The sequence below is a fragment of the Apis laboriosa genome, unplaced genomic scaffold (genome assembly GCF_014066325.1).
Source record: "Apis laboriosa isolate Shangri-la unplaced genomic scaffold, ASM1406632v1 scaffold53_cov140, whole genome shotgun sequence".
NCBI lineage: Eukaryota > Metazoa > Arthropoda > Insecta > Hymenoptera > Apidae > Apis > Apis laboriosa.
The window spans coordinates 2,102,318-2,174,406 of record NW_025223656.1 but is presented as its reverse complement, the minus strand read 5'-3'; the positions used below and the strand labels follow the sequence as shown (position 1 = coordinate 2,174,406).

At 21.0% G+C, this 72,089-nt stretch overlaps 1 protein-coding gene across 3 annotated transcripts; it reads left to right on the top strand.

Annotated features, from left to right (window-relative positions):
• The first annotated feature begins 18,184 nt into the window (after positions 1–18,184).
• LOC122717579 (ATP-dependent helicase brm-like) lies at positions 18,185–32,045 on the top strand. 3 transcript variants are annotated; one of them, XM_043941796.1, is made up of 13 exons: positions 18,185–18,243; positions 20,403–20,715; positions 22,574–24,459; positions 24,555–24,628; positions 25,224–25,479; positions 27,576–27,714; positions 27,790–27,951; positions 28,035–28,376; positions 28,461–28,889; positions 28,967–29,124; positions 29,226–31,200; positions 31,317–31,491; positions 31,578–32,045. In XM_043941796.1, the coding sequence occupies exons 2-13, from the start codon at positions 20,440–20,442 to the stop codon at positions 31,721–31,723; spliced, it is 6,018 nt and encodes a 2,005-aa protein (XP_043797731.1). In that variant the 5' UTR covers positions 18,185–18,243; positions 20,403–20,439; the 3' UTR covers positions 31,724–32,045. The 3 variants fall into 3 exon arrangements, with proteins under 3 accessions (XP_043797731.1, XP_043797732.1, XP_043797729.1); XM_043941797.1 differs by lacking the exon at positions 18,185–18,243 and adding an exon at positions 18,428–18,551; XM_043941794.1 differs by lacking the exon at positions 18,185–18,243 and adding an exon at positions 18,546–18,664.
• The last annotated feature ends 40,044 nt before the right edge of the window (positions 32,046–72,089 follow it).

The following is a 72,089-nucleotide window of genomic DNA, read 5'->3' as shown; positions in this document are numbered from 1 at the left end:
TTTGTATTTCAATGTAATATAAAATTCATTGTAATGAAGAAGAGATAGTGAAATATTAATAATCCAAAATCCATTTTCAAGGGAAAAATAGAATGAAAATTATTTAGAAAATTATTTTAAAATTTTTTAATAGAGATTAAGCACAAGAGAACAATCTGTTATAATATGGTTTTGATTGTTTTGATAACAATCAGATGGAAAATTTATTAAAAATCAGCATACAAAAATATACAAAAAATGTTTTTATTAATTTTCAAATGAAAAAAATTCATCTGTTTCTTCAGATGTGTATTATCATTTTATCTTTTTTCATATAAAATTTATAAAAGAAAATTATGCTAATTGTATTTAAGTAATTGTATTTTAAGTAATTTTCTATTAACAAAAAAATATTTCATATAAATATATATATAAAATTGGGATTAATATCGAGAAACATTGAAATTCATAAGATATATTTATATATATTTATCATTTCGCCCAAAATTGTAAATACTCGTCTTGTTTTTGTGGATAAACTCTATATATATATAAAACTATAATCATAAAAATATATATATATAATATTTATATAATAATATAAATAGTATAAATTTATGAGTATATTGTATGTTTTGTAAGATATAAATAATAATAATATAATATAACAATACTCATATATTAAAAATCTATTCATAATCTATTCATACTTTATTAAAATCAATCATAATTAGTTATAATTAATCATAATTACATATAATCATATACATATATATCATATTTATAATATCACATCTTCATGAAAATATTATCATAAATTTAAAAATATATTAATGAGAAAAATTTTATAAGTTAAAGTTCAATTTTATTAATTGAAATAATTCTGTGTACTGTAAATTGAAACATTGTTGAGTGTGACGTTTTTATTCCGTTACTCGAGTTCGGATGAATTCCACTGTGAAAATTCGATTTCGCACGAAATTGTATCTTTTCGACATGAAAAACAGAATTACGGCGAATTCTAGATCGAAATCGTTAAGAGATACGTTATTTAGCTCTATTCCGCTTAGAAACGTGAAATTCTTGAAGGAAGTATTGATTTCGATAAGTTATGTAGTTTTTTCGCACGAAAATCCTAATTTCTGTGTACTGTGAATTGAAACATTGTTGAGTGAGACGTTTTTATTCCGTTATTCGAGTTCGGATGAATTCCACTGTGAAAATTCGATTTCTCACGAAATTGCATCTTTTCGACATGAAAAACAGAATTACGGCGAATTTTAGATCGAAATAGTTAAGAGATACGTTATTTAGCTCTATTCCGCTTTGAAACGTGAAATTCTTGAAGGAAGTATTGATTTCGATAAGTTATGTAGCTTTTTCGCACGAAAATCCTAATTTCGGTATACTGTGAAATGAAACATTGTTGAGTGTGTCGTTTTTATACCAATTCTCGAAATTAGATGAATTCTGCAGCAGAAGTTCGACTTTGCGCGAAATGGCATCTTTTCGAAATGAGAAATAGAATTACGGCGAATTCTAGATCGAAATCGTTAAGATATACGTTATTTAGCTCTATAAAATATTATTATCATTTTATTTCGTGTATAGTATATTAATATATATTCGTGAAACATGATATTTTTTTATTATTTTATATTTCCATTTATCCCTTAAACTTAAGATAATTAATTCCTATGATTAAATAGAAATCAAAATACATATAAAACATTTCCATTCTCAAAAAATTTCGATAGTATATTTTTTAGTATTTGTGTCATCATTTTGTTCTATCTTTTTTTCACATAAACGAATAAAATTTATAAAAAAAAAATAAAATTGATATTTTTTTATTATTAAAAAAAAGATATTTTATTTAAATATATGAAAAATTTAGATATGTTGCATTAATATGGAAAATTGAAAAGTACAAAATATGTTATCATTTTAAATATATGTACTCTACTATCTCATAATATTAAACAAACATTAAATTTCAACCAAAAAATTATCAATAATATCTCTGTAAACTACTGTAATTTCATAAAAAGGAATTATATAATATTTCGCTTGGATTCATTTTAAAGCACAAAATTTTTATTTTTTTTTGAACTTTATTTGATAAATATTTACAAAAAAGAAACAATTTTAATGATTTTTTAATATATTATGAATCATTATCATTTTATTGTAAAAATAATCAACGATTACTATTATATATATCATAAAATTACGAACAAAGAAAGTTTAGACAAAAATACATAAATTTTTTTTTAACGTTTAAAAGAGTATATGACGAATCTAATTAGTTTTTGTTTACCTTTCTTATTGAAATATTATGTTGACATTTCTTATGACTAACGTAACTGATCTTTTATGACTTTTCGAAAAAAGATGATTTACAATCAGTATTAGATAAATCGTTATATTCAAATGTTATGTAAAAATGAATTTTAAAAATTTATTACTTTGATAATAAAATATGGCGAATTGTTTAACTATTTTATATTAAAAAAATATTATTCATAAAAAAGTAAAATTATCCATAAAATATAAAAACATCGTAGAATTGATATTATAGATTTGGAAAAATTATTTCACTGTTTACATCATTATAATTATATATGAATAAACCATAAATGTAAATAAATTTGTAATTTTAAAATTAATGCACTGTTCTTTAAGAAATAAGATATACGATTTTCTTTCGCCGTTTTATCATATTTTAAATAAAAAAATATGTCACCAACATTAAAATAAAAATATCAAATAAAAATATCACAAAATTGCACTTGTTGAATTTGTGCCTTTGTATATGTGTGTAATTAATATGTGCATATTTAAATATGAGTAAAAAACGATGTCAAGAAGTAATAAAACATTAAAACGTACTTATTTCTAAACGTACTACATACTAACATAAGTAACTATATGTTAACTATGCATATGGTAATCAGGATAGAATATATTAATCAGGGTAGAATCAACAGATAATATAAATAAATGAATTATATTATATTAAATTCTTTATCAACATTAACATGTGTAGAGTAACAACTTGAAAAAGGTAATCAAAATATAATTAACTGCACAATTATAATAGAATTAATTAATTGAATAGAATTAATTAAATTCTACTCTTTTTGTAGGATAAAAGTCTCATAATCCTGCGGATATTGAACTATTGACAGAAATTTAAGAAATATTGGATAAAATTAATCTTATGGAAACAAAATATTGAATAGAATTAATTAAATTGATTGCACAAAAAAATATTTGATATTCATCAGATATAAGCCTATACATTGTAGAAAATGTGATAATGGTGATTCTAATCTTCTTATGAAATAAGTAATCTGATTGCTAATGAAAAACAGCCACTGAAGCTTAAATTAAAAATAACTTGCAACTCATATTCGAAAGCTCATATTCAAAAACAAAAATAAATATTTAGTTGCTAACGCAAAATTACTGCTGATACTATATTTGAATATTGAATTATTATATATATTGCAGAAATTATTATATTCTATGTGCAAAAGTAAGTATCTAATTGGTAATGTAAAACAGCCAAAAAACCATGGATAGCAGATCATACTACGAAGGAAAATAGGCATCTATTAAGTAATCTAAAAAGGATCATTGAATCTATACTTGAATTATAAAGAATTATGGAAATGGATATATTCATATTCTACCATGAATAGTTTACAAAAATGGGTCACATTCGATATTCTATTCAACAAGGTTGGTAAGTAAATCTAGTTTTTAATCTGTCGCGAAAAAATCAGTCTGAATTCAACTTATTCTGCGATTCCTGCTCAGAGATGCAGGAATAAGTTAAAAATATAGGCTATATAATAATTATATTTTAATTTAAATAAAATGTCAGAGATGATTATCTCATATGATATGACGAAGGCCATGATTTTAAAAAATGAATTTGAAAAATATTATCAGTCGTCATTAACTTAGCGTTTTAATATAAAATTGCTGATCACAACTGAAAAAAAAAAAATTAAACGCATTAAATAATATCAATTAGTCTTATGTGTGAAGTAAAATAAATATACTGACAATGGATAAGATTAAACAATTTAAAATTGGAAGAAAAAGAAAAGCAAAATTGAATCCCAATCCACTTGTATTTCTTGAAATATATTTCATATATTTCAATTATGGATGATGTTCGAACGATAATCGAATGAAAAATCGGACAAATTTTTCTAGATTGCAAATTCAACCGAAGATGATTACTTTTTTAAATTTTTTTATTCCAACTTCGATTACAACTGCCAATCGAGTGTTCCTATTAAACTTCAGGTAACTTCAGTTATTTTATGATTACTATAAAGTTTTTTAAAAATATTCTGGCATCTTTTATTGAATATTTTTTTATCAAAAGATTTGATTTAATAAAAAAATATTAAAAAAAAATCATCAAAATTCATGAAGATCATACATCACACATATATCGAAATTCACTGCGAGTTTTTTTTTGTAATTTCGATCAATTTTTTCATAGTTTTTTTTACAAATTGAATAGTAAACTAATTCTTCTAATATAATATTTCAAAAAAAAGTTATTTCATTTTAAATAGTATCTTTTTAACAGTTATATATATAACGAATTCTTGCCACAGTTATTAACTCATAAAGTATATATCTATGTACCAAATCGAAAACTATAATTAATCTGCATGCCAAGAAAAAATCATTTTTCTTATCATCTAAATCATTCTAAATAAAATAATTCTAAATAAATTATACAAAAAAAATGCAATGCATTTTGATTATTTGCTGCTTATATTTTCTAAATTCTAAGTTAATTTTTAATATTTTTAGTAATGGTAAATTCTATACTGAAATTCAGATTCTGAAGAAAAAATTTTATTAATATTACAAAAAATTAAAGAAAACATCTCAATGCGAATAAAAAAAGTATTTATATAAATATGTTAAATGTATTTATTTGTTATACTAGAGAAAATTCGTGTGTATTTCTATGTCAAAATTCAAATATTTAAAGCTTTTTTGAAAAATAATTTTAATTGATAAAGTAATTATCATTTATTTTTCAAAAGTTTTTCTTTTTTTTGATTTATTATCAAGGAACGAATTAATTATTGATTTCATATTTTATTTAATAAATTAACAATCATTAAAATTTTTATTTGCAAGAAAATTTGATATAAGTAAGACAAAAATGATAATCACACGACGATAAATCAAAATTGTAAGAAATATGAGGCAAAGCATTCAATGTTTTTTTTATTTTTTAGAGTCATGAGATATTACATTTACCTACTATTACAAAAAGTAAATGAATGAGATCTCTTTCTAGACTCTTCATATTCGAATATCTGTGCAATATCTGCATGTCTTTTCTATGGATTTGCACAGTGGATTATCGCAATTCATCATCTTCAATAATAGAACGCGGTTCCTTTTTTAACGGTTCATTGTTTTTCTTGAATTGTTTTAATTTTTGTGCAATTTTATTAATATAATCCACATATTATATATGCGTTTTGCAGCATTTGCTGCAGTATTTCTTACTTTAAACTCACAAAATAAGAAAAATTTTATGTTTTCATTATCCATCTTTAATCTTATATATATAACAAAGAAATAGTGAAACAACTGAAAACGAAGCATCATATCAATATGATAGCTTAGATAATATTCTTAGATAATATTCTGTTAATATCAACTTTATTGCATTAAATTTGCAAATTATTTATTGAAATTTCGTTTCATTGCAAGAACAAAAAAAATGGCACGAATTTTTTCCAGTACTTAATATTTATCAACATGCTGCAGTACACACCATTAAAATATGAAGCAGAAATTTTTTTAAAAAAATATCAAAGTTTTAATATAAATTGCTTGATTAGTGAAAATCTTTGGCGTGTTATTGAATGAAAAATTTATAAGAAACAATACTGAATTAAGAATGAATTAAACGTGGACGTTCTATTAAAACAAAGACACTTCAAAAATTAATTTTATTAATGCCAAACTATATTTTTTAATATTATTGTAAAAATAACAATTGTTAATTTTTACTTGATTTATATAAAAACTGATTAGATATTTTCAAAAATTTATTCATAATTTTGCTTCGAAGGCAAATTCTAATAAATTTAAGAAAAAAATGCTTTTTGATTTTAGAATGAAAAGGAATATATAATAAAAAAAATTAAAAAAAAAATTAAAAAATTAAAAAATGGATTCAATATAAATGTTGTATGATCTATTGCATGAAACTAAAGTTCATACTGTTATTAATCTACTAAATTAAAACATTTAACCTCAAGTTAACCCGAAAATGAAATATCTCTAAATATAGAATTTTTATTTTAAGATAGTTTATTATTCTGAAGTTTAAATAACTCGTAAATTATTTGAATCGTAATTCATTAATAGCATGTAATGTATATAAAATGTAATTGATATCAATAGAAATGAGTGAATAAGATAAAGGATTCAAATATTGAAATATGAAAAATTTATATGAAAAATTCTTGAATCAAGAGAGTTATAGCTTTATATCAATTAATTATTTTGAGAAATATGTTTTAAAATTCGAATATTTTAATATGATAAAATTGTTATCGTACCGCAATGTTTATATATCGCAATATTTATTAATTTATCTAATTAATGTTTCTAGAATTGCTATCTATGATTAATGAAATACTCTTAATTTTTTTGAAATCTTTTTTTGAGCATTATAACCCGGATGTATTAAAGGATCATGTACAAGACGAATAAAATTGTAAAGGAGAACTAATGAAATATTAATAATTCAAAGCCTATCTTCAACAAAAATTATATCACGACAATCAAAATCATTTTGTTTTAAAAACTTTTATTCCTATTTTAAAAGGAAAATTATTGATTTAAGAATAGATTAAGAATAAGAATTTGAAAATTTATTTCAAAATGTATAAATATATTTTTAAATTATCTATTATAAATTTATCAAAAACTTGAATTGTTATATTCTATTGAGAAAATAATTATTTCATTTTATACAATATATTTAGATGTTAATCTGTTTGAATAACAAAATAAAAATACTTATATATATTTATATATAAAAATATGTATATAATTTCATTAATTGGTAGTTTAGAAACTTTTTATATTAGAATCTATGAGAAATATATCTGTAATTAAAATATTTAATTAATTGTTTACAATATAATTACCGACAAAAAAATATTTTTATTTTTTATATATTCAAAAGAAAATTTTATATAATAGAATCTTTTTATAGAATTAATTTCATAACTTATACGAAGTACAATTAAACTAATATCCTTAACGTGACAGCAACTCCAGAGCTAAATTAATTATATCATATGAATTCATTAATGATAGAATGCGCAGGATAATCTGAGGATCTATAGGAACAAATAAATAAAAGAAATCCAGAGTGTAATTAATTACTTCTAAAAGAGAAACTTCTAATATAAACTTCTAAAATGGTACTATAAATGCCAAATTGTTGACAGATTTAAGAGATATATATAAGAGATATTCAATATAAAGAACCTACAGCCAGATTTTAAATAAACTATACAAATAAGAAAATATTTAACATTCAAGTTTCCTAATACATTATACAAAAATATTCTGACATCTAATTCTCTATCTACTATTAAAAGTAGATATCTCATTGATGTCTCATCTCATTAGTACAAAAGGATCATTAATGCTGTGCTTTAATCATGGATAATTTACAAAAATAAATCATATTTTAAAGTAAGTAAGGGCGAAAGTAGGTATTTGATTATTAATTTAAAAGAATTATTAAAATTATATTTGAATCATGGATAGTTTGCGGAACTATGACTTCTCATATTCCACATGAGAAAGTAGATATCTAATTGCTAACGTAAAAGAGTTATACTTGAATCTTGCAGAGATGAATTATATTTCATGCTACTTAACTTGATAGATAAATCTAATTTTTTAACACGAAAAGATCAATTTGAAAATCTGACTTGTTCTATATTTTCTGAGATAAGTTAAGAAAAGAAAAGATTCTAATACTCAGTTTAGGCCAAATTAACAAGTTTTCACGTAAGAGTGTAGTCGTCTTATACAATGTAACGAAGTTTAAAACCTCAAAAATGCATTTGAAAAATATTATCAGCCGCTAATTTAGCGTTTTGAAATTACTGATCAGAATTTAAGAAAATATGCATTAAATCTAAAACGATTATGTATGAAGTGAAATCAATTACATAAATCTTATTATTGAAGATTAAGATCAAATAACCTAAAATCAAAAAAAAAAAAAAAAAAATAAGAAAATAAAATTGAATCCCAATCTATTCATTCTTTGAATATATTATACATGAATGTATATCGATAATTGAATAATCAACAAACAAACTTATCCATGTTACAGATTGTCAAGGAAGAATATGGGGAACAATTTAAATGAAAAATATCGATTTAAGAATAAACTAAAGAAGTGTAAATAAATTCTTCGAATTTCAGCTCTATTTGTCGCAATGACATGGAGATTTTTCCTATAAAAAGAAGAGAATAAAACATCATTTAGTTGATGTAATTCTATTAAAGTTCTTTATAGATAGAGATATGATACGTTTAAAAATACATCGTAAATAAATAAACGGCGGTCTCATATTTACGTACACACATTGTTATGAATATATATAAGTAAAATTTTATAAAATAATAACAATTTTTTTTACGAAAATTAAAACTGAGCAGAAAAAATTATTAAAAATCTTGTTTTCCATAATATATCCAAAAATTATCAAAATCAATGAAGAAGCTTGTTTTCCAGTTTCAGATAATAATCAATGTAAAAATAAAAGAAATGTTATCTACAGAAGTGTTACTAGAAATCTATTAAAAAATGTTAAGTTTGAGATGACTAAAAGTTTAGTGTTTTTATATGATTATTATTACTTTTATATGATAAAAATAATGTTTTAAAATTATAAAAAATTATAGAAAATTAAATTTTAATATACAAAAAATAAATTTATAAATAAATTTATAAATAATTTAATATTAAATTTAGATAAAAATGTGATCTTTTTCTCATATTCATTTTCTATTCAATAAAAAATATTTTTACAAAAATTATATCGCTTTACATTTACCTAAATGAGATATTGCATATTTGTAATTACTTTAAATGTTATAATGTAATGAGAAAAAACTCAATATTCAATTTTATTATTTTAATTATATTCAATTAGTTTATCATTTATATAGTCAATTATTTAGTTTAAAATTATTGTATATTTTTGTTACACGTTTCTATTTTTATCTTTTTTGAATTTTTTTATTATATTATTCTATTTGTTTGATAAATATTATTTTTACTTCAATGGAATGTTTCATAACATTAAACTTTTATTAATTTTTTCCATTAATTTATTAAAAAAATTTACGATTATATGAAAATAATTTAAAAAATTTAATTTCGTTTTTTTTTAGAAATCTTGAAAATTTAATAGAAAATTAAAAGAAAATTTAATTCCTATTCAAAAACTACAATACTTCGATCAACGTTAAAAAAGGTCTGCATGTATATAATCGCTTTGTATTAAATCAAATTATATCAAATATATCATTTTAGAAATTCTCAAAAAAAATTGTTGATTGTCCCCAATAAATTTTATTACGACAGTAATAAAATTAAACATTTAAATTCTCAAGCCAATCAAAAACACTTTTAAAACAATAGAATAGATAGATATCATCAATATCTTACAAAATTTCATGGAAGAAAATCTCGTCGTCAAACATGATTCTCTTAAATAGACTGTAATGAAAACTGGCCTTAAAAGACAAGAAAATCCATCATACATATATCTTTTAGAATTTTTGAAAAAACGAAATTACTGCATCCATCAATGTCTTCTAAAACAATTTATATTTTGTCAAATCACTTTAATAAAATTATATATCAAACATCAATGCAAACATTTTTTATTCTTGTCCACGATAATCTCATTGTGTTCTACTCATAGTCTCATAGCATTCAAAACTGCAATATTTCTTCGAATACGAATCCAATCTTTAATAATTAATAAGACATGCAGACACAACAATTTGTTATAATAAATAAGATGTTATAATAAATAATATAATATAATAAATTTGTTATAATAAATAAGATTTCATTAAAATTTTTTTTATATTTACCATTAAAATTTATACATACCAAAAATATTAGAGAAACATTTTCAGTAATCATATGTTTATTTCTCAAATCGTCCACTAAAAAATAAAAATCTTTAATTTTTTGTATAAGCTTTCTATTTTTCTGTTGTAATGTTTTTTTTTTTACTATTATTGTTGTAATAATCTTGTGTATATAATCTTTTTTCTCGTTTATCACATTATCACATTCTTTAAAATCACCAATATAAACTTTTCATTTCTTTCTTAAGGATTCTTTTTCTCTAAAGATTTCTCAAATATCATATTTTTTTATTATTATAATATCTATATATGTATATATATATATATATTATTTTCAAATTTATCATTTTTTAAATTAAAAATAAATTAGTAGAGTTATATAAATTTAAAATAATAGAAAAATAGAATAATAGAATAATAGAATAATAGAAAAATAATAGAAATTTAAATATTGATTATAAAGTTATATCCTGCACTTTCATTTTTCGTTTCATTCTGTGAAATATTAAATATATCTATCTGTTGCATATGTTTCAAGTGCATATAATATATTTGATAGCTCTTAATAATCATTTTGAACTCCAAGAATTTTTAACAGAATAATCAATTATAAAATGTTTTGAACATACTCTTAAATGAGATGAATACTCAAAATTATATTTTATTTTATTGTTTATTATTTTATCCACTTCTGTTTTAATTAATGGATTTTTTTGGAAATCTATAAATAAATTCTTTTAGAACTTAAAAAAAGTTTAATTTCATTTATACATTAAATTTTATTTATATTATATTTTTATTATATTTATATATTTATATTTATAGGTTATATGACATTATATTTATTAAATATTAAAAGTAACAAAATACTTACTGATAAAAAGATTTATTTGTATGTTTTGTCTTTGCAATTCATTCATGTTTGCATCATTGCATTAATAACTGTTCAAAAATTATTCATAAATAAATATGTAATCTCATTTGTTTTTAAATATTTGTAGCACATATCTAATGCAATCTAATTTAGAATCATTTTAAATTATCTCTTATAAATGATGTTTTATTTTAATTTAATCCATGAATTTCTTTCCAAAGGCTGCATATACATATATGTAAATATATGTAATAAATATATATAAAAAATATATATAATATGGAGTACTAATTGTAATACCACTGAATAGATAGTGATATAACTCTACGAATTTTGTTAATCTTCAAAATCGATTTTTTGGAAAACAAAACCTTGAAGGAAAAAATATTATAAAATTTTTTTTATTTTTTATGCAAAATCATTTCTCGTCCAGATATATTACAATTACTATTCCATTAAATATCATACAATTTAAATTGCACATTCCACAAAAGGAACATTGTATAAAAAAAGTAATGCTTTAAAATAATTTACGCGATTAGAGTAATAATACATAATAATATATATATATAATAAAATTTGAAATTGTTAAATTTCAATTTGATAAATTTTCTAAAAAAAACAATGGATATCATGTAAAGTATTTTGTAGAATATCAGAGATTTAAGACATTCAAGACATAAATCATTTAATAGAATCATTTAATTAATTATGTATTTATTAGTGATATGAAAATCAAAAATTAATAAAAAATAACAAAAGTATAAATATCAATAATAAAAACAGTAGAATTATATAAGTAAGGACATCATGTTAATAGGAAAATGTTTCTAATATAATAAAATACTATTTTGACCTCAATTGTAATAATTAATAGAATATTGTAAAGATTAATTACAAATAAAATCGGCATTCTATTTTATACTGAAATGTATACATAGTGAATATTCAAACTTGATTATCTTAAAAATTAACCTTGGACAAAAAAATTTTATTCTGTGTTTTTTTCTTATTTTTTCACAAAGAATTATTCTTGAAAACGATTATTTAAAAAAAAAAAATTATAATAAAATAAGTAAAATTAAGAGAATTATCTTTTATCCATTTGATAAATTATTCGATCCATCGTGTATAAAATTGAAAGTATATTAATAAATTTTGATAAAATGAAGCTTAAAGATAAATTATAATAAAATAATTAAAATTGAAAAAACAAAATTAAATTACATAATTACCATTTTATATTTTATTTTCGTATTCCGCAAATGAGAAAAATTCTCATAGACAGATACTAAGTGTAATAATAGTTCACACTATTATACATTTTGGATGTCAACTTCCATGATGTTTTTATAAATAGTTAATTGTATATTGATGTACATCATGAATATTTAGGCAAAATTTTATATAATAATAACAAATATCTCGAAAATTAAGACCTAGTATAAAAAAAAATCGTTTAGGATTTTTAGTCTTTAATGTTTAAAAATCATTGAAATCATTGACTGAAACTCCTTTTCGCCGTTGTTTAATAAAATTTAATAATATATTATTTAATATTAATTCAATTTTTTTATAGTTTGATACATAAAGTTCAATTTTAGAAAGTCAACTTTATTTTTTAAAATAAATATTTTCTATTAATTCTTTATTTTCTATGAAAATCTAGTAATTATACAGAATGTTTTAATTTTAAATAAATTTTGCTAATATGTTTTATGGCTATAAGAAGAAAAAAATGTTATGTAGATAGAGCTTTCAAATGTTTTATAAAAAAGTTATATAAAAAAATATGAAAACTAAAATCAAATTCTTTATATTTTTATTTCAAAATAAAATCGAATTCAAACTTAATACCTTTGAAAAATTTAGTTTGTTATACTTCGAATTTGATCCTTATTTTGCTTCAATTCACTAAATCATGAATTTTTTGTATCAATTAAATCATGAATTTTTTGTCTCGAATTAATTATTATATGATACACTATCACTTTTATTATTGCCTATTGTACATTAAAGTCTAATGATCTTCTAAATCAAACAATATGTGTTTCTCGACCAATCTTTCGATGACATTCATTTAGTCGTTTTCTATAGGTTTTGCGCAATATGCTAAGCATAAATACAGTTAACATTATTATTTAATGATATATCGATAACAAACTTTTTAGTTTTCATATTTCTTGTGTAATTTTTTTAAAGCGTTGAAGGTCTGTTTATATAAACAGACTTTCTTTCTTCTTTCGGCATTATTAATGAAATAGAGAAATCCTCATCAATTTTGATTTTTGAATATACTATAAAACACAAAATTTTTTCTTTTGCATGTTACTACCGTTCAATTTTAATTTTCGAGATATTTGTAAAAAAAGATTGTTATTATTTTAACATAAAATAATAACAATGCATAAAATTTTTCTTATACATATACATCTGTACACGATTATCACTTATTTACTATTATCTACTACACATCACAGCAGCGTCCAAAATGTATAATAAATACACTGATTAAAAAACATTTTTTATAGATTATGATATTTTTTATAGATTTTTATAGATTATGATAAACTTAAAATATTTCAAATCTAATGCGCGGATTAATATTGGACAATCGAAATTACAACGATATTAAAAGATTATTTAACTTCGATCATTGTAATTTGAGCTAAGAGTTATTTTATATTTTATTTTTGTATTCCGTGAATCCTAAGGATCTGTGATTCAATTATATGCTTTGTGATTAGTCAGTGTTTTTTGTTAATAATTCATTAACAAAAGTTTTTGCAAAAAAAAATGTTAAATGTTAAAAATATTGAAATTACCTTAGAAATTTTCAATTAATTGATGTTTCTATTTTTAGAATATCCTGTACTTAACATTTCATTAGTATAGAAGTCTTCGTTAAGATATATTCTTAGACTTAAATGACATTTTGATTTTATTTTGACACTTTGATAATATGACACTATGTATCACGATATATAATTAATAAATAAATTCAAAATCATAAAAAATCATAACAATGCAAAAATCATATTTATTCTAGCTATCTATTTTTAAATTGTGATTTATTTTTGTAAAAATGTCTTATATACGCGTAATTTTTTAAAACCAATTTAAAATTAAGTTTTCTCTTTCTATTTCTAATGAATTTCTTTCTTTATTTTTTTAAATAAAATGAAATCACTGAAAATCTATAAATAAGTAAGCATATTAGTAAAATATATTGTATATTAATAAAGCTTTATCTGACAAAGTTACTTGAAATAGCAATGTTCGATATTTGATGTTTATAGGAAATCTTGCCTTTTATTATAACACAGCGTGATATTCTTATATGGCTATTTTCACACAATTTAATGTTTAGTTATTTTTAACTAATATTAAATCTTGAATGAAATAGTTGAAATAGTTAAACACTCATGTCGTTATTGAAATGTTATAAATATCGAAAATGAAAAAATTTGTTAAAATAAAAAATTATCTTGAAATAATAGAGAGAGAGAGAGAGTATAATTCGAACATCACTAATCATGTGTGTTATGTTAATGAATATAAATTTAAATATTTTTTTTATTTGTCTCATATTTTGAAATATGTTGATTTACTAATTTTATATTTTTTTTTTTTGGAAGATTTAAATGTTTATAAATGTAATTTTAAATGTATGAATGTTTATAAATATGTAATATAAATAAAATAAAAATTCACACAAAATAAATATTTAATATTTTTATAATAAAATATTTTTTCAATATAATTGTAAATTAATTATAAATCAAGATAATTTCAAATTAATTATATTTTTAAAAATATAAGTATTTATTTTTTTTATGTATATGTTAAATATTATTACACATTAAATATGTATTAAATATTAAATATTTATTAGTTTTAACTAATACTTAACTTTAATTATTATTAAATTTATTAGTTTTTCTTTTAATAATTATAATTTTAAAGTTTTTGAAATTATTGTTATAATACAAATTAATTAATAATAAACATTTTTTGTGTAAATTATGATAAAAAAATGATTTTTAGTCTAAGTTCAATCATTAAAATTAATTCAAAGGAAGAAATAAATAAGATATGTATTTAATATTCATCATTTTTAATTAAAAAAAAAATATATTAAAACAATAATAATATAACTTTTTAAATTATGTAATAAATTTATGAAGTAATGAATAAATATTGACATATATTTTTTGTTTTTTTGAGGCACATAAACATTTAGAGATGCTTGATTTTAGGATTCTAAATTCGTAACATAATTGCAGAAATGTGAATATAAAATATAAGGTTTATAATAGTATCTTTAGAGCAACCAAAAATAATATAATTATATTATCAAATATAAAATTTCACATTTGCATATAGAAAATATAATGATTGATAAAAGAAAAGAAAAAGCATGAATTGAATTTTTTTAGAATTTATTACTATAATATTAAAAATTAACTTAATAATAAATATTTTATATATAGATTTTGATAACAAATTATTTTTAATCTTTTATCTATTCAAATTTATTTAGAGGAATAAACAATAAAGACATATAAAAATAAAATAAGAAATTTAAAATTTAATGTTGTAATATCACTTTCAATTAAAAAAAAAAAATTGTCAAAATAATAATAGTATTGTTTTTTTGAATTATGAAATAAATTTAGAAATTAATAAAAATTAATTAGAAAATTGCTACATGCAAATCTATATATAATTTTATCTATATATAATTAGAGATAAAATTAAATAGTTAAATGATGAAAACAGTTGATGATTATGAAATTAACAATTAAAATTAATATTTAAAATTATAAAATAAATTAACATTGTCAACTAAAATTTAAAAAAATTAATTAATTATAGATAGATAAAAATAATTGGACATTATAAATAATATTACTATTTTTTGCTACAATTACTATCTAATATATTTTTATTTTTTATTAAGTTTTCTATAATCTTTGTCAAAATTTTCAAATATTCATCTTAAATTATTAAAAAAATTCATTTTTATTAAAAAAATTTATTTTTTTGTTAATTCAATCCATTTCTAAGAAAATAATCTTCACAATTTTAATTACTACAAAATTTAATCATCAATGAATTATTTCTTTAATCATATCTTATTTTAATTTTCTTTTGCATTATATATAATATTTTGCATTTTCTTTAATTGTCACGTCTCAAATTTGATTTCATCAATCTTCTAATCTCTCTAATTTTTACAAATTTAATTTTTCGTACACATATTAATTTAATCATTAACTATATTTTAATTTTAACATTAATTTTAATCATTAACTATATAATATATAATATATATATAAAGACATGCAAGAAATGAAATTTAATCACATAACAAATTATGATTTTGATTAAATTTTATCAACAAATTTTGTTAATTGCTATTTGCCACTTAATTTTTTCTCTGATTGTATATTAAAATTTTTCAAGAAGTCCCAAAAAAATATTTTAAATAAAAAATTGCATTTCAGAAAATGAATCAATCATCTGTAGCATATCTATAACAATAGTATTATCAGAGTGTATGAAAAGAATTTTAAATCATCAATGGGATGTTCAAATTCAAACCAAAGTAAAAATTGAAAATAAAAATAAAATAGAAAATAGAAAAAAAAGAAAATAAAAATAATATATAAGATATTTATGAAAAATTATCTATAATTTTTACATATCATAATACAACTTAATATAATTACATTTTCCAAAAATCATGTATTAATATATAATTTATTATTAGAATGCTCTAAATTTTTGATATATATTAATAATATATCAATTATATATATATCAATATTCAATAATAATTTTTTAAAATTTATTGTTTCTTGAAATATCTAATTATTTTAAACTTCTAATTTAGTGTGTATAAATTTACATTGTTTTATAAAAATTTTAAGTGAAATTTAAATTGTAGATATACATTATAAAATAATAAATATATAAATATATGTAATAATAAACTAAATAATAATAAGAATAAGAATAATTTGAAAAATTCTAAATGATAGTACATGCATTTCCATTTAAAATTTAAATGATTTTAAAGTTATAGAAACTTCTTTTTGCTATTAGAATATACTCTGTTTTATTTTTTGCTTTTAATTTGACAAATTATGTAAGATCTGTTAGATTTCTGCTAACAATCTGGTCTTTGCTGTTACAAAATGATTTTGTTAATAAATTTTATCTCGAAAACTTAAGCCTAATAAGAAAATAGATGAATTTTGTCAACATTTATTTTTAATCTATATACTATATAATAATAATTTAATTTATTATTTTATATATATTTTACTTTATACATCTATAATTAATATATAATAATTTATAAAACAATTTTATTTAGTTCATTCATTTTTTTTTTATATATATATATATATATAAAATGTTATAGCATTATTAATTTATAAAATTTTAATTAAGAAAAATGAAAATATAACAATAAAAGTAGTATAATATATTATATTATTGTATTTATATATTCTATAACATATAAAATTAAAAAAAATACGAAATAATAATTTGAAATAATTGATTTTAATCTCTATTAATATATTATTATATAAAAAAAAGAAATAATTAATATTTAATACAATTATATTACAAATAAATATTAAGAAATTAATTAATAATTAATATAAATATAAATTTACGTTATATTGTTCATACTATGCGAATAATAGGTGTATATACTGAATAACAGAATTATTTTATTATATTCTTGTATATTTTATTTACTGTAATATATATAATTAGAAATGAACATTTCATAAAATCGCGGGAAAAAGTTAGTAATTTCTAGTAATTCAGTAACTGAACATAGATTCTAACATTGTTGTCGAATTAATTTTCACTATAATTTGTATTTAAAATAGGCCATAATATGATATTTCATAAATCAATGTTATATTATTGATTACTGAATATTCATTTATAATCTATATAAATTTTTGTTTAATTATATTAATATAAAAATGAATTTTAAAAATAACAAAAAATATATTTTAAATTATTCTATTATAATCGAGTTCTGAAATCTAGGGTTTTGAAAAGTTTCAGTTTAAATAAATGTATCTAGACATGAAAATTTTTTAAGTGAAAAAGTGTAAATATATTTATGATGTTTTACAAAATAATATAAAATTAATGTAATTATTGAATCTCTAAATATTGATATTATAACATATTATACTATTATATTAAAGTTTCTAAACAATTCTAATCAATATTTAATTTTTACAGTTATATTCAAACTCATTAAAAGAAAAGATAATTAGATAATCAAATATAATGAATATATTTATTAATCAAAGTTAATGCAAAATATAATATAAATTTTCATTTAAAAGAATACATATATTAACATAGAAAATAGTTTTAAATGGATGGCCATGATTATTGATGTGCTATCGTATTATGCCTAGGGACTAGGGACAACAAGAAAATGGTCGGCAGCGTATGTTGATCAGTTATATTGAAGTTGTTGTAAATCTTTATAATCTTTTCATTTTAAATAGATCTTAAGAGTAAAATTAAATTTTCTTCTATGATAAAATAAATTTTGAAACGGTATGTGCGTATATAAATTTTTGTATATAATAATGATTTTGTAATTGGATGGAATATTCGTATTTATTCAAAGAAATGAGTTGTCAAATTTTTTACATGAAAATATCTGATTTTTTAAAATATTAGTATTAAGAAACATACAAGATATGTTTTGTTTTATTGACATTCGAATATTTCAAGAAAGACAAAATATAAAAAAAAAAAAACGTTCAGTTACTTTATATAAAGAGAGATATAATATATAATTGTTGTGTTTTGTCAGTGAAATAGTGTAAGAGATTTCAAAGTCAAGTTTATTTTTTTAAATGAAATATTATATTTTCTTATATACAAAATAATAGTGTGATCATTAGTACATCTATTAGTATGAAAAAATTTTAGATTTATAATTTTAATATTTTTTATTGTGAAATAAAGAATATATATGTATATACGATATATATACAATATCTTATTCTTGATTGAAAACTTACAAAATTGAAATTTCATAAAAAATTTGTAAATTGTTTACATATTAAGAAATTTTTATTAATGATAATTAATAATAAATACATTTTCAATAAACAATAATTAATAATAAATAATAAATTAACAAAGTAATGCTCAGATTAAAAATGAATAACATATATTACTTAATAATTTTAAATATATCACAGAACAAAATGATTTAGCATGTAAAATTTGTTTTAATATATATTATCATATTATATACAAAAAGAACAGTTTAATTTCAATTCAAATATAATTTCAATTATAAACTGATTTGACCTTGAAATTTCTCACTCCTTCAATAAAAAAAATATATTTATATAACATCAAGTTTTTCTTCATAACAAATAATTTTTTTTTGTATGAACATTTTTAATTTTTTTTTAAGATATTTGATTATGTCCAAATAAAATAGATATCCTATATATTACTGATTACTGTTATTTTACGACAAAGATTTTTTATACATTTTTTGTTTAAAAAAAAACAAACAATTATGTATAAAAATCTTATGCTTTATATTATATTATATATAATGTTATTTAAAATAAATTATTTAAAATATATATTTTAATTAGTAAATATAAATATCTATTTAAAAAAAATTAATTTTATGAAATATATTTATAAAAGTAATTTAATTTATATATTTTATATTTAATATTATTATTATTAGTTTATCATATTAATATATAATTATAATATTAATATAATTTTAAAATTAATATAATTTTTAAAAAATAGAAAAATAGTAATAGAATATTTTACTAATATTTTATTTTAATTTTTTATTTAATTTTTTATTATATTATTTTTTATTTAATATTTAACAATTCTTAAGTTATTTTATATATTTTTAATATTATTGAATTTAAATTAAAATATTAATGTATAAATAATTTTTTTATCATTAGAAATATTACTTTAATTATTTTATATCATATTGCATGAGTATTTTTAAAACATTTAATAAATTTTCAACTTTTAATTAATTTTGACTTTAAATTGTACAAGATCAAATTAATTAAAATTTTATTTAAAATAAGTTTTCATATAATTTGATAAAATTTATTATAATCTGATAACTTATATTATTTCTAACAGTTTTTAACAAAAAATAAAAATAACAAAAATAATAATTATATAAGTATATAAGTAATAATTCGCAATTTATATTTTATGATTATATGATAAAATTATATGATTAAAAAATAAGTATTAGTTATTTATAATTCCTTATGTATTTTAGGTAAACTATATATATTATCAAATTCGAAAACTTCAGTATGGCAAGTCCATCACCACAATCATCTCCTATGCCTCCACCGCAAACACCAAGTCCTATGGGTCCTCCTCAGCAGGCACCATCACCATCTAATCCACAAGGTAGTCCTATGGGTCCACCACAACATCATCCTCATAGTCCAACACAAGGATATCAAACTGGTCCACAAATGCCACCTGGTGGTATACCTATGTCTGGTCCACCTCAACAACCTCCACCACAACAACAGACCTATCCATCGCATCCACAACAAATGCAACCTTCTATAAGTCCGCAGGTAAAAATTCAATTAATATTATAGATTTTTAATTCTTATAAATAAATAAGTAAAAAAATTTTTTATAAATAGAATAATTGGGATATATGAATGTTAGTAATTTATTTGAAAATTTATCTTAAAAAAATGAATAATTTGAAACATTAGTTCATTTATTAGTTTGAATACAAGTTAATACAATCAATAGATTATATTTTCTGTGAATATTCTGAATTTCCATTGATTATTTAAATCTAGGATTATGCACAGTTTATAATATCTAATTCTTAAGAACTACAAAAAGCTATTATAAATTTTGGTACTTCTCATTTTTATTTTTAAAAATTTCATAAGCATTTACCTAAGTTCATGATAAATATATGTATATATATATGTATATAATATATAGTATGATAGTATATAATGATATATATACTCATAACAAATAATTACATATTCATATTTATTATATAACATATACTATAACATTTATTCTTATAATTTTTAAAGAGACAAATATTGGCAAGAAATTTTTATCCATTTTACATTAATAGATAATATTAATATATGTTCTTATGCAAAATTCATTGACTTTTCATGATTTTCATTTTATAAATATTGCTAAAATAATTGAGAAAATAGGTATTTCTAAAATGATATTTTTTGAAAGAAATAAGTATATTCTTATAATTGTTATATATTTTATATATATATATATAGATATATATTTGAAAATCTATTGTTTAATATATCATTAATTTTAAATAAATTTTTGCTAATAAAAAGATATAATGCAAAATTGAATAATTTCAGAAAAAACAATTTTGCAATCGATCCATTTTTTCTGTTTTCAAAGTACTTTCAAAAAAATTCTAAATATTTAGGAATATATATTTTAAATTTCATTGATTTTGAATAGATTTGAAAAATTGATTTTTCATGTTTAAATAGATTTTTTTTCACATTTTGATGATTTAACTTATACAATTATATACAAAAATATTATATAATTATGTAATAACAGAAATAAATGAATATGTATCTTAATCTATTTTTCTATCTTGATTTGTTTGCAAATTTAATTGTTATATTTTATTATGATTTTATTGATGGATTAATAAAATTAATTAAATATTTCTTTATTTTATAATTTTGCATTAATTGAAATAAGTCATACTTATTACATGTAATTTTACTTAAATAAATAATTATAATATAGAAAATTATAAATGTTTAATATATAACTGTTCTTACGTTATTTGTAATTTTATCAATTTATATTATTATATCACAATTTTAAATTAATATTTTCCATTTGAATGGCATTAATATGTATTTGAAATAAATATTTATTTAATTTAAATTAATATGATAATATGTATATATATATATAAATATGTACTTTTTCAAATTTCATTCTCTGATTTTTTTCTTTTAGTAAAAAACAGAATTTAAAAAGAGAAATAAAAATCAAATATTCAATCAATATTGAAAAAAAAATAAAAATGCTGAATTATTGATATAATAGGAAGTAAAACATTAAACAGGAAGATAATTTAAAATTATATAAAATAAAATAAAATAAAATATAATTTTTTTCTATTCAATAAAATTTTAAAGCTATAAATGTTATATTAAGAAAGAAATATATTTTTTATTATTTTCTTACTTCTATATAAATATATTTATATTCTGTATAAATATATTTTCTAATATTTAATATTAAATACTTTTCTTAAATTCTAACAGTAAACAGATATATTTATTTTCACCATTCATGAATAACTATATTATCTATTTTCCTGTTTTATAAAGAATTATATCTTTAAAAAAAAATAATTTCACAATAAATAAAAGAAATTTGTTTGTAATGTTACAGAATCAAAGTGGTCCTGGTGGATCAGTCAATCAAAATTCTAGTTCTCAATTGGTTCCTGGAGGACCTATAGTACCAGGTCAAATGGGACCAAATGGACCTCAAGGAGCATCACATATGATGCAATCTGGTCCAAATCAAATGAATACAAATGGACCAGGACAAATGAATTCTGGTGGACCTGGACAAATAGGTCCAGGACAGATTGGACCAACTCATATGGGACAAACAAGTGGAGGACCACCAGGAGGTCCACACATGAGTCAGTCTCCTACTCAAATGGGTCCTGGAAATGGACCAATGTCAGGTCCACAAATGGGTTCTGGAGGACCTCCAAATTCGCAAATGGTACCTGGAGGTCCTGGACATATGAGTGGTCCACCAGGATCAGGTCATATTAATGCCACAGGGCCACCAGGACCAGGTCATATGGCTTCAGGTGGTCCACCTGGTCCAGGACATATGACTAATGGACCGCCAGGATCAGGACATGTTAATCAAAGTGGTCCTCCAGGATCTGGACACATGAATACTACAGGACCACCAGGTTCAACTCATATGAATACCGGTGGACCTCCTGGAAATCACCTAAATACTGGACCACCTATTCCAAGACATATGAATGCAGATGGTCCACCAGGACCTGGACATATGACTCCCAGTGGAAATCATTTAGGTCCAGGACCGGGTCAAATGCCGCCAGGTGGTCCTGCTACACATAACTTAGGACCAAATCAAATGGGTCCTGGTGGACCAAATCAAATGGTCCCTAATAATCAAGCTCCAATGGGTCCAAATCTCATGGGATCTGTTGGTCCAGGAGGACAAATGGGACATAATGGGCCTTCGCCAATGGGTCCAAATGGTCCTGGACAAATGAATATGGGAACTCCTTCATCACAAATGGGAATGGGGGGACTTGGAAGTCAATTGGGACCAGGCGGACCACCTGGTAGTCAAATGGGTCCAGGAAGTGGAGGACCGAATAGTCTTGGGCAAATGATGCCGGGAAGTGGTCCTGGATCACAAATACCACCAGGTAATGGGCCTGGAGGACCTATGGGTTCTAGTGGTGGACCTGGAGGACCTATGAATTCTGGTGGTGGACCTGGAGGGCCTATTGGCCCTGGTAGTGGACCTGGTGGACAAATTGGATCAAGCAGTGGAGGACAAATAACCCCAGGAAATAATACTGGAGGACAAATAGGACCTGGAAGTGGTGGAAATCAAATGGGACCTGGAAATCCTTCTGGAAATCCAATGACATCAGGAAGTGGAGCTAGTGGTCAAATTGGTCCAGGAAATGGACCAGGTGGACAAATGGGTCCAGGAAATGGTTCAAGTAATCAAATGGGATCTAGTCCAGGCGCACAAATGGGTCCAAGTGGTCAAATAGGATCTGGTAATTCTGGAGGACAAATGGTTTCTAGTGGTCCAGGTGGACAAATACCACCAGGTGGCACTACAAATCAAATGGGATCTGGTGGTAATCAAATGGGACCAGGTGGTCCAAGCAATCAGCTTAGTCATGGTGGTGCAACCAATCAAATGGGATTAAGTGGACCAGCTGGACAATCACCTTCTGGTCAAATGGGACCTGGTTCACAAAATCAACAAATTATACCTGGAGGTTCAGCACCAATTGTACCTAATGCACCTGTAAATCAAATGAGTCAAACTGGACCTGGTCAGATTGGTCCTAGTGGACCTGGAGGTCCACCTGGTGCTGGACAGGAAAACTTAAATGCTTTACAAAAAGCTATTGATTCAATGGAAGAAAAAGGACTTCAAGAAGATCCGCGTTATTCACAATTACTTGCATTAAGAGCGCGTCAAGGCAATATGGGAGAAAAACAAACTTTGAGTTCACAACAATTACAACAATTACGGTATATAAATTGATAAATTAATTATATTTATAACTATTTTCATTAATTTTGTAAATATTTTATAAGTTCAATATTTTATAAATCATTAATTACAGAGTTCAGATAATGGCATATCGATTATTAGCAAGAAATCAACCGTTATCGCAACAACTTGCACTTGCAGTTCAAGGTAAATTAGACAAAATATACTATTAATTTTATGTTTTAAGTGATTACTTTATTTTTTATATTGTTTGCATTACATGTGTATATTATATTGTATGTACAAAATTTTCCAAAAAGAAATTAATTTTTTTAAATCTTTAAAAAAATCTTTTAAATAAATCTTTTATATTTTTTATAAATTGATTTTGTGTTAGAATTACATAATGTATTAGATAAAATAGTATTGTTTTAATAATATTTTTATATTATATATAAACTTTCTTTAATCATTTTTTTGGTAGAAAAATTCAATTGTATATTAAATTAAACTAAATTTATATTTAAACTAATTGTATATTAAATTAAACTAAAGGTCTTATAATAAATTTATTAAATATAATTTATATTTTAGATATGCATTTCTTATTTTTTTATTAAATTAATGAATATTATGTTGTTATATATAATATTTATACAAATATATAATAATTATATATAACATATTGTTATTTGTTTGAATTTTTCAAAAATTATGCCAAATGTTAATACATATTAAAAATAATAGAATATTATGAAATCTATAATGCAAATTTATATGATTAATGTTAATATATAAATAGGTGGAGCTCCTCCTCCTTCACCTATGGGGCAACGAACTCCTATAGATCCATCTCAAGGACCCACTGCTGCTACAGGTCCACAAATCTCAGGACCAAATGTAATTGGTTCTACAGTTCCTCCAAGACCAAGCTGCCAGACACCACAACAACAACAACAACAACCTCCTCAACCAGGTGCTAAAACTAACAGAGTGACAAGTGTCACAAAACCAGCTGGTTTAGATCCATTGTTAATTTTACAAGAACGTGAAAACAGGTATTTATTAAATTTATTAAAAACTATTTATTAAATTTAATAAAAAATTTATTTAAATTATACTAAGTTATATTTATTACATTACATTATATTAGTAATATTACTATATTTTTAATATCTTTAATTGTAATATTTAATACTTTTTTAAAATTTTTATAAAATAGAAAATAAATAAAAATATGCATTTATAATAAAATATGTAATTAATTAAATATAAATATAAATTAAATTAAAATAATATAATTAAATTAAATATAAATAATAATTATAAAATAAATTTAAGTTAAATAATAAATAAAATTAAATAAAATTACAATGATATAAATATTATTATAAATATAATAGTTTATTATAGTATTTTATTTGAAACATTTGTCAAACTTTTTATAAATATATAAATATAGTTATAGTATATAAAATTTTAAAGATTAAAAATTTATTTTTTCAAAAAATACAAATTTGAAAAATTATAATTTAGAAATAATATAATTCTAAATTTTCATCTAAAATTCAAATTATTTTCATTTTTGTGACAAATTCAAAGACACACAAGTTAAAATATAAATTATAAATTTATTTTAATCTTATTATTTAATTATTATAATATAAAATACATCAGAAAACATCAATCTCCAAAATATATTTTGACAAAGAACTTTATAATTATACTATGATTAATTTTTTTAAATAAAAATTTCATTTTCGTTATGATGATATGGTTTGTTATGATGATTCTTAATAATGGATTAACAAGAAAGATAATTTTTTTTTATATATACTTTTTTTTATATAATTTTTATGTAATTTTTTATATACTTTCTTTCAATTTGATTTTTTATTTTTGAAAAGATATTTGATTTAGAAATTAATTCTTGTAATAAGAGTTTGATATTCACTATAATACCTTTGATTTGAAAATATTTTAATTGAATAATATTTTAATTTTAATTGAATACTTTGATTGAAGACTTTTATGCAATTAAAAGTTCAAATATTTACTTAATATGTAATAAAAATATATTGTGTTATTTAAAATATATGCCAAGTTATATAGAATATATATATTTGAATATATATATATTTAAAATACAATTAATTTTACTATGTATATTTATTAATAAAATTTTAATTGTAATATTATATAAAAATTTTTTCATAATTTTCTGATAAATTATTATATTATTTTTGAGAAATTATTATTATTATTATTACTATTACTATTATTATATGAGAAAGATTAAAAAATTTTATTCTATATTACAATATCTAATGGAACATATTGCTTCAATATTATCATATTGAGATTTGTTTTATTTTTTCTATGAATGAATTATTTATAAAATTTTCTTTGGTTTTCAGAATTATTAAAATTCTAATGAGAAGATTTATTTGAAATATAATTAAATTTACTTATATTTATCTATTATGGAAGTAGAATTAATAGGAAAATGAAAATTTGTAACATCCACACACACATATATATAATTATTTATATGAATAAATATATAAAATATTAATATGAAAAAAAAATATTTGTATAATAATGTAAATAATATCTGCAATTTATACATTAATATTTAAGTTAAGTAAAAATTTTGGTTAAAAGCTTAACTGATTAGGATTAAAAATTTCCAAGTCAATATCTTAATAGAAAATTACATTAAAAAATTAATAAGAATAAAAAGTATTTGATTTTTGTTAAAATCTGTCATAAAAAAATAGGATTTCCTACTTAAAATTAAATTGATCATTGTAAAATTGCGTTAACTTAATATCAATTAATGTCAATTAATAAATATGTATATATTTATAAATATATATTATATATATAATATAATTATTATAATTTTTAACATAAAAATGAAATATTTTTTAACATAATGTATAATATAAAAAAAATGTATAATATAAAGCATAATTTTAAAAATATTTCATTCTATCAATTCAAATAGAATATGCTATATATCTTATAAAATCATATTATATCATATTATATATTTATTTTTTTCGTTGAATATATTTATGAAAATTTTTTTCCAAAAAATAATAATCCCAAAATTTTATTTTATCAATATTTTAACTAAAACTATTAACAGAGTGGCAGCACGTATAGCATTACGAATGGAACAATTGAGTAATTTACCAACTAATATGCCAGAAGATCTTCGCATTCAAGCGCAAATTGAATTACGAATGCTTAGAGTATTGAATTTTCAAAGACAGTTACGATCAGAGGTAATTATAACAATATTAATTTTATTATTCTATTATTATAAATATTTCTTTCAATTAGATTATTATTAATTTTAGATTTTAGCATGTACTCGAAAAGATACTACTTTAGAAACTGCAGTAAATGTAAAAGCTTATAAGCGTACGAAAAGACAAGGCCTTCGAGAAGCTAGAGCTACTGAGAAACTTGAAAAACAACAAAAATTAGAAGCTGAAAGAAAACGCAGACAAAAGCATCAAGTAATTAAATTTTTAATCTTTTATTTTAATCGTTAAATAGAAAAATAATTTATAATTTTTAATTTTTATTATTATTTTAAAAGGAGTTTCTTAGTTCTGTACTTCAACATGGTAAAGATTTCAAAGAATTCCATCGAAACAATGTGGCCAAATTGGCTAGGCTCAATAAAGCTGTTCTCAATTATCATGCAAATGCTGAAAGAGAACAGAAGAAAGAACAAGAACGGATTGAAAAAGAACGTATGAGGCGTCTTATGGCAGAAGATGAAGAAGGCTACAGGAAACTAATTGATCAAAAGAAAGACAAACGATTAGCATTTCTATTATCACAGACAGACGAATATATCAGTAATCTTACTGAAATGGTAAAACAACATAAGATTGAACAAAAAAGAAAACAAGTGGAAGAACAAAAACGTAAAAAAGTACGCATATCTTTTATTGTTTTTTTTTTTAATGTAATTAATGTAATTAATAATTTAATGAATTTTATTTGATTACTCAAATAGAAAAAGAAGAAACTACAAGATGGTGAAGGAGGTGAAGAAGGAAATGCCAATGAGGATACTCGTGTTGGAGTAATTGAAACAGCTACTGGTCGTACATTAACTGGTGAAGAAGCTCCACTAATGAGCCAACTTTCAACATTTTTAGAATCCCATCCAGGATGGGAACCAATTGAATCAGAAAGTGAAGAAGATGAAGATGAAGAAGAAGAAGAAAACGAAGGCGAAGAGAAAAATGAAAATAAAGAAAAATGTACTGGTGATTCAGAAGAAGAAAAAGTGAAAAAGACAATACATAAAGCGAAAGTAGAAGACGATGAATATAAAACAGAAGAACAAACATATTATAGTATTGCACATACTGTGCATGAAGTAGTAACAGAACAAGCATCTATTATGGTGAATGGAAAATTGAAGGAATATCAAATAAAGGTTTGATATTAATATATATGTTTTGTATTTAAAACTAGTTTTATAATATATATTTATAAAATTTATATAAATTGTAGGGTCTGGAATGGTTAGTTTCCTTATTCAACAATAATCTCAATGGTATACTTGCGGATGAAATGGGTCTTGGTAAAACTATTCAAACAATAGCCTTGGTAACGTATCTTATGGAAAAGAAAAAAGTTAACGGACCATTTCTTATCATTGTACCATTATCGTATGTATTATTTTTATTATATATTCCAAAATAAATAAAAAAAATATAAGAAATTAATTAAAATTATTTTTTTATATTTATAATCATATATTTTTTTTTAGAACTTTATCAAATTGGGTATTGGAATTTGAAAAATGGGCTCCCAGTGTTGTAGTAGTGTCATATAAAGGTTCGCCAGCTGGTAGAAGAGCTATTCAATCTCAAATGAGAGCAACTAAATTTAATGTTTTGCTTACTACATATGAATATGTTATTAAAGACAAGGGTGTCTTAGCAAAATTACAATGGAAATATATGATTATTGATGAAGGACATAGAATGAAAAATCATCATTGTAAGCTAACTCAAGTGTTAAATACTCACTATTTGGCTCCTCATCGACTCCTACTAACAGGAACACCGTTACAAAATAAATTGCCCGAATTATGGGCATTATTAAATTTTCTACTTCCCTCAATTTTCAAATCTTGCAGTACTTTTGAGCAATGGTTTAATGCTCCATTCGCAACTACTGGTGAAAAAGTTGAATTAAATGAAGAAGAAACTATTCTGATAATTCGTCGATTACATAAAGTATTACGTCCTTTCTTATTAAGACGTTTAAAAAAAGAAGTTGAATCACAGTTACCAGATAAAGTAGAATATATTATTAAATGTGATATGTCTGGACTTCAAAAAGTTCTTTATAAACACATGCAAAGTAAAGGTGTATTGTTAACTGATGGTTCAGAAAAAGGAAAACAGGGTAAAGGAGGCGCTAAAGCTCTAATGAATACCATTGTACAATTACGGAAATTATGTAATCATCCATTTATGTTTCAAGCTATTGAAGAAAAATATTGCGAACATGTAGGTACACAAGGATCTGGTGTCATTACTGGTCCTGATTTGTATCGTGCATCTGGAAAATTTGAATTATTAGATCGTATTCTTCCGAAATTAAAAGCAACAAATCACAGAGTATTATTATTTTGTCAAATGACACAATTAATGACAATTATGGAAGATTATTTAAGTTGGAGAGGGTTTATGTATTTGCGGTTAGATGGTACTACAAAAGCTGAAGATAGAGGAGATTTATTAAAGAAATTCAATGATCCTGGTTCTGAATATTTCTTATTCTTGCTATCAACGCGTGCCGGTGGTCTTGGATTAAATTTGCAAGCTGCAGATACTGTTATTATTTTTGATTCTGATTGGAATCCACATCAGGATTTACAAGCACAAGATAGAGCACATAGAATTGGCCAAAAGAATGAAGTACGTGTACTCAGATTAATGACAGTTAATTCAGTTGAAGAAAGAATATTGGCTGCAGCAAGATATAAATTGAATATGGATGAAAAGGTTATACAAGCAGGAATGTTCGATCAAAAATCCACTGGTTCTGAACGACAACAATTTTTACAAAGTATTTTGCATCAAGATGATGCCGAAGATGAAGAAGAAAATGAAGTACCAGATGATGAAACAGTTAATCAAATGATTGCACGAACAGAAGGAGAATTTGAAATATTCCAAAAATTAGATTTAGAACGAAGAAGGGAAGAAGCCAAGTTAGGTCCAAATAGAAAATCTCGATTATTAGAAGAAGCTGAATTGCCCGATTGGTTAGTTAAAGATGATGATGAAGTTGAAAGATGGACTTATGAAGAAGATGAGGATAGATTTCTTGGACGCGGCTCGAGACAACGAAAAGAAGTTGATTATACTGATAGCTTAACTGAAAAAGAATGGCTCAAAGCAATTGATGATGATGGTGCTGAATATGAAGAGGAAGAGGAAGATGATAAAAAGAAAAAGAAAACAAGAAAACGAAAGAAAAAAGGCGAAGAAGATGATGAACCTATGCCAAAAAAACGAAGAGGAACAGGATCTTCGATTGACCCAAAAATGAAACGAGCTATGAAAAAATTGCTTATGGTAGTTGTTAATTATACCGATAGTACAGATGGTAGGCTTCTTAGTGAACCATTTATGAAATTACCATCCAGAAGAGAATTACCAGATTACTATGAAATTATTAAAAAGCCATTAACTATCAATAAATTACTTCAAAAAATTGAGGAAGGAAAGGTAAATCTTATTTTTTTTTTTTTATTAGCATATATTATTATTTATTGTAACTTATATATTATATTATAACTATTATTAGTTGACAATGACAAAATTTATTTTATATTTATTCATAGTATGCCGACTTTGATGATCTTGAGAAAGATTTTATGCAGCTCTGTAAAAATGCACAAATTTATAATGAAGAAGCTTCTCTCATACATGAAGATTCCATTGTTTTACAATCTGTTTTCACAAATGCACGTCAACGTATCGAAGAAGAAGGAAATAATTCTGATTTAGATGATAAAGGTAAAATATTATTTAATATAATAATTATTATTAGACTATTACAATAATTATTAACACTAATGATTTCATATGTAAATTTTTATAAGATGGTGAAGATGGATCGGATGCAGATTCTAGCGTTAGAATGAAAATTAAATTGAAAGGAAGAAAAGGTGAAGGTAGAGGAGGACGAAGAAAAAGAGTCACTAAAAAATATATATCAGATGATGATGATGATGCTGATGATAATTAAAAGATGTTGGGTGCATTTTTAGATTATCTAAGATAATAATTAAGATATTACTTAATTTAGTTATTTCAAATTGAATTGCTGAACGTACGTATTATTACATAATTAAACTGTATGAGATTTTAAAAGAATATGACTATGTTTTATATATATATCTATATATGTCATATAACTTGATTATTATAGCCAAGTTATTCTATTCTACAAATAGTCGTTAAAAATTACATCTTAATGACTATACTCATTTGAATTCTAATATTAAAAAAACATGAATTAAAATGTACTAGATCATTTTTTATTTGTGAAACAAAGAATGTGCATTTTATAAAATGAACAGTAAGATCTAGCATTAAATATTAATATATAATTTTCAATAATAATATATTCAAATAATCATATTCAAATTTTTATGTAGTCAATTTTTTGAAGTAACAATAGTAATAAATTTTGAACATATATTTCCCAATAAATATTTTTCAAACATATTTTTTAACTTAATAAATTTTATATTCATAAATAAAATAATATAAATGTTATCTAATATTTCGAAATATATATGATAATAAAATTGAAATATAATTTCGAACATAAAAGATAATTTGATTGTTGATTTATGAAAAATTTATTTAATTATTTTATATTCAATATTATTAATTATTAATTATTGTCTAATATTTTAAGTAATAAATATAAATACAATAAGTAATTCTAAAAATGTTGCTATTAACATTATCTTACAATGTACTTTTATATAGATAGAAACATATTTTATTTTTTGGTATTTAAATTAATATTTCCAATATTTAAACATAAAATTGAATATCATAAGGAAAAATTATAGTAGATTACAATATTTCATTGGTGATTGTCTCTTGAATGATAAAATGCTAGTTACATTGATGTTATAGATCATGACAGAATAATTAATTTGATTTTTCAATAAGCTATGATTATATCTTATATGTATAAATGTAAGTAAATAAATAATGAAAAATTAAAAAATGGTATTTATTTTTTACTTAAAATTATTACAATTGAAAATTTATAATAAATTTTCGATAATAAATTTATTTGATAATAAATTTTCATTTATTGATCAAAAATTTTCATATTAGAAGTTTCGCATATATAAATCAAAATGGAATGAATTACGCTAAAAATAAGTATATTTATTATATCATAAATATTATATATATTATATCAAATTCTATGAAATTAATTATCAATTTAAACAATAAAGTTTTATAAAAATATAATTCATTTTGCAGTACAAATTTCAGATTTATTAAAAATTTAGATATATTTTAAAAATATATCAAATTTATTATTTATCATCTAATTTAGCAAATTTATAAAATTACTTGAACGAGAAATAATGAGGAATGAAGTTAGAAAGAGAGATATAAGTTAGAGATAGAAAATCATATGTTTATTTTATACGAATAATATATTAACTGAGGAAAAAAAATAAGATGATGAAATTTTTAAAAAAATATTTAAAAAATAGTTTTTAAAGCTTAAATGTGAAAAATAAAAAATTTTAAAATAAAAGCAGGAAGAAAAAGAAAGAGGGGAAAAATATAAATAAAATTGAAAAGAGAACTGAAAAAATGAAGGATTTTATATAATTATAATATAAGATAAAAAAAATCGGAAAAAGTTAAGGAGATTGAGAAGATAACTATTATGAGAGAAATTTGAAACATAAATAAAAAAAAATTTTTTTTTGATATGTTGATGTGCACTGTGATAGGAAAATTTAAGAATAGAGAAAGAAGAAGAAATGGAAAGAATTCATGAAAGATTTTTAAAAATAAATTGGAATAACTTAGAATATTATTAAAGAAAAATTATAGAAAAAGAAACAATGGTGATTGTAAGACCAGCATAAAATTTTGAGTAAAATGAGGAAAAAATAGAGAGGGAATATTAAAAAATTATGAATAGAAAAGAAATTTTTTGTTTTGCTTTTTTTTATAAAATTAGTGTTTTTAAAGTGTATTTGACTTTATTAAGAAATCATATTAGTTTTTATCCATAGTTCGCCTAATGAGTAGAGTCATGTTATATCTTTATTTAGCGTTATTGTATAGATTATTGTATATTATTGTATAAATTTGATTGTATAGATATATTATACATATTTTTTCTTATGATTTGCAGAATATATATATATATATATGGTAAATATATATTTACATACATAATATTTTAATTTTTAAACTATCTGTATTTCCTTGAAATGTTTACAAAAAAAAAAAAAAATAAGATATATAGAAATCATATTTTCATAATGTTTGAATCTTATGTTTTACTAGAAGATATTAGAAAAAATTTTATTTATTTCAATTCATTTATTTAATAATAATTTAAATATTTAATAAATATTTAAATTAAACAATATTTTATTATTATTATATTTTTATTATTATTATTATAAACAAATTTTTTTGATGGACAATGTATATTATTATACATACATTATATATAATACATTATATATATTATAGTAATAGTACATAAATCGAATAGTTGTCTAGCTGAAGTAACAAAAATTAGCCAAAAAAGTAGCTAACAATATATATATATATATAAAATAAATGTGGCAGTCATCATAGCGTAATTCTTTGGATTGATGGAGATTTGTAAAAAGTTTTTGCTTCAAAAAAGATTTTGACATAGATTTTCAAAGTCAGTTTTTTTTTTATTGTATCATATAATATTCGTTGTGAAAAGCAAGTCTCAAAGAAACCATAAATGTAAATAAACCGTTCTTTTGAAAAACGATTCAAAAATTTCATCCAATAACCAATTTTTATTCAATATCTTTATATTTTTATTAAAAGCGATTGCAATGTCGATAATATGACGAGCCAATTAAATATTGATTTGCAAAATATGTAAGAAATTCAATGAATAAAATGTCCAGAAGAATCAATATTAATTCGACTTCCATTAACTAAATCAACAATTTATTAGAAGATTAGAAATTAATATTATGCCATCTTAACATTCATTAGAGATTAAATTAATTTCACAGTGAAAAAAGAACAGTTCATCATTGCTTTCGTCGATGAATAAAAATAAACAAGGAAAGAAATCAAATGAGTAATGTTCAATTAAACGATTATACAACTTGACAAGATCTTTGTTAATAGATTACACAATCAGGAATCATTAAGATTTATAATATTGAATTGATTCAAGATTTTTTTGAGAAGTCTACTACTAGATTCACACATAGAAAAAGATATCATAAATACAACATATTTAGTCCATCATAATAATGTATTTTTTGAACATTGATGAATAAGTTGACTGAACATAGTATCGTCTATATCGTTGTATAAGTTTATTTAAATAAGTCAGTTTTATTATAAATTCCATTATAAATTTCAATAATAATTGCTCAAACATTGAAAACAAAACAATCCAAATTCTGTAATTTTTTTAATTCTGGGAATAATATACGTTTCAAAAAGCATGATTTGTGTTCTAACTTGTGTAATTCATTAGAAATCTTATTTTTTTGGGATAAAGTTTCATTGTGAGTCAGTTTATATATTGAAAGCTGTATATACGGACATTGATAATATATTAAATTCTGTTTAATTCAAATATTATTATACAATTATATACAATACTATACAAATTTCTTGTAGTAATTATCGTCAAGTTTCGAGTTCGTCAAATAGAGTAACTGATGACATAATGATGCCACTGGTTTCAATATCTATGGATAATGTACTTTTAAATTTTATTATTATTCCTAACCTAATAGCTAACATATAATTTCTATTCGAAACTAAAATAAATGTATAAAATAAGTAGTGCAATTATCACATCTGCATGGCAAATATTTTTACCTATTGATTTTTTCTATTTTTTACCTCTTTTTGCGTTTTTTCGAATATAAGTGTCATATAAAACTTTTTTTTCAGTTCTTTCTAATGTTTTTTTTAAAATAAAAGATAATAAATTGTTGATTTTTATAAAAGTATCTAAAAATATATTACTTATAAATGTTTTAAATAATAATCTGAAATAAAATTTAATAAATTTTCATTCAAAAATTATTTCGAATCATGTTTATCTTATCAGGATTTGTAGGATTTTTGATGACAAAAGCACTTTTGATTTCTTGATTTCTTTCAAAAACTTTTTTTTATATTTAATTAGCATATATTATTAAATAAAAATATTAAATATTTCCATATGTAATAATAATATTCTCCAAAAATGATTGAAATTTCTTATGTAAGAGTTTTTTTCTTTTTTTGTTTTTGTTTAATTATTTTGTTTTTTTCTTTAATTATTTTACTTATAATTTTCATGTTTCACTTATAAATAATATAATATAATTTATAAATAATATTAAATTTTTACTAGGATATCATTTTTTTACAACGATCTTTTTCCAACAACAAATTTTTTGTTTATACCATTATTTTCACTTCGTAATTATTATATAAATCTTTCGTATTTATTTTTATATATTTTTTCATTGATAGCATTTCACAAATTAATAAAACTAAAATTTTATATTTAGGGTTCTTTTTTTTCTTTTTCCATTTTTCAAATTTTTAGTTTATTTGTTTATAGGATATATTGTATTTGTATTTTATCTGTTTTTATTTTATTATTCTATTCTAAATTAGAAAAAAAAATGAATCAATACAGAAAATATTGTATATTGTTTCAAATGATGGAGTGAAGCATGAAAATCAATATTATTATTATATTATATAGTATATATATTATATAGTATATATATTATTGATATAGTATTGTCCGTGATATGAATTATTATTAATTTAAATTATAATATATTATAATGTATTATAATGTATAATATAGATAATATTCTATTTATTAATTCTATTAATTATATAGGATAAAATATAATATCATTAGGATAAATAATATATTTATTATCTTATTTTATCGATTGTGCTATAAATATAAAAATAAATATATATAAATATAAAGATTATAAATAATATTTACAAAATATTTACATTTTATGATAAAAACTTGAAAATAATTTTCAAAAGTAAATGGGAATATAATATTAATATATTTAATTGTTTGAAAAATCAAATAAATACGAAGAGAATAATTCTACAATTCCTAATAAAACGTAGAAGAATAGACTACTAATCTGACATTCCTGGTTTACAATGTTATTAGACAGAGTTCGCATGATGATGTAATAATTATTAGCCAATGCTAATAGAGCCGGAATATATTATTCGTCGTACCGCGTGATTGGAGATTTTCACCATAAATGTATTTTGAAAGGTGTCCTTTAATATTTTTATCATAAAACGAATGTGATTTGGTAAGAGCGAAGTAAATTGAACGTAATTTTCCTGGAATCAGCAGCCAATAAGTTAAACATATGTATTAAAAATCTAAAAATTTTAGAAAAATTTATCAATAATCTGCAAAAAAGTAAGTGTTATTTATTATTATTATTAATTATATAAAAATTCAAAATTCTTATCTATAAATTTTGTATTATTTATATTTATAGTATTGTCTTAATATTATAAATAATAATAATTGTTTTAGTTATTGTATTTGATATTTTGCTCATAATTTTTATTGTAATTTATAAATTCATTTAATTAATTAATTATTTACTTAATTATTAATTTGATTAAAATGTTAATTTGATTAAAAAAAACAATTACATTAATATTTTTTTGGAGAATAATAAAAATTAATATTTGAGCAATCTATTTTTAATAAAATAAAATAGATATTAAAATTATATGAATAAAAATAAATGAATATTAAATTTTAAATCATTTTATTTTAAATCTAAAACTTAAAAAAAATGCAATTTAAATAAATTATTTAATATTTAATATTTAATATTTAATATTTATTTGAATACAATATGAATAGCATTAATTCATAGATAGAATATAAACATTTTTTAATTATATATATATTTTTTAATATAAATATTTTATTTTTTGATATAAAAAAATTTATTAAACAAAAATCAGTATAACAATTTTTATGATTATAATTCTTAAAATTATCTCAAATTGATTTAAAAAAATGTGTACATAATGAAAAATATTTTTTTATAATAAATAATATATTTTTTTTATTTTTCTATAATATTTTTCAAAAAGAAAGATAGAAAAAAGATACATCTTATATATAGTTTATATTTATTTCAATTTAGCTACATATTTTTTTTTTTAAATATAAATCATTTAAAATTTAATGATTCTTGATATTTTTTATATTCTTTGTTTATCTTCAAAAATAATATAATAGAAATTAAGTAATAATATATAAGTAAGTATATTTCTAAAGTTATAAAAATATTACTATTCATTGTTTAGAAAATTATCTTATCATATAATATTACTCTGTATTTATATTAGAATTTATGATAAAAATAAAATTAACAAAATAATTTTCATCAAATAATTAAATTAGAAGAAGATAAAATTAACAAGATAATTTTCATCAAATAATTAAATTACTTCTAGATAAATGTGTAGAGATTTTAATATTTTTAAAAAATTAAATCAAAAAAATAACAATTTGATATTTCTTTTTATATCATTATTATATTTTATTTTTTATTAAATATATATATTAAATATATATTAAATTATTTTTTATTAAATATAATTAAATTATTAATTAAAATTTTTTCTTATAAAATTTAGTGATCTTATATTTATAAAAATTCAAATTTAAATAAAAAATATTACAAATCTTTTTTTTTATTATAGATATTTTGAATATTATTATTCTAATTGTTTATTACATAATTATATAATTGGTTATAAATTTGTAAAAAGAAATGTTCTTTATATTATAATTTTTCATATGTGATAAACATAAAGTTTATTTATTTTAATTTAATTCAAAAATTGGAGTTTAATTTTTTTATATGTATTTTTTTATTTGCATGCGTTATTCTACATGTTATAATTGAAAAATTTTAATTCAGTTTATATATTACAGTAAATAATTCTTATCATATTTTTATTATATTATGTATTCTTTTTATTGCTTTGTATGTTACATATTTAATTATTATAGTTTGTATCATAATAATCTTTTGCTTTTATTGCATTACTTTTCTTTTTAATTTTCTGTTCCTTTTTATCACTCTATTATTTTCTTACATTTTGTCGTGTCTATCAATTTTTATATTCTTAATGAGATATTTATTTGCATTTCTAAATTCCTTTTTGAATATCTTATATCTTTTCTTTTATTTTTTTTCTAAATACTATTTTCTAATCTTATTTTATAATTTTATAATTTTTTTACACGATATTTTTTACTGATTTTTTAATCTTATTACATGATAATTGTTTCTAATTTTTTTTTGCCTTTTTTATATAGGATAATATTATTATATAGAATTATATTATTATATAGGATAAAATTTATTTTTTTATTCTTAATGCATTTTTTCTGATAAATTTATTTCTTTTTGATCATGACTATTTCTTCTTAAACAATTTTTTTTTGTATATTTTACTTTATTTTTGGTTATTTTTAGTAATTAGAGATATATATTATATTTTATATTTTATATTATATAAATATATATATATATATATATATATATATTTTCTATTATTTTGATTAAACTAATAATGGCAAATCAATACAGCATATTTATAAAAATTTGATTTATAATATTATAATTAATTTATGAATTTCAGAATAAAACTTTTTTTAATTATGATTATTTTATTGGAACTAGTAGCTTTCTTTTTCATAAATAAAAAAAACATTAGTTTAATTATTATTTTTTAATTTCTATAAATATTATTTATTATAATGATAAAGTTGTTAGGAAAAAAGATTAGTATCATTTTGTAGCACTATTTATTTCAGAATATTCATAATGAATATTCATAATTTTATAAATATATAATATATATTATATAATAATCTTTATCTTTTTAATTTATAGATTATATTAATATCTCTTACTTTAAGAATATATGTTTTATAAAATGTATTAATTTTAAAATTAACGAAAAAAAATTTGAATGGATAACAGTTTTTTGCTCTATATGATAAATATCATAAAAATTTTATTCAATTACAAAAATTACTCAAAATTTACTAGAATATAATAATTTATATAATAATTTTTTACTATTTCTTTAAAAAACTGTATAGATTATAATTATTTAAGTATTTTTCATTTTTTTGAATTTTTAATCAAAAATTTAATTTAATTTTTGAAATATTGAATTTAATTAAACAGAATATTTTTATTAATTATATTTTTATATTTTTAATTATATTTTTTTAATTATATCAATACTTTCGAAACTGAAACATAAAATCAATAAAATCAAAATGCTTAATCAGTGTTTTAGTATCTGATTAAATATTACGTTATTTATTGCGTTATTTATTCAGAAAGATAGATATTCTGTAAATTTTTGGTAGCTTTCTTAATTTCTTTTACTTTTGGGTAAAAAAAAAAAAAAAAAAACATTTCTTATGAGTAAGATAAAAAAAAATGTTTTTATTTTATTTCAAGTGTGTATCTTAAGTTTTTATACTTAAAATTGAGTGTCAAGACTTATATATATAATTTCAAATTAATATTTTTCTATTTTTTAATAATAATATAAAAAGAAATTATTTTTGGCAATTAGTTATTTAGTAAAAATTATACGAAATATTCATATTTTATAGAAAAATTACGAATATTTTTTTTCATTTGAATAAATGAATTGAATCTTATTTCTTTATCTAATTATTGAAAATTTAAATAATCCTGATTAATATTCATTTTATTATTATTAAATTGTGAATTTTTATGAAAAGCATATGATATGTAATTACTATTTTGTACATTGTTTTGTATATTTTAGACAAAAAATACATACATATATAATCGAATATAGTCGATACAATAATGAATAATAAGTGAACAAAAATAGTAGAAATATTTATCGATAAAGAGTTAATATTTTTTTTATTTAACACTATTTTAAACGAATGGATATTATTGTTACGATATTTAAATTTTATTTATTTATTATATTATATATTATTATTTTATATATATATTATATATTATTTATATTCTTACATCTCTAGTACATAAAGTAATAGAAATATTGGAGTTAATATTCATATTCTTGTCAAAACAAACCATATTTAATAAGAATATTAGCTATGTCAAGAAACAAAAATAAGTGGTCATCTATAAATTTAACATTATTTCGAAATAAAAAATGTAAACAAATATTGTGAATTGCTTACATGCAATAATTCCAAATAAACTTATCAGTAACAATTCAGACTTTGAGGAAAAAATTGAAATAATTGAAAAATGTTGAAAACAAAAAAATTCAAATTGAATTCGTCATTTAATTATTTTGGAGTGCACAATGTGATGTAATGGTAAAATTTTTAATAAAATTTATTGTTAATATAAAAATATTTAATATTATTTAATAATAATATATTATTCACAAAAAATAAAATTTAACAAAAAAATTAATAAATATAACAAAAAATTTTAACAAATTTTATAAAACCAATAATTTTTGAACCAAAAATTTGAAATTCTTAATTCTCATTATCTTTCTTGCATATTTCTTATTAAAGAATCTCAATTTCAATAAAATCATGATATTGCTTTTTGATAATAGTTTTATTTTAGTTTTCAATATGATGGAATTATTAAAAAATTTTCTGGCTTATTAAAACTATTATATAATAAAACTTACTATCGTTATTGAAACCAAATTTTGATTTATTTATAATAACGCTTAGATTAAATTCTTTCTAAATTCAAAAAATTTAATTTACAAATGCAGAGTAGATGAACCAAACCGGTAATGTTTAATTTTAAAAATTTTTTTCCTAGTTTTATTCAAATTTATTTCTTTATTTATAAATGATTTTCCGTAAATAATAATTTTCGCAAATTCGAAATATTTTGAAATTTTTATTAGATAAAATATTATTATTTAACATAATAAAATGTAATTGAATAATTTTTATATTGATATCGTTTACATTAAATAAAAGAGAAATCAATGATTTATTAAAGCTTCCTCATTTTTATTTATAAGATTTATTCTTTTTCACAAATAAAAGTTTTATTGGCTAACAAAATGTTTATATATTATTACAATAAAGACTGTCAAAGATTTATTCACAGAGAATAAATACTTATATTAAAATTTCGAATTGCATTTCGTGTAACTAATTGCAATATATGTGCGAATTTTTCGTGCATATTTATTTTTCTTCTAAATAAAATTGATCATTTTATTTTCTTAAAAAATTGTTTTTTTTTTATTGTCATTATATTTATTATCAAAAGTATCTTCTTTTTCAAAAAAAAACTTTTTCTTTAAAAAGTTTAATTAATTTTATATTTATTATTATTATAATAATTTTAATATTAAAATCATTTAATAATCATTGATCTTGTAATTGAGTTTACTTTCGATCTCTTTACCATTTTTTAAATCATATAATACTATTATTCAGTATAATTGATTCAGTATAAGTTTCTTTGATGTTCTCGAATATTAATTGCACTTGTAATAGATCGAGATAAAAATATATAAGTTTTTTTTCTGTTTTTTTTTTCTTAATTATAAATAGTTTTTTTTTTCTAATCGATTTATAATATTTAATTTTTTATGTATTATTAACATCACATGTTTATTATTTTAGATATATAATTATTTGAACCAAGATATTCGCAGACATTTTAAAAAATTAAATAATTTAGATATGTAATACATTCTCTTTCAAACTGAGGAATAAAACTGGAATTATAATGAATTCATGAACAGTTAGTTGAAGATATCAGATTTATATTTTTCATACTGTTGATTGATTCATATGAATAATAGATTGATAAAAATGAAAAAAAGAAATATCAAAACAAATGACTGAAAATAAAACAATCATCCATCGTGTTTGTTAATTCTTGTAAGTTATATTATATTTACATCATCTAATTTATTGATTAGAAAATTATAAAATATTTTATTTAATATATTACGTATATTTTTGGGATTATGAACCGAGTAGCCATCACATTGATATTCGATGTTGATATGAAATATCATCCATAATTCGTGCAATTTATTGATAAGAAATTTCTATTTTTTGTGAAATTTAACATGTCATCAATGATAATGATAATTTTATTATTTAAAATGTTAAAACACCATATATTAATACTGCAAGGAAGTTGTTGAATGATATTTGTAAATTATCGAAGATTTTTAATAAATCATATTATATTCATATTTATTTTTTTTATTGATTTATAAAATTTGATTCATTAATAAGAATATATTTAAAAAAATTTGGATTATTTTGTCCATTTTGTAAATCCTATTCACAAAATTATACATTGTATATGATTTTGAAAATCATTTTCATAAAATTTCTGATCCAATAAAACGTAATATGGATAAAATTTAAATTTTCTGAAAAATATATATTTTCGAGTGATATAAAATTTATAACATGACTATATTAACATTCATTGGTAATATACAACATCATTCATTGATTCGTGAATAATAAGGAATTTCTATGAAAATATCTATAAATATATAATTTCAAGTAAAATATAAATGAATAAATAATTTTAAGTAAAGTATAATTTAAAAAAATATTAAAATAATATTCAATTCATTTTTACTAACAATAAATATCTACGATTTATTTCCACTCTTAGTACCTCTATAAACGAAAAAAAGAATAAATATGATACAAAGAAAAGAGATAAATTAATATAAAAGAAATATTGTGAGGGAAAAAATATATCTATTTCTTTTCTTTTTATTATCCTTCATTCTATCAAACTATATTCGAATCAATTCCTAATAAATAAAAAACGAATTTTGATTTGAATTGTTGATTGAATTATTAATTTATTGAATTGACATTGTTAATTTTTGAACGTGTGAAATTTTATTTATTAAGAATTCAATATTACTGCAGTAATGACCTTTACTGCTAAAGTGCCAATTCCCCCACAATTGATCATTTTCTTATCATGCTTCGCCTTGTGTGAATAAAAATATATAAATTTTTAGCTTCTTTATTCTTTTGCATAGGAATATAATGGAAAGTATCTAGTGATTTGCATGTCTAGATCTGCATTATTATATAATCTGTTTATGGATTTATATGAAACTTGAAGGAGAAATTCTTTAAGGCGAAATTTCCTATATCATCATGTTATTGATAATTGTCTTATATTTCATTCATCAAAATTGGACACATGCGATTAGATATTAATGTCAGATATTATATATATTTTATGTTAATTAGAGATTAATCTAATTATTTAGTATATTGTCGTCCTTCAAATAAAAAAATTGTATAGATTTTTATAGAAAAATCGAAACCAGTTTTTGAAACAAAACTTACTTGGATTTTTATTAAATAGAGAAAAAGAAGAAAACGAAGAATTTTTTAAAAGAATTTTGGTAAAAAGAAAAAAAAACAAATGAAATACATATAAAATCAAGATACACAAGATTATTACATAAAAAAGTAAAAAAGGCATTTATTTTAATGTGATTCGATGGATTATTCGAAGGATTGCTTGAATTTTGCATGTGATTAAATTATTATATATAATTCTAGCTTAAAGAATTATTTAATTTACTTAAAAAATGAAATAAGTCAAGTTTAATTTGATTATGTTTTATTTTTAAGAATTTCATTCGTCTAAAATTGTTAAAAAATTAAGAATGGACTTATTTGGATTTATGGAGCTCAAGAGATGTGAAATGGCTTAGAAATGGGAATTATCAAGACCTATGTTTGCACAATTCTTATGGTAATGTATTATTGATTTATAACGATATTTTCGAAACTTTTCTGCAGACTGAATTGTTGAAAAGAATTTCTAATCTAAAAATCTGTTTGTCGCATCATAATGTTATTATTCCATTATTTCGTCTAATAATAATAATTTAAAGAAAATATCATTTAAGAGAATAAAATATTTGATTTTATTACTTTTCAAAAATTATTTTTGACAATAAAATAAGTTGGTTTTTCAAAAATAATTTTTATTTTTTAATAATATAATTTTTTTTATAATTGTGTTAAATTATGATTATTAGAATCACAATTGGATGAGTTTTTTTATGGATTTCATTTCTGGAATTCATTGATAACATTTAATATTTTATATCAAGTTTGGACAATTTTTTCCCTATCGTTAATTCGCGATTTGATTTGATATCAATATCTTGATTATTTCATTATTAATCATTTCATATTTTCCTATGTGTGACTATGAATGTACGTATGTATTAAGATATATTGATTCTAATACCTCTCTTCTCTCATTCCACATGAAGAGGAAGCCAATGGAATAGGGAGAGAAATTACACGTGGCTCATCATTTGCTTTATATTTTATAATTAAATCTGAAATGTAAAAAAAAAAAATGTTTTCATTGTCATAATTATGTTTTTCATAGTTATGTTTTTCAAAAATGTTAATGCTATTTCTTATTTTATTAATTCTTTTCTCTCTTTCGAAATTTTTCTCTCTAACATTTCCAATACGTATTTTTTTATATCTTTTGGTTATTCTATTTAATGAAATAAATCATATATTTTTTGTAAGTTTATTTCTTCTCCATTGGGAAAATATTTTGCATTTAAGATATTATATTTGTATATTATATTTTAAATATCATTTTGTGAGATATATACTTGAACAATTATGCGATTGAGATCAATTAATCAATGAAATTGATTCCGATATTTTTGTTTTATTCCAATGTTTTAGATTTTAAAAATATCATTTCAAATATTTTCATGACAAAATAAATTTTTTCGAATTTATTATAATGTATGTGTATTGAGATTGTAGATAGAAAACATATTTATGTAGTTTCTTCATAAAGTAAAGATTACATTAATTATGAAAATTATTTTTCTATATTATTAATCTATTATTAATATTATTAGATTTATACTAATTAAAAAAAAAAAGACTTCAAATACATTATTATCAATTTTGAATTCTATGCCAAAGGAGATAATAATTTTTGAAAAATTAGTTATTTATATTTGAGAAAATACAAGAGAGAAATCGTTTTCTTATATTTAAATATAAATCGTTTTCTTATATCTAAATATATCTCTTTCTCTTGTCTCTTTTGATTTGCAAATCATCAATTTGATACCTTTGATCATCATCGGATTTTTTTATCACAGAATTTTTATTACAGAATGATGATAATATTTATGCTTAGAAAAATGAACAATATAACAGTGAAATAACTTAATTTGTTTTTATATTCTTTTTGTTGAGATAAATGAATAAAATGTTGAATGCTTCATGAAATGCAGAAGATATCCTATAACTTTGAAAAATAATTAAATAAAAATTGATTCTATGAAAAAGTATTCAAAAATAAAATTTTTAATACTTCATTTGATGCTTCGTTTTCAAATAAAACAAAATGCACATACTAATATTTGTATGTAATTGAAAAATAATTAATTTTAATTACATTTGAAAATTATTCTAATTTATAATTTATTTATTCAGAATTATTTTCCGTCTGACTATAGTAATAGTTACAGAATATATATTTTTTCTATTTGAACATAAAATTGTTAATTCTGTTTAAAAAATTTATTTTTCAATTCTGACAATATATTTCTTAAATACTTTGAAGAAAAAATACACGGTGTGCAAAATTAAAAACATGATTTAATTCGAAAAATTTATTGATATTTAAACTATTATGTACTATTATATCTCTTAATAAAAAAAGAATTATAAATATAATGATTCTGGATTCATTTTGAAAAATAAAACTTCTTCTTTCAGAATTGTTAAATAATTTTTTCAGAGATATTTCTATAGATATCATGTAGAAGAGTGGATAAAGATGCTTTTTTTTTTTGAAAATTTTTCAAATTTGAATAACTCTAATGAAACATTGAATAATTTTTTTAAGAATTAAAACATCACAGATTTAAAGATTGAAATCTTTTCTTTGCAAACTTTTTTTAAAACTTGATATACGATTTCTTTTCATCATTTTATCAGACTTTACAAAATAAAATAAAAAACGTACCGCCAGCATTAAAATAATTCAAGATACATCACAAATCGGACTTCATATGTATAAGTTAGCATGTATTTGAAGTATATGTGATTAACATACACAAGCGTGAGTGATATTTTTTCTTAAAAAATATCTCTTCAAAACCTTGGAAGTATATAAATTAAAATAAAATAATCTAAAATTAAAAATTAGTAGAATTTTCAAGTTTTTTTTATTTTCTATGTTTTTAAATTAATGATGTTAATCTTTGTTGATACGAAGAATAATTTCGCTGTTATTTGTTGACAATAAATTCTTCTTTGATAGATTTGATTTTATTTTGCGAAGCTTGATCAAAATATCGCTGATTGATGAATTAATGATTTTCACTAGTGAAAAAAAAAAAAAAAAATGAAGTGATATTTGGAAACTTGCGAAGTTTCAAGATTCTTTCCTGTAGAAATTTTAAAAAGAAACTGATTTTTAATACTTCTTTGTTAAGTGCAGAAAAAATAAATTATAAAATATGAACGTTTATTACTAAGTTTCTGAAAAAGACTCAGCTCAAAGGTAATCTTATTGTTACGAATTCTCATATATAATCTTCCTGGAACAAGGAGATATACTATTGCAACACTAAAATCATACGTATTGTTAACAATATAAAGTAAATTTTCTTTTTTTCAAAATAAACGAATCGTATTGAAGCAAAATTTTTCAAATCCTTTCAAATTAAAGAAAAAAAATTTTTCCTTTCATATTGAGAGGAAAAATTATTTTTAAATTTTTAAATAAATATTTATCGGTTATAATCTCATTTGTTGAAATAAACCATTATTTATCTTATCAGTGTCTCTTATTTTAGATTTGTTTACAAATTAAAATTTTCCCAAAATAATTGTCCCAAAATCTTTTCTTTCGGGCAAAAAAGCTTTATTTTTTGTCGTTTTATTTTCAAATTTTTCAAATATTCTATGTAATTTAAAATACAAACTCAAAGAATCTGATCATATTTATAAAGAATTAAAAAGTCTATATTTTGTTTTTCATTTAAACACTTTTGTCTGAAAATCGTCTTAAATTCATATTTAAAATCTGTATGGGAAATATTTAAAATCATATTTAAAATCTGTATTCTTATTATATTCAAAATTTTGCCATAATGTTCGATTAATATTTAATATTAGCAATTAGTTTAAATTCAATATTTAAAATTTTGCTTTAATGAATTCTTTTATTATATTTCTTAAATAAATTATTGCAATATATACGGATCTTCTCTTCAATTGATTTTTTTCTCATTTTCATTTCAATTTTTTCCATTTTATTGAAAATAAAGAAGAAAAAGATTATTTTTTCTTCGTTTAAATTATTTCCATTTTACACATAGAAGAGATTTTCATTTTTGAAATGATACTGGCCTAAATAATGAAATGGCCTAAATAAAAGTAAATAAAATACAAAAATTGTTGATCTTTTGAGTCAATGATATCGTTTGCAATAAAGAATTGGAACATATCTGGAAACTTTTCCGATATTATTATATAAAATATTTAAAACAATTATAAGAAAAGTACTTATACATTACAATGAATCTGACAATTTTCTTCTTCTAAGTTGGCATTCAAGTAGTTATAATAATGTGACAATGACAATATACATTCAAAATGTCTAAATAATTTAAATTTTCTATTTACAAAACTTTATATAAAATTGCAAGAGACTATACTATATATATACTGTATATATTGAAATTTACAAATTTTATTAACAAATTTTTCTAGTAATAAATTTGTATAAGCTATCTTAAAGATATCTTAATCATTTTTATTTAAATTTATTTGGGTTTAACGTGTTGTTAACGTGTTCAATTATTTGTACACAGATTGAAAAATATGTAACAATAATATTAAATATGTAAAATATATTTACTTATATAATAAAATATAAATCTTTATTTTGATATTGACATAATATACAATTTTTACTAATTTTGTTTTTATGTTGTTATATCATTTGAAAGGTTTGCAAATCTTTGGATTGTTGTCAAATCATGTAGAAAAAAATTTCATTAAAAAGTCGAAGTTGAAAAATTTTAATCGCATAATTTATTTTCTCGCGGCTTGTTGAGATGAGATCAAACATGATGTAAATTAGTTTTTTGCTGATTAAAGTAAATATATGAAGATATCCATGTAATCATTTTAAATTTAAACATTTTTAAATAATTATTTTATGTACAAGTTTACGCAATTTTTATATTTTATTATTGCTATTTATGTTCTTCAAAATGAATTTACAATATATCACAATATATCAATATATTATAAATTATTATAAATTATTATAAATTAATAATTTAGCATTTAGCATTTTGTTAACAATATTATCTTAACATAATTTATTATATAATCAATTATAATAAATTAAATAATAAATAATTTATTTATTGAAAAAAAATACTAATATTACCAGATGATATATATATAATTGTTTTTCATAAAAATAAATAAATTATTTATTTTATCAAATCAATTAATTACAATTAATTTACAAATCTTTATTTTTCTTTATTTTCACCTCTAAAAGGACACATATACATATATACACACACACACTTTTAAAGCTTTTTCTGGATCGAAAAATTGCTTTGACCATGCAACGACAAGGTCTAGAGACATTTTCTTTTTCGATTTGGCAAAGAACAGAAGAATTAGATTCTTTTTCTTTCTTTTTTCAATTTATTATTTGTTTGTTTCTTTTTCTCTTTTTCATTTTTTATACATAATTATCCAATTTGTAACTTTTTTCTCTAACTTGGAACATTTGTGCAATAAAAGAGACTTTTGAAACATGTATTTTTATTTTTTTACATTTTATTTCTTGCGCTTCTTGAATTAATTTTAAGCGTTTCCAAAATGCTTATTAATATTTTCTTCGATTATGTCTTATGTCAATATATATTCAGAAAATCGATATAATCGTTTATATTATATTTTCAATTTTTTTTTGCTAATTCATATCAAAAATACAATTTAAATTTTCTATTATTTTTTACTTCATAGATTACGGTATGGACATTGTGTTTGTAGGAAGATATAAAAGATAAAAATTTTTATCGCTAAAAATATTACAATTTTGTTTACAAGAAAAACTTTTTTTTAATTGTTTTTCTTTGAATGAACACTTAAACAAATTTTCAGGCCAATCTTTAAAAATGATCTATTTTGTTGTGCTTTATAAATTTTTAGTAAATTATTATAAGTTTTCAGAAGTAAATTTTTTTAAATTTATATATTTATATATTTTTATCTTCTTATTCATTTTAACTGTAGAAAAAATCTTGAGATAGATTTTTCATATTTAATTCCGTTTTGTCCATATTAATTCAAATTAATGTCTTTTTTCCAAGTATTTTAAAAATATCGAGAAAAAATATTTAATTGCTTCATATCGCATATTGCTTCATTTTTACTAACTATTTGAAATTCTATATTTATCTCTTATATTAATACTATATTAACATTCTTTGTTGATATGAAACATCAATAATTAAAAGTTTGTTAATAAAAAATTCCTTATATTTTTCGCTATTTAACATATCATCAATGAAAACCTTTTTTAATTTTATCTTTTAAAATTAATGAAGATCGACATTTGTAAACATCGAAGATTTTTAAGAGACCAATATACTGTAATTTTATCTTTATTTAACTATGAATCCTTGCTTTATAAAAATTGATTTATTATTAAACATTCATTCGAAAAAGTTTGAATTATTTTGCAAAGTTTTTGACATTATGAAATATGTGATATAGATAAAATTTAGATTCTAAAAACATGATTTCTCTTAACGTGAAATTAAAGGATTTGAAGGAAGAGGATTCTAAATCTAAATTTTAACTTTTTATTATTTTTCGAGATAAAAATGTAAAATTTTCAGTATAATAATTGAATTCTGCTTCTATAGACGTAACTAATACATTGAATGCTGCTTATACAGATATTATTATTACAATTATCTTCGTTCTATAGATCTAAAAGAAAATTTAAAAGATTTCCTATCTACAATACGATCGTCTCGTTTTAAACTGCGTTTTAACTTTAAAGCTAACCTATTAATTTGTATTGTAATAATAATCAGTTTAAAAATATTATAAAACTTGATTTTGACTAACTTTTTTCTTATACTTATACGCCTTTAGTTTTTGAATTATTCGTAAACTTAAATTTTTGGGTTTCTATTCTATTACTATAGCATATTATTTGAACTCATTTTCATATAAATAACTTTGTAAGCTCTGAATTTGATTCTATTCTTTTTTCGAAAATATTATACAAGAAATATACACATAGTGATTTAATTTTTAAGAGTTTGTCATGCAATAGACATGATCTATAATACTTGTATCGTATATGTGTTTCAATCATCCATTTTATTTTTCGATGATAAACTGTATTTTGCTTCTTTGGAACTTAATTTCATTCGATTCCTTTACATGTTGGTATCTAAGCATTATATTTTTTACAGTCACATTTAACAAATTAAATACAGAAATCATTTAATCCCAAAAATGTGTTTTTATTCCAATAGGATCTCGTAAAAGAATTTTCATTATTTTCATATTTCATGTTAAATGGATTTGCTATATCGATGATGTTTTCTTTTCACAAGTTTTATCAAATATCATTAATGTTCCATCTTAAAAAATTTTATTGTGACATAGATGGTTTTATTTGAAATCAAATTATCTTTAAATTTTGTGCTTTAAACTTATTCTTATAAGCGCTTTAATTATTTAATGGTGGAAATATTTGTGTTGTATTCTAAATCGAATATATTTTGAATGACAATATTAAAATTGTCGCTTTTAAGTTTAAAAATAAAAATGTAATTAAACATTATCATAGTTTGATAATGCTATAGTTAATAAGATAAGATAGTTTGGAATTTATTATTTTACATACTAATCAGCATATTTTATAATTTTTCAATATTTTTCGAATTGAATATATATATATAGTTATTCTTTTTAAGAAAAATTATTTTATCAAACAAAGACAAGTCTAAATAAATTGACAATTGACTTCAAAAATAAGGGAATATTTTCTATTGAGTTGGAAATGGCATGAATATGTAATAATTATAGATCAGTTTTTAAAAAACTGTCCTTTAATATATATATATACGACTAAATTCTTTTCATATTTTGAAAAATTATTCGTGTATTTTTTTCCATATTATCTCTGAAATTTTGTGTACATATGTGGGATTTTTTTTCTTGTATGTATATAAGTGAATATAAATGGATATTATACATTCATTTATATATAAGAGTTTGAATTTCAAAATTCTAATTTAAACTTAAGATTGTAAGTATATTGAGCACAATCAGCAGCAGATTGAGCACATTCATCATTTCTATAAATATATCCTTATATATCTGCAATTTTTGAGACAACAGATTTTATAATTTTATATAATTTTCAATAGCTTTTCAATAGATTCAGATATCGGCATAAGTAGTAATTCTTTATATTTTATCTTAATTCTTATTCTTTATCTTAATATTTTCTAGTGTTGTTCTTCTAACTGGTTGTTCTTCATTCATAAACTTTTAATTTTAGGAAAAAACCAAGAGATATAAGATTGTATCAACAAACTGACAATGATATGAGTCCAACTCAATGATTTGAAAATTTTTTGTTGAGTATCTGTATTATATTATGTAAATAATTTGATAGATATTCATGTTGATTACTAGAACAGAGAAATCCAACTTATTGATATATCTTTCTAACAAATGTTTTCAAAAAATTAAAAGTATTTTTGTCTATATTTTTGTGTATTTTTACAATTTGCGTATTGTTAATAAAGTAAGGTTCAATTATCCTATTATTTATTATTCCACATCAAATATTTATAATTTATCATATATTTATCAATATATTTATAATTTATCTCTGCTTATCAATCTGTCTAAACCATCGTGGTTTTTCAACTCAATAATATATATTCTTGAGATTCGCTTGATCATTTATAATTAGCTTTATCAATAAATAATATTTTTTTGAAAAATATTTCATCGTTTTTATATTAAAGGATAATGGAAAGAATGATTTTTTTTTCATAAATAGAGCATTCAATAAATGATATCAATACGATTCATTCTAAATTGTATTAATGGATTTTGTTAAAGTTTAGAATAATATTGCTTTAATTTGTTTTATTATTAATTTTAAAATTTATAATATAATCAACATGTAGTCTTATTAATAATCTTGCAAAGTAATTATAAGTAAAATTATATTATCAAAGTCCCAGTTTTATAATAGATTCTATACATTTAAAATTACTTCGTCTCAAAATATAATAAAAAATATCTTGTTACAAAAAAAAAAGCATTGAAATATTTTCTGACTACAGTAAAAGATATAGTTTTATTTTAGTTAAATTTTTTATTGATTTCAAAATCACATTCATATTTGATATAAATAAAAATATAATCATTCATAATATATAAGATGAGACATGTAAAATTATCTGAATATAAAATCATATCCTGATTATTATTAATAATTAAAGAAATATGTGAATGATTCTAATTTATATAGTCCATTTAAATTATAATTTAAAATTATGATTTGACTTAAAAAAAGTTACGATTTTTGATTTCTTATGAATTACTTTTCAGTATAATCTTTTCTTAAAAATCTCCATTTGCTGAATATGTAAAGTTAACATCAATCTTATGATTGATATTGATAGTAATGATTATTGATTATTTTTCATTTTTATTAAATTAACACAATTAATACAAGTTTCAAAAAAACTTTCTTCTTTTCTCTTATCTCTTATCCTTATTTACCAACTTCTTATAAGTTTTAATATAAAAAGTTGACTTCGTTGACTTTGACGATAATCGCCTAAGAATGTGATTAATTGACTTTTCTCTTCATCTCTGGGGCACTATAACATTTAACTTCTATCTTTTTCAAGTAATCTAGAAGTCTCGTCATGCTTTGTAAATTTCCTGCACTCTCTATGCAAAATTGTATTTTTTATAGATTAAATGGATTTTTTAATTTCAGAAGAGAGATTCTTTTTCTTTTACAAATTGTTCCTTTTCTTTTTTCCTCTTTATGAAATCGATTTGAATTTTTTTCCCATTATTAAAAAAAGGTCTATTGTATTTATTAATGAGTGATCTTTTGGATCATCGAATCTCTCTGCTTTTGATTTCTTCTTGGCGCATCCGCCGAGGTTACCCACTGAAACAGAGTTGTCCAGTCCCAGCACGTACATTTCTGCTATCTTTTCGATTCGCTTGTGATTTTCACATTCGTGCCATCGAAGACTTTGTTTGATCCTTCGGATCGAAGATTTTTAAAATCATTATCTTAATAACGGTTCTTTTCAGACAAATACACAATTGTGCCTTTTTTTTTTGTCATTTATTTTGGGCAACCGCTATTTCTTCTCTCTGTTTCGCTTTAAGATAGTTTCTGGCTTTTTATCGAAGATCATGATATTTATCCCGTATGATATTCATCAAAGTTTTAATAATTTAATTTCCAGTAGCTTGCTTGCTTGATTTGCGTTAGAATTACACATTTCTCCGTTGTAAGAGATCTTTGGCTTTTTAGAGTTTTGATCAAGTGATTTACGATCGATCAGATTTCTCTCCGTCGTTATTTGCAATAAGCGACACAGAGCAAAGAAAATGGAGATCTTTGTTTCATTTTACTGCGCATGCTCAACGCGATTATAACACAGTTTTAGCAGAACGATTCTCATTTCTTCATCAAAATTCATGCTATGATATTTTATTGCTTGAATTTTTACGATCGTTTCCTCGCTTCTTTCTATATCTCTCATTATTGAATTAAAGTTGAATTAAAAGAAGTGAGATCAGATGTATTCATTTTACGATTAATATAATATTATTTGTTACATCAATAATTTATTATATTATTATATTAATGGTCCATTTAGATAGAACTGAATACACTATGGAGAGAAGAGAGGAGGATTGGAGATGTTCTTTTTGTTCTTTTGGATTCATTAAATAATACTGTAATTAACAACTCATAGAAAATTAAAAACTTTTCTTTTTTTGACGTGGGAGAAATCTTCATAGAACATCCCGCAAAGGATTGGACGAGATAATGTCGGATTTTTATCGACTAAAATCCCTACGGCGATCTTCTAACAAAAAGAAACCGGAAAAAACATATCCAACAATCCTCATGCGTCTCTGAAAGACTCAAAGAGAATGCACTTAATCTATCATATCCAATAGCAATACGATCACAAGCATTGCAACCAATAAGAACTTTATAAGTCCACGAAGTTGGTGGTTGAAACTCCTGATAGAGAATGCAGAACGAAAGCGAAACACGCGCCCCCCACTTGGACGATCGTTACATGAAGGTACGCCTGGTATCGCGTGCCAATCAGATATGCCAATAAAAAGCATAAGATAGGGGAGGATGTAAATAAGTGTCACCTGGCAGAATCTCTAATTCTCGGATACTTCCAATACCTTACAAGGAAGTTTAGGTTCTTACGCTCCATTGGGGCGTAAAGAAGCGGCAATTCCATCCCCATGACATTCACGTTCGTGCTTCACTCCTCCCCGTCAGCATTGCACGTGCAATCATCGGCAAAAAGAGAGATCCTCACCATCTCTGCAATCACACCCCCAGAACACGATGTTCTTCACTCCTCCAATGTATGCTGCGCAGTGATAGCAGGTCTCCTTGTGTTCCCTTCCAATGAGGATACAGCTATTCAAAGTAAACACCCGCGTTATACGAAAGATTATCATTCGCTGTCCGTGATCCACCCATTCATCCTCGCATCCTTACTTCCTGCGTGATCACTTTGCCACTCCCTGGTATTATAGACAAATCTCCGCAGACAAATAAAATGGGAGGATACGTCGCTATATAGGAAATCGTACGATAATCCTTCACAACTCTAATGGCAATTCACTTGCCGCAACCCTGCGCACGAATCACAGGCGGCATAACCCCTCCTTAGATTGGCAGTAGACGCTAAAGTGCAGTCCTTCCCAAGGGAAATTCGAAACACCAACAATTGTCCAGAAGGAGATCGAAATACTTCATTGTTTCCCCCACCTGGACAATTTTTTTTTGAAGCCACAACCCGTATCCGTGACGATCGAAACTTTAAAGCTTTAAAGATTTATGAGCCAGGGAATTAAAATCTAACCTAATCTTTTTTTTCGCGAAATAAGAAAAATATAGGATTACATACCAATAGATAATGTGAGATCTCTCAAAAAAATATTGATCGGGTATTAATACTCGTCAAAAATCAATCTTCACAGTTACGAAACACGCAAAACGAGTATATTCTCTATTCCGTATAGGGAAAAGCGCTACTTCCGAGAATAAGCATGAATAATATAACGTGATCGATCCGTCTATTCAATAAAAAATTTATGTACAGAATTTGTGTAATCAATTTATTATAATCAATATCTCAATAATTTAAAGAAATGAAAGTATTATCCAAGTATAAAGCTAAAAGATAAGTAAAATATAAAATATAAAAAATAATATATAATAATATTAAAGATATTTAAATAAATATAAATATAATAAAAAAATTAAAAAGATAAAAAATATATATAAATATAAAATATATTTATATAAATATATATAAATATATATAATAATTGTATATGTAATATGTAATAATATTTATATACGAAACAATGTAGACGAAACATCAAATGGAATGCACGTAAAATTATCCTAATTATTCTTCAGCTCTGTAGGAATCTTTGAAAAAAATTCTCTAATTTTTTTGATTTTTAACTAGTATACCAATATTATATTAATCTAATCAATATTTTTATCTTGAGCTAAGCCTTCAAAATATTATAATTCTGCAAAACAGGATATAAAGAAAAGAATACGAGATATCCAATTTCCAATTACAATTCCAATAAGGTATTTTGCAAATTATCCTATATTTAAAGCTATTAAAAAAAAACAATTAGTATTTAAATCATATAAAAATTCAAGTGGAGGAAATTTTAATTTCTTGTTCCAGTTAACTTTTATGAACAATTCTTGGATTACTAATCATTCGTGTATTCGTTTGCCATTCCAAATATTTGATTTATCAGTTTTATATGCGTTGTGTTCCTCGTTATAAGAATCCTAATTTTTTTATCTCTATTCTTTCGACAATTTATCTGTTAGGGAATATAGTTAATGGTATAATTCTTTAGAGATTCTACGTGAAATTAAAATTTTTAGTATTACTTTCGAATATAATGAAATAAATGCGTTTTTAATGTTTTATATAGTAACTTATATATTTGGTTTCTTTCGAAATTAAAATGATTTCTGTTTTTTCCTCCAATATTTCTTTTGCCATAAAATTGTAAGTTTTACATGTTATTTAATGTCTATAGGAAGTTAAAAGTTTTTCTTATTTATCCCACTTATTAAAGCGATAACAATTTTCCACTCCTTGGATATTATCTTAAATTTAAAAATCCGATTAAATAGAGCCATAAAATATTTATCCAGCGTTTGCAGGAATTTTTACCATTTCTGAACCTGTTTCAGATTCTTTTTCAGTTTATACATCATTTTTAGTTGGAGGTTTCAAACAAGTGTTTCAATTATATTCTAACTATTCTTCTTGCTTCGAATATTTTTTTTCTTTAATATTTCGATACTTTCGTTCCACCAATAAATCTGAAATCTCCTAAATAAGATATTATATTTTTTTTTGAAAGAAATATCGCATATTTTAAGTAACAGCTTTAAATAATTATATTCATATATTCAAGATTTTTTCAAGAGTCATTAAATGATCATTAATTCGATCATTAATTAGAGGCAGTATCATCGTTTCAAACAATGCTTCTAGCGTTACTAAGCATGCGATCGATAGACATTAGACGTTCCATAAAAGAACATTTACTTCTCTGGAAAATATATATATAATTGGTTCTGACAAAAGTCTACCCTTTTCTCGTACATATTTCCAGAAAAATAATATATCCCTCTTGGTTATACTGTGATACTAAGCTACTATGTGAAACATTATGAACCGTGACAGAGAAAATATATAACATTTGTTATTGATTAGTAAAAATATTAATCAAACGAAAAAGTTTTTGAATGAAATTCTTCCTTTCTTAAAGCAGCAAAAATAAATTAATTTATGATTTCTCGTGATGTATAGATTATAATTACAGTTTGATGAGCAATTTCTCTCTCTCTCTCTCTCTCCCCCTTCCTCCCTCCCTCCCTCCCTTCCATCCCATCCCTTCCCCCTTACCCCCCTCTTTCCTCGAATTCTATGTATTCTATATAATTTATACATAAGATTGTTTTTCTCAAAGACAGTACATCAATATCTTTCTTTTGGACATGATTCTCGCCCAGAAGCCTTAAATACTATCAAGTCTAATATCATGAAATAACATCTTCGAAAAGATAGAATCTTTGAAAAGAAAATACGATGATCGATTATTTCATTCGTTTTATTCATCGTTTCGTTTATATTTTAGCAAATTAACATCGTTCAATATTCATTGAAAGTAATAACATTTGCTGTCATTGATATCGGAAATATTAATTAAATAAACGAAAAAAATTTTTGGAATTTTTCTCTGCTCTTCGAACGAATATTACATCGTTTAGCAAAAAAATAAATAAATTCGATATAAAAATTAAGTTAATTGTAAAAGAAATGTATAAATAAAGAAGCAATACTGATACAAGAGTATCCATCGAATCTATAATCAATTGATATTATATATGTTTTACATATGGGTTTTACATTATGGGAATACAGGATTTATGGCACAATTAATTATCGAAGAACTCTTAGAAAATATATGTTAGAAATTGTTACGAAATTGATATTAACAGTTTTTTCAAAGATAGTTTTCGTATTAGTTATTTGCATGATTGATATATTTTATTAAAGCTTAACATTTTACAACAAATGTCATTATCATTATAAATAGTCATCTATTACTACATCTATATACTGTCGAATGTTCATATAAATGATTTATTTTCGACTTATTTCTTATTGAAAAATAAAATATTATAAACTTTGCGTAGTTTTCTTCATTACAATTCTTCATTAGTTTTCTTCATTACAGTTCTTTTTATACATATTCGCAGAGATGATTACATTAATGTTTAAAGTTAATCGAAAAATTTAATACATTCTATAAATTTTTTTTTAGATAATAAAACGTAACTTGAAAAATTTCAAGTATTAGTTTCATAATACTTTACAATATCCTATTAATTTATGAAATATAAAACAAAATTGTACAATCAAACTGCAAAATCTACAAATTATTTAAATTGTAAAACATAAATTGTACAATGAAACTATACAAATATAGTTGAACTATATAAATTGCAAAAATAATCTATATCAAATAGTTACAATTTTAAAAATTAATGTAAATAAAAAAATCTGAGTGATATCTATATTTTCAGTGACTATTTTTTTTTTTCAATACTTTGGTTCTATTGTAGAAGTAGTATATTTTCATTATGGAAATATATCTATTTTTCTTTAAAATTAAAAATTTCAATGGAATGTAAAAAAAATTTTTTTCCCTAAATTATACTAAATTTGCTTTATATTCTTTTAAAAATTATAAAAAAGCAAATAAATAAAAAAAGACAAATAAAAATTTAAATTTTCTTAAAAAACAATATTCAATAAAAAATAATAATACTAATTAATCTAATTAAAAGTAATCAAATAGTATGAAAGATTGTACAAATATTAATATTCTAAATGGTTAATCATATTTCGTAACCAGCTATCAATACTTAAAATAATGTAATTGCTAGTTAAAATTAGCCTTTTGTTTCCGTGTTTTGAAGAAGAATACTTAAATCAAAAGTATTGAAGTTTCATATTATCACTAATAAAAGTCATTTTTCACGAGAGAAAAGAAAAACAAAAAGGAGAAAAAAATAGAAGAAAAATCACATTCCACGTTCAAAATGATTTATATAATTATAATGTAAGATATATAATAATTATAATATATAATGTTTGATATAATTTATATATATAATATTTATATTTATATATATATATAAATAAATATATATATATATATATAAAATTTTTCAACTCTTCTCAAAGTTTTATCTAATTTTTGAAAGAGACTTCCTGCCATTATTCCATAAATTAAATAGAAATCTTTTTCTGTTAGTCTTATTAAACTTTATATAATTGAACGTTCCACTATAGTATTTTTTAATTCGTATAATGAATTAAAGTTAAAATTTTGAAATTATTAATTATGCTTTATTATCTGTTGAATTAACACATAGTCCTTAGATTGGTTATTTCTAAAAAATTTCCAACTAATAACGTTTTAAATACTGCAACTACTACTACGCCTTCTTTAGATTAAAATAGCACGATATCTCTATTCACGCGTTTCTTCCAACTTCAAAACCTAACATCTGGTTTCATTACAAGTTATTATTGAATGATTCTTTGGAAATATTGAATAATACATCTTTAATTATCGAGCATTAAAGAAGATACAAATTAGGTGAAGGACATCGACAGATAATTAATATTTTAATGGTATCATTCAGAAATAGCCATTTATCACGATCGTGTTGTAAAGTTTGCTTCAACATTATGAAATAGGGTGATATATTACTACAGATCTCCATGATTCTGTAATTAATATTGTTTGAACATCATGTCTATATCTATTTACTGTATACATCTCAGAAAGATTTATTTACGGATATTGAATCTGAAAAATAATTTATCAAGTAGACAATTATAGATTTTAATAAAAAGATTTCGGTACAAGTTTGCTTCATAAATAATATTAAAAATTTTATATCACAGATACCTTGAATTTATTTAAATCTTAGATGTGATGATTTAAAATAATTCTTCATAGCAATGTCCAATAGAAAGTCAATCCTCAATTATATATATTATTGATGCAAAAGCCTCAAATTCTTTTTGAGTAAAATACTTAATCAAATTTCATATTCTTTTTTATAGATATTATTCTGTAAATTTCATTGTTGTATCTTCAAAATTGATAAAATTATATTATATAAATTATATATTATATAAATAATATTATATAAATAATATTATATAAATCAATGTTAATCAATGAATTTTTATTATTCTAAAGATATATTCAAATTGAATATAAATTGTTTGAATAGATTTGCAATGGCGAATCTATAAAAAATCTAGAATTACATAATTTAATAAAAGTACAAATTAAAGTGATTTGATCTATACAACAAATTAAGAAAAACTAGAAAATTAAGAAAATGATGTGCTGATTAATAAGAATATACTGAGAATAATCATCATCTTTATCTAAAATGTGACTATTATTAGCTTATTTTTTTATAATAAGAAAATATATAAAAGAATATCGAACAATTTTTTTTTATAATACATTCGATATGACATCTATCCAATATATATTCTTCAAAAAATAATAAGTAAACAAAGAAAGAGTTACTCTGAATATAGAAAAGATATAGCAAAATTATTATTGAAAATGAATCGAATAGAGATATTATTAAAACTGCAAGTACAAAATCATTTTCCAAAATATATTTATTCAATATTAAAGTAAAAAATATCAAGAGCTTGTAAAATTTGCATTAAAAACGCAATGAAACAATAATGGGATAACAATGGGATACAAAATTCATTAAAATTACATTATATTGTTCCTGATTGTTCGAAAGATACCATACGATGGATGATCATTAATTTTTTGTCATGTTTCAAATATTAATAATTTATAATAAATTCTTTATAATTAATAAATTATTTTCATTAATTTTTAAATTATCTCTTTATTGAATAAATCGTTAATAATAATGCATTTAAAAGTTTTGAAAAGCTTATTTGCTTATATAATAATATTTATTCATATTTATAAAAATATATTTATAAAGATTAATAAGATTTTATGATTTTTATAATATTGAATATCTACGAAGTTTCTATAATAACACTATAATTTACGAAAAAATATTAATGTATTTTATGAAGTTTTACTTGCTGTTAATGTGAAACCTCACGCATAATGTTCTTCTTATGGAACGATTTGTGTCATCAAATATCTTCTATTAATGAATATACTAAAATTATTATATCAATTTTCAAGATCAATACAAATTTTTGAAATTTTGAAATTTAGTATTGCTCTTTTGCTTGCAATTTTAATTTATTGTTATCTCTGTTTAAAAATTGAATTCATATCGATAATTCATATAAAATTATTGATCAGACGTCATAATAATTCTAATATTTATTTATTTTTATATCGAATTCTAAATTAGAGAAATGATTAAAGAATGCTTGGTTGATGATGATACAGTGATAAACATCGAATAAACATATAATAACAATGCTACAACTTGTGTCTATTGTAAAAAATGGATATTTTATTTGACGTAAAAAAAATTTGATGAATTTTTAAAATTATTTATTATTCATCAAATAATCAATGATTGTGCAATGAAATGAACGATAGATACGTTGATTTGACAATGCATTGTACGTGTTTTTCGATTATATTTTTGCATCTATCTGCTTAATATTACTTTATTAAAATCTATTAGAAATTAGTTCGTCTATCAATGTTAAGGAAGAATAATGAAAAGAAGATTAGTTGATGGACATTTGATGAATGGTACATTTCAAAGCTCGAATTGAATTTTTGGTGAATTAATGACTTTAATCTATTTAATTAGTAAACTATTTTTTAATTTATCATAGACTTTAATTTATCATTATATTCGAATTGGCTCATGTTTATTCTTCATTTATTAAAAAAATTTTATATTCGTTTTTTCACTATAAATTTTGTGTTATTCATGTTGAACGATGAATAAATTCAATTTATTCAATCAATGCTCAAATAGCAGTTAACTAGTTTTATTGTTCATAATGAAAAAATGTTTATATTAAAATATTCTATGTATTTTCTTCAACACATATTGTTTGAACTCGTTTATTTTTTTCAAGTTCGGTCAGCAGTATATACCTAATACTATGCTCGACTAATCACAATGGCTTTCTTAATAATTCGTTAATAAAAAACGAAAAAAGTTGTAATGAAAATTTTTTGCAAAATTCTTGAAATTATTTCAGGAATCATCAGTTAATGGGTATTTCATTTTTGGAACACCCTACAATGAGATTGAAACAATTCATTTAAAATTTATTACAGTTTAAATAAATAGAGAAATAATAAACGTGATATTATATAGATATCTCATATAAACGTGGATGATGAGTGAAAAAAAAAAGAAGTTATAAAAAATACAAAGGCAATTTTAGAGAGATAAATTAAATAGCATGTAAACTACTACAATGTTGCATTGAAATATTGTATTATACATTGCCTATTATTTTGTATTATATTATTTTGTGTTATATTATATTATTTTGTAACACAAATATTCATATTTACATACAATTGCATCTTAATAATTTTATTCTATTACTGATATATTCAAATATATTTTCTTTATCTAAAAGATAAAAAAAAAATTCATATTTCATTAATAAAGAATATCAATGATTTTGAGAAAATTAAGAAAAAAAATGATTTCATAGAAAAAAGGATGTTTTTCTCTTGAAATCATTCAAATTCACATATAAACAATGTTCATAATATGAAAAACAAAGAAGATTTAAATTTTTTAAGAATTAATTAGAGTCTTTTTCTCAATTTGATTTATAATATTCATTAAGATGATTGATTTTTTAAAAATGCTTTAAAAAAATTTTGATATTTAATAACTAAATGTCATTAAAAATATGATATTACTAACTTCCATATTAAAATTTATATTAAAAAAAAATTGAATTTGCTTTAATATTAGTAACGAAAATTTTCATGTTTATCGATATTTATTAAATAATTTTCATTCTTTAAATCGTTCGAATATAATTTTAATAATAAAAATAACTAAGAAATTAACATAATTAAATATACTTTTAGTGTAAATCATATCATAATTTAAAGTATAAAAAATAAATACAAGAATTATTTTAATAATATTTCTTTATATTAATTTTAAAATTAATTTAATATTTTAATTTTAAAATTATTTAAATAAGAATGTCTAAAAAACTATCATTAAATTTAACAAATAGATTTTGCATATTGCAGATTTTAATGCGATTTTTTGCATATTTTGATATGCTAATATTTTATAGATATCAAATATTGCTTTTATCTCATATTGTGATTATAAATAACTATGATAAGATATTAATGTCATAGAATTAGAATAGTTGCAATAATTCATAAAATAAATTGTTAGTGATGATTGATTATTATTATTATTATTAATTAGAATTTTTCGACATATATAAATAATAATATTGTTTTGTAAGGCAGTTAGTTTGATATTTTATATTTGTTTCTTTTAATGTAATTTTTTAATCATATTAAAATATATTTTAATACATTTTAATATGTATAAATAATTTATAGATTTATTTATGCTTGAAAATTGTTCGCTTTTCAACATTGTCAAATTTGATATTATTTTATTCAATGCCTCATAAATATTTATTTGTTCGATAATGTACAGAAACTCAATTGTTTTAATAGACTTCAAACTTTATCAAACTTATTCAAACTTTATAATTGATTTTTTCAATTGCTAAAATAAACTTAATTTTTGTACAGAATTATTGTAATATAGACAATCAATACAATATACAGACAATTAATATAATATTATTATATAATATATTATATTATAATTATTATAATATATAATATAATTATAATGTTTATATTTTTTATTCTATTTAATAATATTATATTTTAAACTTTTATACTTTTATTTTATACTTTTAAGAAAAAAAAAATATTTTTTTCAATTTTATTTAGATTTTCAGGATTTTAAAAGGTTCCTAATAAAAAAAAATTAATATATATTTGTTTATCATATTAAATTAATGTTATTATATTATATAAATATTGTTGGAAGCCAAAACATTGTAATTTAAAACTTAATGAATAAATTCATTTTTATTTTTTTTTTACTGTAAATTTTGCAAAAATTTTTTCTAACGTAATGATATTTTTATTTGTATTAAATTTTGAATTTGTTCTTTTTCAATTAATTCTAATGTTGATCATGCCTTGTAACAAAGCTTTTTTTTTTGTAAAACTAAAAATCTATATTATATCCAATTCTTTTCTAGCATTTACAATTTTATTAATTTTATCAGTAAAAGATTGTAAGAAATATACAAAATTATAAAAATCTAGAATATCTTTTTTGGAATGATCAAAATAATGAAAAAAGTTCTCTTCTTATGATTCGATAATATATCTGATAAATCTGATAAGTTATATATAAATTATAACCATTTTGAATTTTCATAGAATGAGATGGTAGATCGAGTATGTTATCAATAATAAATGAATACGATCAATATGTTGCTATATATACATAGCAATCAATAACAAATTTATTATTGAATAAATGAATATAATTATTTACCTAAAAAACAAAGGCATTTTGCATAGAGTTAATCATTTTATAATATGTATTTTAAGAATATAAATGATTTTAAACCATTTCTAAAACATTAATTCTTTTATTTTATTCACATAAATTCATAAAATTAGCTATTATGAGCTGTGTCGTATATTGAGTCTTTATATAAAAAAAAAATAGAATAATAAAATAGGAAACAAGATATTTTGTAAATAATTATAAAAAAAAAATAGTTTTTGTATATTGATTTAATAAATAGTTTAATTTTGCATTTATTTTTATGTTTATAAAGTTTTGCTTTTTGAGTTTCTTTAATTTAAATTATAATTTTTATTTCATTATTACATAAGAATTTTATTATTTTTGTACAACATAATTTCGTTCTTTGAATATTTTATAATTAATAATTAACTTTTGTTTGTTATTAAGATAAAAATAGTAATAGATATAAATACAAACTATAATTAGATTATGTTATAATATATTATATTATATATTTGGGTTATATTAACTATATACATATATAGTTGATAGATATAAAATTCGAGAATATCGAAATATTAGAAGAAAATATCAGCAGAATTTTAAAAAAGAAATAAAAAGGATAAAGAAATTAAAATTAATAAAGAAAAGTGAATCAAAAACAAAAAAATATAATAAGGATCGGTAAAGAAGGTATTCTAGAATTAAAGGAAAGTTAAACTCAAGAGGGCAGTACTATATTTAACAGAAAAAAAAAGAAAATCGTAAATTAAGCAGTTGCAAATAATTCCTAAAAAATTGATTTTTTAATTTATTAAAAATAATTTATTATAAAAATTTATTATAAAAATAAATGAATTTTAATAATTTAATCAAAATCTGATTTTGACTTATCACTCATTTCTTTTTTTTCTTATAAATGAATTTTAATTCACTTTGTCTTTTAAATATATTATCATTGAAATTTAATAAGCAATTTTTTCAATGGTCCAATATTACTTGTAAAACGAATTTTTTTCATTGTCTCTATGATAGCATGTTTAATTTTTCATAAAATTTGATAAAAACAATTATTAAATTTGTTTATTAAATTTTATGTGCTAAAGTTTTTTTATTAAACTTATAAGAAAATAAAATATATATTTTTAGCATCAATTTCCAAAATTTATTTTTTATTTTTTATTTTTATTTTTATTTTTATTTTTCAAAATTTTTATTTTTCTTTTTAATATTACTGATTAGATTGGCAACGTCTTTGTCCTTGAATTTCTTGTGCGAAAATCATTTCATGGACTGAATTTTCATCTATAATTGTTCTATATTTCTTGTTATAAGAAAATTCTTTAAAAAATTTCATTGGTCTTTCTGCAGAACTTGATATTATATCGATACTATATTTGTTTTATTTAAAGATCCGCTGATAATAGATCTTTGAAAACAAAATCTTCCTTAAAATCAAGGATTATTTCCAAATCTATTTAAAATGATTTTCATATTATTGTCTATTTTTCTTCCGACGATTTTTTTTTCGGCTTACTATTCTAGAAATGTTAGCAGATAATTAACATATTTTATACATGAACAATTTTCTTCAAGCAAATAGAAATTGAATATCTATATTTGATTGATTTCTTCAAATTTCTTAAGCAAATAGAAATTGAATATCTATACTTGATTTACATATTATATTGTATAGAACCATCGAAAATATTTATTTTCACGTTCTTTCAATGTCTTATCATACATATAACACATGTTCATATATTAAAACAAAATTCAAAAGTATTTTTGTGATTTTTTATTTAGATTTAATATTTAGAATATTGTTTGTACTTTATATGATTACAAAGCGGATTATTTTCCACAAAGTTTCGCAGAAGCTCTTGATTTTTTTCGAATACAAAAAGAATTTTTGTATTTCATTTTTTGCATTTTTATTTTTGAATTAATTAATGTAAAAATAATATTAATTATACAGATCATTAAATTCATTCAAAAAGACGAATTAATAGACATAAATATGATTGATACATGAATTAGTCAGAATTGATTTAAAAACCTCTGCAAAATACAAAATCAAAGGCTATTTTTTTTTAAAATAAAAAATATTCACTATAATAATAATAAAAAAACTATGATACAAAAAAATTACATGCAATTAATATTTTTTTATTCTGAGTTCTAAATTGTTTGATTGAAAATATTATTAAAATCATTTAAATTTATGTTTTTATAAATGATGTTATAAATGATTTTATTGTTGATTCAATTACCTAATTACTTAATTATTTAATTATCAAAATTTGTTTTCAAAATTTGTAATAATATATAATAATTTGTGTATTATGCATTTTCTCCAAATTTTCATCATAACTGTTATTATTCACTGCAAATAAATTTTTCATATCGAAAAATTAAAAACGATATTCTTGATTTTAACACGTAATTTATACGTATTAATATAGTTTTATTTTTTCTTTTTGCTATCTTTTATAATTATTAAATATTATTTATTTTTTGCTGTTTGACGATATGCAGCAATTCGATCTTTCTATCATCTGCGAATGTTATCCCTCTTTGTTCATAGCCATTGTTGAATATCTCTTTTTTCCCAAATACTACAAATTTTTTTCAATCACTTTCGAAAACTCCACTCCTCGAATTTCATTGCGTTCATTTCCTCGTATCAATTTATAGTTATTTTTTAATTTAAAAGTCTATAATGTCTCTAAAATTCTCACAAAACTATTAATCATCAAACACTTCTCTTTTACGAAAAAATTTTTTAAACCAGTTGATGGATCCATTAAAATGTCCAGCTCGATCAAATTTTTCTGAATTTTTCTTGAAAATTAATTCAAGTTTCATTCAAATAGTATGACTTTCTTATTCAATTCGACAATTTCTTCCTAATCTTTTAAAAAGTTGATTCACCCTCATTTAGTAAATTTAAAATTCGTGTATTTTAATAATTTATAATATAAGTTTTTTTAAAAATTAGATAGAATTGATATTTATAATTTCTAAGATTTTTTCTATCATCATACAGTTATTTAACTGTTTTGTTTATATTTTTCTAATTCGTTTTATTGGATCCTAGTATAATATAGTTGGATCTAGTATAGTATTACGAATTTTAATAGATGGATATATTTCTAGATATTATTGTCCACTAAAAATTCATAATCAGGATCAAATATGTATTTTAGCAATAATGAAACCTAAGAATTCTTGTGAGTGGCTGCAAGCGTGAGAAAACGAGAGATTTTTCATGCTTTTCTTCGTGATACTATAGTTGAGGGATATTTCTGATTAATATTCGATTATTCGATTATTCGAAATATTCTGAATATTCGATTTTGAAATAAATATAAAAATTCATAAAAAATATGAAACTTTTTTATTAAAAATAAATTATAAGTAATAAAAATTTGCATTATACAAATAAAGCGAGATGAAAATAGATTGAAATAGTCCTACCTCACTGTCACACTATCTCTCTTCAACATTTTGACTTATCCAAATGAATTAACACTTTCCAAAGATACCACACAAACATATTAATAGTCTATATGTGACTTATAAAAAAAATTATTTTATTTTATTAATTATAAATAAATTAATTATTAATTATTAATTATAAATGTTATAAATGTTGCAAATAGTGTTAATATATTTTGTAAAAATGGTTATTAGTATTTATTCAATATCATATTATATTATTATTAATATGTGCAGAGTATTTTTCAATATCATCATGCATATGTAATTGATAATATTGTTAATGCAGAAAAACTGAGAACGTCTAGAACTCTTGCCGTAGAGAAAATTTATCGTGTTTCCAAATATTAATTCTTATTTAGATATTAAAAAATCGATTATTCGAGACGGCTATTTATTTTGTTGAGAAATACAAAATGTATAAATTTTTAAAAAATAATGATTTGCGATTAAATCTTATTCAGAAGGATGATGATGGTTAAAATCAAAATCATCATAAATAATCAAATCTCATATTTATCATCCTATTATCTTTTTCTAAATTACCGACACATATATTCAGATAGATAGAAGAACATTCGTGTAGAAAAATTATTTAATTATTTTTCACTAAAAATTCGATGTTCTATTTTTAAAATATTTTTAAAATAACATAGATATCAAAATAATTCAAACATTGATTTAGCCAATGATTGAAATGATAACTGAATAAAATTTAAAAAAGAAAACAAATCTATTTTTTATTTTATTAAAAATTATTAATAATAATTATTAAAAATAATGATTAATTATGTATAAAAAAATTATAAAAAATATTGCATTTAATTGTTGAATATAATAAAAAGGAAAATATATATTAATCAATAAATATTTAGAAATAAACTATGGTTTTATTTCAAATATGCATAACTTTGAATTTGAACTCGAAAGATATTTCGTCGACTCTAATGATTTTTCAGTAGTATTAGTAATTTCTTTTTTTCCTGTTTACATCTTTTTTTAATAATTCATTCATTTTTGAATTTAATGAATTAAATTTTTTGATATTTGTAAACTGATGAATCTGAAATAACATTAATGCAAAATATTTTTAGTGAAAAATAATGTAATGTTAATAGATCAAAATTAATATCTAATTTTATGTGTTTTTTGAACTTGATTCGATAAGAATTATGAAAAATCAAATAACATTTATGAAATTTATAAATTTTCGTTACGATTTTCATCGATGTCACAGATTTACGCCAAGATTTGTTAAAATCCGCCCAGAAATAGCAAAGTTTAGCTTTTAATAATAAATGTTTAATAAATAATAAATGTTTAAAGTATGAATTTTATTGCGTCGAAAAAATTGATTATTCGTTTTCGCTGTTGATGAATGAGAATTATGAAAAAAAGGATTAAATCGAATTTTTTTGCAGATTGGTACATTAAATACTTGTAAAACTAGCAAGAAAAGTTTATTTTATATAATTGAGATTAGTCTATTAGAGATAATTGATTCACTCATATTTGAAAGTTGATCATTCTTAAATTAATGTAAGTACGAGACTCATGAGCATCTTCTAGGTCAACAACTGAACTAAATACTAATTTTTATGAAGCATTTTATTAATATATCAATAGTATCAATAATCAATAGAATTTCTTGATCTTAAATTATAGAAAGATTTATAGAAATAAAAATATAAAAATATAAGAAAAGAAAAAATTTTTATTTACAACATACACAGAAAATTATCGCATGTAATTTATATTATTTATTATTATTTATCTCGTAACAATTTTTTATTTTTAATGAAAATAATTTATGTAGACTCATTGACATGAATATAGATATAAATATAAAAATGTATAAATTTTTCTACAATATGTATACAATAATAGTCACACGAGAGTTTGTGCTAGAATTTCTTTTTTATAATTATCATATTATTTTTAGAAATTTCAGATCTTTTTTCTAAAAAAGAATCATATTTTCGATTATTATTTGAATTGAAATCTGATTTTAATTTATTAACAATTCATTTTTTTTAAATAATATTTCTATATTTTTTTTGTTTAAATTTACTTTTTAAGAAATCTTATTTAATGAATTTTTATTAAGTATGTTGCAAACCATTTGTCAAATTCAAGATTAATAATTTATAATTTTATACAATCAGAATATTTTTATCAATTTGTAATTTTGTGAAATTCAGATTTTTGGTTTTGAATTTTAGCTTTATTTCAATTTTTTAAAAAGATTTTGTAAAATATAAATTTTAAAAATAGAAAATGAACTTTGATTCTGAATGTTGAAGAATTTGACTACAAGTTCAGTAGTACAAAAGAAATTATAAACAAGAACTCGTTTATTTTTAGTAAAAATTTTTGTTTATATACGCTGTATCCTGCACTTTCATTGCAATTCTATTTACAAATAAATTTTAATTCACTTTGTCCTTTAAATATATTATCATTGAAATTAATTTTTTTTTATTGACTCTATGATAGTATGATAGTTTAACTTTTTATAAAACTTGATAAAAAGGATATACTTAGGTATTAAAGCTTTTTTATTATAAGCTTGTAAGAAAATGAAGTATTTTTAGCATTAATTTCCAAAATTTCTTTTCCTCAAATTTTTATTTCTTTTTTTCCTACATATGTCTCATTACTGACAAGATTAGCAGCGCGTCTTTGTTCTTGAACATAGAGTTTTTTGTGTAGCGAAAATCATTTCATCCATTGTCTTGACAACATGGAAAAAGTTTAAATAAAATAAAATTTTCCTTTATGTCAATTTTTAAATCTATTGAAAAAATATTCATGTTATCGTCTATTTTTTTCACTCAACGATTTTTTTTCGAATTATCATCTTCGAAATGTTATGTCTCTAATTTTGCAAATAATTAACACATCCAATATATTGATATAACTAATTTTATCAAAAATTTATTGGCGAAATGTGTCTAATTCCGAAAATTCTGCTAAAGATGGAAAAATTCCATTTTTGGTATAGTAACTAAAAAAAAAAAAAAAAAAAAAATCATAAAATATACATTGTACATTAGAATTAAAGAAACACTAAATTTTCATTGATTTTTGAACTTCGTGAAAAAAAATTGTATAACAATTTGCCTAGATTCATTTTAGAGTGAAGTTTTCTCTTAAAATTTAATACTTTAATTTTGAAATAATTATAATTTTTAATTGTAATTTTTTGAAATAAATTCATTTAAATTCGAT

What these genes read in the sequence shown, in the direction of transcription:
- LOC122717579 (XM_043941796.1), top strand. Translation starts at nt 20,440, where the DNA reads ATGGCAAGTCCATCACCACAATCATCTCCTATGCCTCCACCGCAAACA. An exon ending in ACTTGCACTTGCAGTTCAAG is followed by an intron (nt 24,629 to 25,223) that starts GTAAATTAGACA and finishes ATATATAAATAG; the next exon opens with GTGGAGCTCCTCCTCCTTCA. An exon ending in AAAAAATTGAGGAAGGAAAG is followed by an intron (nt 31,201 to 31,316) that starts GTAAATCTTATT and finishes ATTTATTCATAG; the next exon opens with TATGCCGACTTTGATGATCT.